Source organism: Coregonus clupeaformis, chromosome 34 (assembly GCF_020615455.1).
Source record: "Coregonus clupeaformis isolate EN_2021a chromosome 34, ASM2061545v1, whole genome shotgun sequence".
Classification (NCBI taxonomy): domain Eukaryota; kingdom Metazoa; phylum Chordata; class Actinopteri; order Salmoniformes; family Salmonidae; genus Coregonus; species Coregonus clupeaformis.
In genome coordinates this window covers 18,631,656-18,702,983 of record NC_059225.1, presented here as the reverse complement: position 1 = coordinate 18,702,983, position 71,328 = coordinate 18,631,656, and the positions used below count along the sequence as shown (strand labels likewise).

The window sequence follows — 71,328 nt, the reverse complement described above, 5'->3', positions numbered from 1 at the left end:
TTGAGGTTGTGGACAGGTGTCTTTTATACTGATAACAAGTTCAAACAGGTGCCATTAATACAGGTAATGAGTGGAGGACAGAGGAGCCTCTTAAAGAAGAAGTTACAGGTCTGAGAGCCAGAAATCTTGCTTGTTTGTAGGTGACCAAATACTTATTTTCCACCATAATTTGCTAATAAATTCATAAAAAATCCTACAATGTGATTTTCTGGATTTTTTTCTCTTCTCAATTTGTCTGTCATAGTTGACGTGTACCTATGATGAAAATTACAGGCCTCTCATCTTTTTAAGTGGGAGAACTTGCACAATTGGTGGCTGACTAAATACTTTTTTCCCCCACTGTATGCTGATGATTCAACCACATACACATCAGCAACCATAGCTAATGAAGTCACTGAAACCCTTAACAAAGACTTGCAGTCTGTTTTGGAATGGGTGGCCTGTAATAAACTGGTACTGAACATCTCTAAAACAAAGAGCATTGTATTTGGTACAAATCATTCCCTAAGCTCTAGACCTCAGCTGAATCTGGTAATGAATGGTGTTGCTGTTGAACAAGTTGAGGAGACTAAATTACTTGGTGTTACCATAGATTGTAAACTGTCATGGTCAAAACATATACATTGTGGTTGTAAAGATGGGGAGAGGTCTGTCCGTAATAAAGAGATGCTATGCTTTTCTTGACACCACACTATACAAAGCAAGTCCTGCGGGCTCTAGTTTTATCTTATCTTGATTATTGTCCATCATATGGTCAAGTGCTGCAAAGACCTAGTTAAGCTGTATCGTATATGAAGATTATGTCTTTGTTAAATGTTTTTCATGAAGAAATGGAATGTTGTTTATGTTAGTATCAAAAGGGAATGTTTTAGTGTAACGCCACATACAACAGACAGGAAGTGTGTTGTAGACAGGGGAGACTGGTGATTGGCCAGAAGAGGGAGCATCTTTTTGCATTGTTTATAAATAGGGGTTAAACGAAGAAGAAAGTCAGAACGGCCATGACAATCTGAGACGCCGTTCTCCGGACACCGCGGGTCTGTAACTTATGCTGTAACCTTGTGATATTAATAAAAGCCTCTAAATCATTGTGCAGCATAAGCGGACTCTTTGTTGACAGCAATAATTGCCACCATTCACCCGATACGACAAATGGCGCCCAACGTGGGGCTGGTCTGCACCTCTCCTTTGGTTCATTCAGTCGCCAGGCTAACTCGCTTTGAAGCATGGCCAGACAAGGGTGAGTTTTTCTTACCGCTTCGGAGCTTGTTAGATTGGATACGACTTGTGTACACTGGAGAGATGTACCATATGACCGTGCCTCGGGTGGCGTTGTTGCTGTCGACTAGGAGGCTGCCTAAAATGTTATTCCATTGTAAACGGCAGGTAATTGGAAGTTTAGAGCATAAAACGGTAGGAATTAAGTATTGAAGGTGTACAATGAAAACAGATATGCGCATTTATTAGGGCACTGTACCGCTTAAGACCCCCAGGGGGGGCCATTTAGAAAATGATGGGCCGACAAATCCGCGTGCACGATAGAATGTGCATTCGGTGGGTTTTGAAAGAACTCGGTTTAATGGGATTTATCTGATTGTGATTATGACTCGACTCTCGTCCGACGGGGGGTTTGATTGGGTTTGATTTCTCGTTGTAATGGTCATTAATCCACGGTAGCAAAAATGGTAGGATAAATATATGTTAAAAGGAATAAGGGCAGTGAAGAATATTTATTTGTGTGGTAGGCCGCAGTTAGCTAAAGGCTAAAGCTAATGTTAATGCTAAATGCTGGAGTGTGGGTCATGCTTACATGGTACATAGCGGCTAATGATAATGCTAATGCTAATTGTGTTGCGTGCTACATGCTAACGGATATCCTTAGAGACCCCATTGCGATGGATTAAAGTCTCTTAAACTTGTCTCTGTGTGTGTAAGTCAGGTTATATGTTTTGTGAGCTCTGTTATGTGTAATTGTGTGAGTATAAGGTATAAAATAGTGAAGCTGTAGCGTAATGCTATCGTTCTATGGTGTGGCAAGCATGGAGTTAAATGGATGTGCGCATGTGCATGATTTTACGGCGCTAAAACTCCGACATGAGGTTATTTGCTAAAACTACGAACACTGCATTGTGGGTAAAGGTCATAGGTCACATCTGGGGTTACCCTGCAAGGGGAGAAATAGACAGACAGAGGAGAGATTTTAGCACAAATCTTCTAGTTGTTACATCGGCGGATGGGTAAAGATGAAACTTGTTTTGTGACCTATTGAATTTATAAATTAAATATATGTTGACGGATTATAATAAATTGAATTAAATAATTAAATGACGGATTAAAATAAAATAAAAATGGTTTTGAGCGATCTATTTAGTTCTGAGTTTAGTCTTAGAGTGAATAATGTAAAACGAAGGAATATTGAATATGCTTGAAATAACTCAGTGATTGCATTAACAACTAAAATCTGTTTCTGTGTCTTTGTTCCCTTGTCATATGAGAGACAGGAGAGAGAGAGGAGATACAGGAAGTGCTGACGTGACAAGGTGTGACGCAGGCAGAGGATCAGATATCAGGCTAGTTCACAAAATCATCCCTTACAAAATATTTGATGTTATGACCATTTCACATAGGCTTGGCAAATACTATTTCATTAAAAATTGCATTTTGGAGGCTCTGTGCATCACTGGGGTTTGATTGGAATTGCGTTGGGAATCAAGGACTGGCATTATTCTGTAAATTTAAGATAATTAGGTGCCTATAGAGCAAGGGGGTTTATGGGAATTGTAGTAATGGTAGGGTTACAGGCTTTGTTTTGGGATTGCTTTGAAGTTGACTAACTTACATTTGCATTTGATGGGTTGTGGTAAGATAGCCAACACTAATTGATAAATTGGTGACATAGGATATAGGAATAAAAATTGTTTTTTTAATATTCATATTTTAGTTGATTTGATTTTGGGGAAGAAAAAAAAAATAAAAATTTAAACAAAGGAGGTTAATTCATAAAGTAACGCTTATAATGGAAGAGTTGAGGTCTGTTGTAGCCTCCACAGTCATTGAGGGAGTTCAGGAGGAGTAGATTACAGTAGTCACTCCAACAGTAGATAATACACAGAGGATATTGGTAACTGTGCCACTAGAAATAATTAAGGTTAATACATACTTTAATGGTAACTTTGGAAGGGCTTAATGACGATGGCAATAGCAAATGTAGGAAGTATGACACCGACAACAACTTTTCTGAAATTAAAGGGGGTAGCAAGAAGGACTCATGGGTTTATGTTACGGATGGAGAGTGCTGTCAATGATAGTACGGATAGGGTTAAAATAGGAGAACAGATAGTAGTAGAGAGAATATAGATTCATCATGGAGGTACAGGATGAGGTCTTTGATTTTGATGACAGACAAGGAGAGGTATCTGATCAGTACCGCTCGTTAGGGAAGAGAGAAACTATATGCATGTAGTTTGATTCTTCTGTTGTGAAAATTAGAGATGGGAAGGTAGGAATCTTTGGTTCCAGCGGTTAGCTCATTCTGTAAGATCAGTGAGGAATCTTGAGGGTCCATGTCTGGTGAGAATTCCAGCACCAAACATGTTAGAGACGTTCGTTCGACCTCTATCAAGTATGTGTCAATTTTATGCTTTGTCATGACTGTGGTATCAGCAACAACAATCAGTAACAGATAAAATAATGTCGTTGTCTAAACATTTGTTTAAGCCTAGGTTTAGGTGTTATTGGGTTAAGTGAATTAACTTGTGTGAATTTGTTAGATGTGAAGGAAACTCAGGTAACAGCGTAACTGAAGCATTTGAGGTGTAACCATTGAGGGCTAAAAGTTGTTTTTGTTCTAATAAAACATATGAGGTAAGGGGTATGTTTATGGGAATATCAGATTGTGATGTTATATGATAACTTTGGGTATGCATGAAATTAAGGGTAGTAATGAGAAATATGTTACTTTTTATGTATCAGGTAGTAAGAACAGCAGGACTTTGATGGTTAAAAGATTAGCTTTTGCCTGACAATGTGACTATGGGGAATTTTAGAGATATTTGGAGGGTTTGTGGTGATAAAGCATATATATATATATTCTTACCCTATGGATAGACAGGATGTTGTTACATGTCAACGTTGAAGCTTCCATATGAGGTTTTTACCATTATAAGAGGGGTAGCACCGGACACAGAAATCTGAAGCTATATTTGAAATTGGATGAAAAGAGACATGGCTACATGTCATAGTCTTCAAGCCTATCATTGAAGGATAAATCTAAGGGAGAAGGGGGGACTTTTTCCATGGTATGATGTAACATTTGGGAAGATCATATTGATAATATTAGGTGTACTTTGAGTTCAGATATTATCACTAGGGTTATATATGCATTGAAGAATATAAGGGATGCGTTTGGGAGATCTGAGAAGACTTGGTTGCAAGATCAGGTAGGCCAGTAGGGGCAGTGATGGGTTACATTTAATGGCAGCTTTGATAGCACTGTGTGATGTTTGTAATTTGTTACTGACCTTTGAGAAAGCTATGATATTGAGATAGGTTGGAGAGTGATGCCTGGAGACAACACTCAGATGCCGGTGTTGACTGTTCCTGATCTGGATGAAGATGGACCAGTGGAACTGAATGGATAAATATCATTTTTGATTATTTGATGATTTTTCAATTTATTTATTAAAGTAACGCTTAATGTGATTCATACATCATTTATATATAATTTTTATATTCTTAGTTGATATTGATGGTCAATTTGAAAGTGTTGTTTTGCAAAAGATACTGTTTGGTCTTTCCTTTTCTTTCAGAAGCATTTGGGGGAACATATGGAGATTGAAATACTCAAACAGGGACAATGGGAAGGGACAATATGACTGGAGGAGATGAAACAAGGAGGGTGTGGCCGATTCCATCATCAACAAATCCATTGGAAGAGGAGACTACGGGGAGATGAAGTGTAGTGGACTACATTCCAGTGTCTGCAATGAAATATAGACATATTTGATGTATAATACATAATTGTGTCATATTCTTAGGTATAAATTTTTGTAGAATGATGTTTGATGTTATTGAATACATGTGAGGATCTTAGATGTTTTTGTTTATTTCGGTGAATGATTAGGGACAGGGAATTTAGGCAGGGAGAGGTTCACTGTAGGGTCCAATGGGTTGACCAGCCTTACAAGTGGATGTTTTTGGATAGGATTTTGTTTGCAGGGGCTTACATGTGTATTTAATTGCATCATAGTTTCAAATGCATTTACATGGTTTATGAGGTTATCTGGAGTACCGAAGGTGGTTGCCTGGGGCAGAGGGACCGTGAGAGAATTTTACTGTCTTGATTGATGGATATCTGAAAAGATGGCTGCCGGACAGTTTTTCGCTCTTACACTCTATAAAGATTTGTTCATATTTCATAGTAATGTATTCATACTTCATAAACAGTTATTCATATTTCATAGAAAGGTATTTACACTCTAGAGGATAATGTTTTTGGTTTAATGTTAAAGATACTCAATAAGATAAATTGTTACTTGTCATAATCCTATTCTGTTTGTTTTCGAGACTGTTCGTCTCGAAGGGGGGAATATCGTATATGAAGATTATGTCTTTGTTAAATGTTTTTCATGAAGAAATGGAATGTTGTTTATGTTAGTATCAAAAGGGAATGTTTTAGTGTAACGCCACATACAACAGACAGGAAGTGTGTTGTAGACAGGGGAGACTGGTGATTGGCCAGAAGAGGGAGCATCTTTTTGCATTGTTTATAAATAGGGGTTAAACGAAGAAGAAAGTCAGAACGGCCATGACAATCTGAGACGCCGTTCTCCGGACACCGCGGGTCTGTAACTTATGCTGTAACCTTGTGATATTAATAAAAGCCTCTAAATCATTGTGCAGCATAAGCGGACTCTTTGTTGACAGCAATAATTGCCACCATTCACCCGATACGACAGCTGCAGCTGGTGCAGAACAGAGCGGCACGTCTTTCTCTTCATTGTAATCAGAGGGCTAATATTAATACTATGGATGCCAGTCTCCCTTGGCTAAGAGTTAAAGAAAGACTGACTGCGTCTCTTCTTGTTTTTGTAAGAAACATTGTGTTGGAAATTCCAAATTGTTTGCATAGTCAATTACCCCACCAGACATGCCACTAGGGGGCTTTTCACAGTCCCCAGGTCCAGAACAAATTCAAGGAAATGTACAGTATTATACAGAGCCATGAGTGCATGGAACTCCCTTCCATCTTATGTAGCGCAAGTGAACAGCAAACCTGGTTTCAAAAAATAAATAAAGCAACACCTCAAGGCACAACGCCTCTCCCCCATGTGACCTACTTGTTGTGTGTATGTATTGACATGTATGTGTAACTGATAGATCACACACACTAATTAATGTTTTTAAAAGGTATGTATATTGTAAAGTATTTTGTCTGTAATGTATTTTTCATTATACGTCGGACCCCAGTAAGACTAGCTGTCACCATTGGCGTCGGCTAATGGGGATCCTAATAAATCAAATCAAACACTGGACAATTGAGGAGTGGAAAAACAATCTGCACAACTGCGTGATGCCATCGCATCAGAACGGCCCAACATGGACCAACATCCTCGTGGAACGTTTCCGACACCTTGTAGAATGCCCAAAATAATTCAGGCTGTTCTGGAGGCAAAGGGGGTCCAATTCGGTACTAGATGGGTGTACCTAACAAACTGTCCGTTGAGTGTAGTAGTGCCAAAGAAGATAAGATCATGTTCAACCATTCTTGGAGGAAACAGAAGTTCACTGAAAGATGTCTATTGGGGATGAAGGTGTTAAAATAGGTCTTGCCTCTGGATGTATGTACAGTAGAAACACTACAGGACAATGCACTGGCAGTAAATTAACATTTTAATACACCATCCATCTCCACCAGGTAATACATCATATAGTATCAGTTGAAAAAATTGATGTAATATAATATTAATATGATATCAATAACCCTGTTGAATATAAAAATATTTACCACACATCGAAGTACGAAACAATTCAACAACACATTAGTAACACACAAATACATCCCTTATCCAGCTATCCCTTATCAACTATTAAATTAAGTTAGCTAGGCTACTCTTGAGCATGGTCCTTTGTAGCTCAGTTGATAGTGCATGGCGCTTGTAACGCTAGGGTAGTGGATTTGATTCCTGGGACCACCCATATGTAAAATGGATGAACGCATGACTGTAAGTCGTTTTGGATAAAAGTGTCTGCTAAATGGCATATTATTATTACTCTTGTTCCATTACTTAATGACTTCATTTAAAATTATACATAACAATGCTTTTGTTTTTGGTGAACAGTAGTTGAAAATAGTGTTGACAATATCATATACAGATCATTCAAATATTCAAGTATAACTTGTCCTATACCTAGACTTAAAGGGTAGAAAGCAGGAGTTTTTACTCAACAAAGTAACAACACAGTGTGGTCAAAGACTCAGTAACTTAGTTGTAGTCACGATCTGGTTACCTATAACTCCCAAAATAGTTATGTTTTTGTGTTTTTTAAAATATTGATTAACTTATTTTCGGATAACTTCGGGACTACCCACAATGCACTATTGCCACCGTCATTAAGAGATCGAGTGTTGGCAGTGGTGAGCTACAATCCACCAATCACTATGAAGTGTGATGTAAACAAGCTATCGTATTACACACGTGGGGCATTCTGCATGTTCAGCTTCAACAGACTTTGTGACTTGCCTCAGGCTCACAAAAGGGGAAAATCATTTTACATTTTTAGTCATTTAGCAGACGCTCTTATCCAGAGCGACTTACAGGAGCAATTAGGGTTAAGTGCCTTGCTCAAGGGCACCGACAGATTTTTCACCTAGTCGGCTCAGGGATTAGAACCAGCGACCTTTCGGTTACTGGCACTACGCTCTTAACCACTAAGCTACCACATCCCTGCCTGCTCTAATTGTTTAGTACCTCGTCTGTCCTTCATTTGATTTTCATCCTCCTATTTGTTTTGTCAACTTTTCGGCCTGATCTCTGTGAAGTAGGCTACCGGAGCTTTGTTACTTTTTCAACCTTGGCTTAGTGCTAGCGCGCTAGCTGACTGACATCTGAGTTTGGACTGTGCTGTTGTGTGATCATTTCTACCTGCCTGGAGCCTTCCTCTGATCACCGGCTTGTTGACTGTTCCCCTCGTCTCCTGTGACCTCTGGAGTATTGCCTCTGAAATCTATCTACTTTGGATTTTCCTTGCTATTTCGCTATTGGATTCACTGACTCTCCCTTAGCCCGGTGAAACGGCCTCTCCCTCTGAACCGCCTCTCTCCCCGACTCTCGCTTAGTAACTCAGCCACTCTTTTACCATGGGATGGGCCCCAGCCCTCAACCTGTAAGTCTATGCTCTCGCTTTGCTTTTGATCTGCTTGTTTTGTTGAAGTTGTGTTCTGTGGGTTCCTGCCTGTGCTAGTTGGTCTCGAGTAGTTAACAATGTTGGACTCTGGCTTGCTACTTATGCCAACTGTGGTGGTTGGCTAACTAGGCTAGTTAGCTGGCTAGCAGGCTAAAAATAATGTTAGCTGGCTGGCTAAGATAATGCTAACTGCAGATAACATTCTTTGATAACTGGTTAGATGGCGTTATGCATTTCCAAAACGTTGGTTTACTTTAATGTGGCTGTATTCGCTATTAAAGCTGTAAATTAGCTAGCTATGTGTTGATAGCCACTGGCTGACTCATGCAGTGCTAACGTACAGTGGGGAAATAAAGTATTTAGTCAGCCACCAATTGTGCAAGTTCTCCCACTTAAAAAGATGAGAGAGGCCTGTAATTTTCATCATAGGTACACATCAACTATGACAGACAAATTGAGATTTTTTTTCTCCGGAAAATCACATTGTAGGATTTTTAATGAATTTATTTGCAAATTATGGTGGAAAATAAGTATTTGGTCACCTACAAACAAGCAAGATTTCTGGCTCTCACAGACTTGTAACTTCTTCTTAAAGAGGATCCTCTGTCTTCCACTCGTTACCTGTATTAATGGCACCTGTTTGAACTTGTTATCAGTATAAAAGACACCTGTCCACAACCTCAAACAGTCACACTCCAAACTCCACTATGGCCAAGACCAAAGAGCTGTCAAAGGACACCAGAAACAAAATTGTAGACCTGCACCAGGCTGGGAAGACTGAATCTGCAATAGGTAAGCAGCTTGGTTTGAAGAAATCAACTGTGGGAGCAATTATTAGGAAATGGAACACATACAAGACCACTGATAATCTCCCTCGATCTGGGGCTCCACGCAAGATCTCACCCCGTGGGGTCAAAATGATCACAAGAACGGTGAGCAGAACCACACGGGGGGACCTAGTGAATGACCTGCAGAGAGCTGGGACCAAAGTAACAAAGCCTACCATCAGTAACACACTACGCCGCCAGGGACTCAAATCCTGCAGTGCCAGACGTGTCCCCCTGCTTAAGCCAGTACATGTCCAGGCCCGTCTGAAGATTGCTAGAGTGCATTTGGATGATCCAGAAGAGGATTGGGAGAATTTCATATGGTCAGATGAAACCAAAATATAACTTTTTGGTAAAAACTCAACTCGTCGTGTTTGGAGGACAAAGAATGCTGAGTTGCATCCAAAGAACACCATACCTACTGTGAAGCATGGGGGTGGAAACATCATGCTTTGGGGCTGTTTTTCTGTAAAGGGACCAGGACGACTGATCCGTGTAAAGGAAAGAATGAATGGGACCATGTATCGTGAGATTTTGAGTGAAAACCTCCTTCCATCAGCAAGGGCATTGAAGATGAAACGTGGCTGGGTCTTTCAGCATGACAATGATCCCAAACACACCGCCCGGGCAACGAAGGAGTGGCTTCGTAAGAAGCATTTCAAGGTCCTGGAGTGGCCTAGCCAGTCTCCAGATCTCAACCCCATAGAAAATCTTTGGAGGGAGTTGAAAGTCTGTGTTGCCCAGCGACAGCCCCAAAACATCACTGCTCTAGAGGAGATCTGCATGGAGGAATGGGCCAAAATACCAGCAACAGTGTGTGAAAACCTTGTGAAGACTTACAGAAAACGTTTGACCTGTGTCATTGCCAACAAAGGGTATATAACAAAGTAGAGTAACTTTTGTTATTGACCAAATACTTATTTTCCACCATAATTTGCAAATAAATTCATAAAAAATCCTACAATGTGATTTTCTGGATTTTCTTTTCTCATTTTGTCTGTCATAGTTGACGTGTACCTATGATGAAAATTACAGGCCTCTCTCATCTTTTTAAGTGGGAGAACATGCACAATTGGTGGCTGACTAAATACTTTTTTCCCCCACTGTAGTAGGGCTGGTAGGGCTAACGTTAGCAGGCTAGTTGGCTAGAAGCTGATTTTTAACAGTAAATTCATAAAGTATTTGCTTCTAAGTTGGCAGAAAATGTAGTTGAAACCAGTAGTCATGAGTGCACACGATTTGGTTTAATTTGAAGTTATACATTTGAGGGAATAGACTGGCTGGCCGGCTCCTCTATACGACACGTCGCCCCTCAGAAAAATAAATAATCTGTCAGACTTCAGAATTCTGATCGGTTCTGATCAGTTTTATGTACCATTAAAAACGTCAAATTAATAGCCTGGGAGTTTATTTGCTTCAATCACTGAAAACAAAAAGGGGCTTATTAGAGACAAGCTTCTATTTGAGCCAGGTGTCTATTTCACAGCTTTTCCTCATTTGCATATATATTTTTTTAATTCCAGCAATCACTTCCAGCATTTTAATCAATGTCTTCATTTCCTGCACAAATGTGTTATCATTTAAATTGTCACGTTTCTTTTGTCTTAGTATGGCTATCCAGTTGAAGTCGGAAGTTTACATACTCTTAGGTTGGCAACATTAAAACTTGTTTTTCAACCACTCCACAAATTTCTTGTTAACAAACTATAGTTTTGGCAAGTCGGTTAGGACATCTACTTTGTGCATGACACAAATAATTTTTCAAACAACTGTTTACGGACAGATTATTTCACTTATAATTCACTGTATCACAATTCCAGTGGGTCAGAAGTTTACATACACTAAGTTGACTGTGCCGTTAAACAGCTTGGAAAATTCCAGAAAATGATGTCATGGCTTTAGAAGCTTCTGATAGGCTAATTGACATCATTTGAGTCAATTGGAGGTGTACCTGTGGATGTATTTCAAGGCCTACCTTCAAACTCAGTGCCTCTTTGCTTGACATCATGGGAAAATAAAAATTAATCAGCCAAGACCTCAGAAAAATAATTGTAGACCTCCACAAGTCTGGTTCATCCTTGGGAGCAATTTCCAAACACCTGAAGGTACCACTTTCATCTATACAAACAATAGTACGCAAGTATAAACACCATGGGACCGCGTCATACCGCTCAGGAAGGAGACGCATTCTGTCTCCTAGAGATGAACGTACTTTGGTGCGAAAAGTGCAAATCAATCCCAGAACAGCAAAGGACCTTGTGAAGATGCTGGTGGAAACAGGTACAAAAGTATCTATATCCACAGTAAAACGAGTCCTATATCGACATAACCTGAAAGGCCGCTCAGCAAGGAAGAAGCCACTGCTCCAAAACCGCCATAAAAAAGCCAGACTACGGTTTGCAACTGCACATGGGGACAAAGATCGTACTTTTTTGAGAAATGTCCTCTGGTCTGATGAAACAAAAATATAACTGTTTGGCCATAATGACCATCGTTATGTTTGGAGGAAAAAGGTGGTAGCTTGCAAGCCGAAGAACACCATCCCAACCGTGAAGCACGGGGGTGGCAGCATCATGCTGTGGGGGTGCTTTGCTGCAGGAGGGACTGGTGCACTTCACAAAATAGATGGCATCATGAGGAAGGAAAATTATGTGGATATATATTGAAGCAACATCTCAAAACATCAGTCAGGAAGTTAAAGCTTGTTCGCAAATAGGTCTTCCAAATGGACAATGACCCCAAGCATACTTCCAAAGTTGTGTCAAAATGGCTTAAGGACAACAAAGTCAAGGTATTGGAGTAACCATCACAAAGCCCTGACCTCAATCCTATAGAAAATATGTGGGCAGAACTGAACAACCGTGTGCAAGCAAGGAGGCCTACAAACCTGACTCAGTTACACCAGCTCTGTCAGGAGGAATGGGCCAAAATTCACCCAACTTATTGTGGGAAGCTTGTGGAAGGCTACCCGAAACATTTGACCCAAGTTAAACAATTTAAAGGCAATGCTACCAAATACTAATTGAGTGTTTGTAAACTTCTGACCCACTGGGAATGTGATAAAAGAAATAAAAGCTGAAATAAATAATTCTCTCTACTACTATTCTGACATTTCACATTCTTAAAATAAAGTGGTGATCCTAACTGACCTAAGACAGGGAATTCTTACTAGGATTAAATGTCAGGAATTGTGAAAAACTGAGTTTAAATGTATTTGGCCAAGGTGTATGTAAACTTCCGACTTCAACTGTATTTCTTCCCCCAAAGAGCCTTGCCAGAATACCTATAATTATTCTCCTCTTTGACTGTGCATTTTCGGCAGTTCTTACTGCCAATTTCTGGGGGTCTGTACTCCCGAAGTTGTTGACTTTTTGTGGTTGCCAGTTAGCTAGCAGTTCTCAGCTTTTCACAGCCAATGGCTACCAGCTTATTACTGGCGATAAAAATTGATGATTGCCATAATTTTTTCGAGTCATTACAGGATTTGTGAAATTTAACAAATCAAACATTAAACCTCGTAAACAATTAATGGCAATGCATGGTAACCTTGTAAACAATTTCATTTAGACCCAGCATTTATTTGAAACAGGTGTTAATTTGCTGAAATGTGTGCCGTTCCCCGGCTACTCAAAAGGGACAGGCAGCTATTTGAGACTGTGTTTAATTGAAGTTTTACGGGAATAACGCCATATATTACATGTGGTTACGTTTTTGCTACACTCACTTTAATAAGCCACAGTTTTAATGTAGACCTCTACAGTAATACAATTCCAGTGCACATCAAAAGTTAGTCCAACAGCATCTTGCTTTGCATAATTGTGCACTTCAGGTAAATCTAATCGAGAATGTTAATAAATAGGCATGATAAAAACTCAAACACGCATGCACACACACACACAGACAGGCACAGACAGACTAACACACACACAGAGAGAGAGAGAGATAGTGTTCAGGGGAAGTGCATCTTGCGTGTCTTCCACAGAGAGACTCTCCTGGAGGTGAGGATGTGGGTCATCAGACTGAGCAGCATCAGGAAAATGGTCATGGACATCACAATCACATAGTGGCTGATGCTGGACAGAGAGATATATATGGTAAGGATGTGTGTGTGTGGTTGCTGGTGGGCAGAGATATAGGAGGACGGGCTCGTTGTAATGGCTGAAATGGAATGAATGGAGAGGTATCAAACACATTTCCATTCGTTATAATGAGCCTGTACTCCTATATCTCCGCCCACTAGCCTCCTCTGACAGCATGGGATAATTAAGCAATAAGGCCCGAGGAGGTGTGGTACAGTGGATTGTGAAATTATTCAGACCCCTTGACTTTTTTCACATTGTTTCGTTACAGCCTTATTCTAAAATTGATTAGATTACATTTTTTCCTCATCAATCAACACACAATACCCTATAATGACAAAGCAAAAACAGGTTTTTAGAAATACCTTATTTACATAAGTATTCAGACCCTTTGCTATAAGACTCGAAATTGAGCTCAGGTGCATCCTGTTTCCATTGATCATCCTTGAGATGTTTCTACAACTTGGAGTCCACCTGTGGTAAATTCAATTGATTGGACATGATTTGGAAAGGCACACACGTCTATATAAGGTCCCACAGTTGACAGTGCATGTCAGAGCAAAAACCTAGCCATGAGGTCAAGGAATTGTCCGTAGAGCTCCGAGACAGGATCGTGTCGAGGCACAGAACTGGGGAAGGGTACAGAAACATTTCTGCAGCATTGAAGGTCCCCAAGAACACAGTGGCCTCCATCATTCTAAAATGGAAGAAGTTAGGAACCACCAAGACTCTTCCTAGAGTTAGCCGCCCGGCCAAACTGAGCAATCGAGGGAGAAGGGCCTTGGTCAGGGATGTGACCAAGAACCCGATGGTCACTCTGACAAAGCTACAGAGTTCCTCTGTGGAGATGGCAGAACCCTCCAGAAGGACAAACTTCTCTGCAGCACTCCACCAATCAGGCCTTTATGGTAGAGTGGCCAGACGGAAGCCACTCCTTAGTAAAAGGCACATACAGCCCGCTTGGAGTTTTCCAAAAGGCACCTAAAGGACTCTCAGACCATGAGAAACAAGATTATTTGGTCTGATGAAATCAAGATTAACCTGTTTGGCCTGAATGCCAAGCATCACATCTGGAGGAAACCTGGAACCATCCCTACGGTGAAGTATGGTGGTGGCAGCATCATGCTGTAGGGATGTTTTTCAGCGGCAGGGACTGGGAGACTAGTCAGGATCGAGGGAAAGATGAACGGAGCAAAGTACAGAGAGATCCCTGATGAAAACCTGCTCAGAGCGCTCAGGACCTCAGACTGGGGCGAAGGTTCACCTTCCAACAGAACAACGACCCTAAGCACACAGCCAAGACAACACAGGAGTGGCTTCGGGACAAGTCTCTGAATGTCCTTGAGTGGCCCAGCCAGAGCCCGGACTTGAACCCAATCAAACATCTCTGGAGAGATCTGAAAATAGCTGTGCAGTGACGTTCCCCATCCAACCTGACAGAGCTTGAGAGGATCTTCAGAGAAGAATGGGAGAAACTTCCTAAATACAGGTGTGCCAACTTGTAGCGTCATTCCCAAGAAGACTTGAGGCTGTAATCGCTGCCAAAGGTGCTTCAACAAAGTAGTGAGTAAAGGGTCTGAATACTTATGTAAATGTGATATTTCCGTTATTTTTTATTTATTTTTATACAAAATCTAAAAACCTGTTTTTGCTTTGTCATTATGGGGTATTGTGTGTAGATTGATGAGGGAAAAAACCAATTTAATCAATTTTAGAACAAGGCTGTAACGTAACACAATTTGGAAAAAGTCAAGGGGTCTGTGTACTTTCCAAATGCACTGTATATGGCCAGTATACCACGGCTACGGGCTGTTCTTAAGCACGACTCAACACAGAGTTCCTGGATACAGCCTTTAGCCGTGGTATATTGGCCATATACCACAAACCCCCGAGGTGCCTTATTGCTATTATAAACTGGTTACCAATGTAATTAAAAGAGTCAAAATAAATGTCATACCCATGGTATACGGTCTGATATACCACGGCTTTCAGCCAATCAGCATTCAGGACTCAAACCACACAGTTTATAATGAGCCATAAGACATGCAAAACCTCTCTCTCTGCTGGGTCCTACCTGGTGCCAATGTCCAGCCAGCTCCCATAGTCCTGCACTAGGAAGAAGAAATGCTGGAGAAAAAGAGGAGAGAAGAGAGGGATGGAGAGAGAAAGAGAGGAGAGCGAGGTAGTGAGAGAAATAGTTGATTGGAGAATATGGTGAAATTTCCAGTTTATCACAGGCAACCATATTGCTAATATCTGTCCCATTCCTTACCAAAGGCAACCATATTGCTAATAGCTGTCCCATTCCTTACCAGAGGAGACCATATTGCTAATAGCTGTCTAGTTCCTTACCAGAGGAGACCATATTGCTAATAGCTGTCTAGTTCCTTACCAGAGGCGACCATATTGCTAATAGCTGTCTAGTTCCTTACCAGAGGCGACCATATTGCTAATAGCTGTCTAGTTCCTTACCAGAGGCGACCATATTGCTAATAGCTGTCTCATCCCTTACCAGAGCCATCAGGTCAGAAATCACCAGGACGATGAGGAACAGACTGGAAACAAAAGAAGAGAAAATTGAATTATTAATTCAATAATGGCCTCATGAGCTAATTTCTCAAAATACTGTATGTCTTCTGTATGTGTACTTGATTTTCACATGATGGAACCAAGCTAAATAACTTACCTTCTGGAGGAAAGTTGTGTAGAGACCTGGATGGTTTCAAATGTACACATAACAATGATGAATGGGATTATCACCTGAAACAACAACAGTATCATCTTCACTCTGTTAGGCAATGTAGGGAGGTTACAACACAACACATTTTTTTGTATTTGCAAAGTTGTGATCATTTTTGTTGAAGATATCTGTATTTTTGCTCTGTCAATATGTCACTCAGTGAGTTGAGTGAGAGACTACCAGACAATACTAGAATCCATTAAGACGCATATTGTGTGCGCAGACCAGTATGTAGACCTAAACTAATGTAACCCACAACTGTTGTTAGAATAGTTGTGGTTTACCACCATCTCTTTGACACCATTATGAGTAGAGCATTGTTTCCTTTTAACATACAGTTGAAGTCGGAAGTTAACATACACCTTAGCCAAATACATTTAAAGTTAGGATCACCACTTTATTTTAAGAATGGTGGTGAGAATGTGAAATGTCAGATTTTTAATGTCAATTATTTTAAGAATGTGAAATGTCAGAATAATAATAGAAATAATTATTTATTTCAGCTTTTATTTATTTCATCACATTCCCAGTGGGTCAGAAGTTTACAAACACTCAATTAGTATTTGGTAGCATTGCCTTTAAATTTTTTAACTTGGGTCAAACGTTTCGGGTAGCCTTCCACAAGCTTCCCACAATAAGTTGGGTGAATTTTGGCCCATTCCTCCTGACAGAGCTGGTGTAACTGAGTCAGGTTTGTAGGCCTCCTTGCTCGCACATGCTTTTTCAGTTATGCCCACAAATGTTCTATAGGATTGAGGTCAGGGCTTTGTGATGGCCACTCCAATACCTTGACTTTGTTGTCCTTAAGCCATTTTGCCACAACTTTGGAAGTATGCTTGGGGTCATTGTCCATTTGGAAGACCAATTTGCGAACAAGCTTTAACTTCCTGACTGATGTCTTGAGATGTTGCTTCAATATATCCACATAATTTTCCTTCCTCATGATGCCATCTATTTTGTGAAGTGCACCAGTCCCTCCTACAGCAAAGCACCCCCACAGCATGATGCTGCCACCCCCGTGCTTCACGGTTGGGATGGTGTTCTTTGGCTTGCAAGCTACCACCTTTTTCCTCCAAACATAACGATGGTCATTATGGCCAAACAGTTCTATTTCTGTTTCATCAGACTAGAGGACATTTCTCAAAAAAGTACGATCTTTGTCCCCATGTGCAGTTGCAAACCGTAGTCTGGCTTTTTTATGGCGGTTTTGGAGCAGTGGCTTCTTCCTTGCTGAGCGGCCTTTCAGGTTATGTCGATATAGGACTTGTTTTACTGTGGATATAGATACTTTTGTACCTGTTTCCTCCAGCATCTTCACAAGGTCCTTTGCTGTTGTTCTGGGATTGATTTTCACTTTTCGCACCAAAGTACGTTCATCTCTAGGAGACAGAATGCGTCTCCTTCCTGAGCGGTATGACGGCTGCGTGGTCCCATGGTGTTTATACTTGCGTACTATTGTTTGTACAGATGAACGTGGTACCTTCAGCCGTTTGGAAATTGCTCCCAAGGATGAACCAGACTACAATTATTTTTCTGAGGTCTTGGCTGATTTATTTTGATTTTCCCATGATGTCAAGCAAAGAGGCACTGAGTTTGAAGGTAGGCCTTGAAATACATCCACAGGTACACCTCCAATTGACTCAAATTATGTAAATTAGCCTATCAGAAGCTTCTAAAGCCATGACATCATTTTCTGGAATTTTCCAAGCTGTTTAAAGGCACAGTCAACTTAGTGTATGTAAACTTCTGACCCACTGGAATTGTGATACAGTGAATTCTAAGTGAAATAATCTGTCTGTAAACAATTGTTTGAAAAATTATTTGTGTCATGCACAAAGTAGATGTCCTAACCGTCTTGCCAAAGCTATAGTTTGTTAAAAAGAAATTTGTGGAGTGGTTAAAAAACAAGTTTAAATGACTCCAACCTAAGTGTATGTAAACTTCCGACTTCAACTGTATCTTCATTAGTATGACATTGTAGTGCGTGTGTGTGTGTTTGTGTGTAGGCTGCGGTACCTTCCACATCATCAGGCCTCCCATGATAAAGGGGTTGAAGACAGTGAGGAAGCAGTACACTGAGGCTGGATCAAAACTACAGAGAGAAGAGAAAGAGATAGAGAGAACATCAAAAAACATCAAAAGGAACATAGAATTTGACATACCAATTAGGATCTAGCTAAAAATACATGAATCAGTTATATAACCCATTGCCCTTTATGGTTGTGAGGTCTGGGGTCCACTCACCAACCAATAATTCACAAAATGGGACAAACACCGAATTGAGACTCTGCATGCAGAATTCTGCAAAAATATCCTCAGTGTACAACGTAAAACACCAAATAATGCATGCAGAGCAGAATTAGGCCGATACCCGCTAATTATCCAAATCTAGAAAAGAGCTGTTAAATTCTAGAACCACCTAAAAGGAAGTGATTCCCAAACCTTCCAGAGAGAACAAAGCCATCACCTACAGAGAGATGAACCTGGAGAAGAGTCCCCTAAGCAAGCTGGTCCTGGCGCTCTGTTCACAAACACAAACAGACCCCACAGAGCCCCAGGACAGCAACTCAATTAGACCCAACCGAATCATGAGAAAATAAAAAGATAATTACTTGACACATTGGAAATAATTAACAAAAAAATTTAGCAAACTAGAATGCTATTTGGCCCTAAACAGAGAGTACACAGTGGCAGAATACCTGACCACCGTGACTGACCCAAAATTAAGGAAAGCTTTGACTATGTACAGACTCAGTGAGCATAGCCTTGCTATTGAGAAAGGCCGCCGTAGGCAGACCTGGCTCTCAAGAGAAGACAGGCTATGTGCACACTGCCCACAAAATGATGTGGAAACTGAGCTGCACTTCCTAACCTTCTGCCAAATGTATGACCATATTAGAGACAAATATTTCCCTCAGATTACAGACCCACAAATAATTCAAAAACAAATCCCATATCTATTGGGGGAAATATCACAGTGTGCAATCACAGCAGCAAGATGTGTGACCTGTTGCCACAAGAAAAGGGCAACCAGTGAAGAACAAACACCATTGTAACTATTTGCACATCATTACAACACTCTATATAGACATATGACATGTCTTTATTCTTTTGGAACTTTTGTGAGTAATATTTAATGTTAACTTTTTATTGTTTGTTTCACTTTTGTTTATCCATTTCATTTGCTTTGGCAATGTAAACATATGTTTCCCATGCCAATAAAGCCCCTTGAATTGAATTGAGAGAGAGAGAGAGAGAGAGTGTGTAGAGGAAGAGCAACAGAAAGAGAGAGAGCGAGAGGGAGAGAGTAGAGTGAGAGCGAGAGGGAGAAAGAGTAGAGAGAGAGAGAGGGAGAGAGAGAGTGTAGAGGGAGAGCGAGAGAGAGTAGAGGGAGAGAGGGAGATCGAGAGGGAGAGAGAGAGTAGAGGGAGAGGGAGAGGGAGAGCGAGAGAGAGTAGAGGGAGAGCGAGAGAGTAGAGGGAGAGCGAGAGGGAGAGCGAGAGGGAGAGCGAGAGGGAGAGAGTAGAGGGAGAGTGAGTAGAGGGAGAGCGAGGGAGAGACAGAGAGAGGGAGAGAGTAGAGGGAGAGAGAGGAAGAGAGGAAGAGACAGAGAGAGAGGAAGAGACAGAGAGAGAGGAAGAGAGAGAGAGAGGGGAAAAGGAGAGTAGAGGGAGAGAAGGAAGGCAAGAAGAAAGAGGAAGAGTAGAGAGAGAAAAATAGAACCCAGAGAAAGACAAGAGGGGTTTCAGAGGTCAGAGAGAGAGAGAGGGAGGGAAAAGAGAGAAAGAAAGAATGTAAATGTGAAAACCAACCAGCCCCAGTCTCCACCATACAATACCTGTTAATGGATGCTATGTTCCCTGTACCAAAGAAGGCTGTAATTATGAAGAAAACCTGAAAGGCTAATGTCAAGGAACCAGACAGTGGTTTTACAGAATAGCCAGTGGTTTAGAGAGAGACGGTCAAAATTATATTTGTTTGCATAAGGTCAAGTTAAAGTTGATGTTAGGGTTTGTGCTTAAAAACCAATGTGACCAGATAGCACTGTTCTTCTTCTTTAGCCAGCTCAGACAGCAACTACATCAGATAGGGACAACTATCACCAGGGTTAAACTAGCGCCACCTATAGGTCATTAACAGTCATAGCAGTCATAGCAGTGTCACCAAGGAAAAGGATACAAAGAAGTAGGATCTTCTGATGTCATCCAGCTTTAGTTGTCTGATCTTGGTGATGTCAATGTTTTCAGAGAAGTCAAGGGTGGACAGCTGAAAAACAATGACACAAACCTATTTCATAATAAAGACACAATGACTTGATACAGTGTAACACTGCATCGTATAATGCTATACCCGACATTCTACACCAGGGGTGTCAAACTCATTTTAGCTCAGGGGCCACATGGAGGAAAATCTATTCCCAAGTGGGCCGGACCGGAAAAATCATGGTATATATAACTTAAAAACAACAACTTCAGATTGTTTTCTTTGTTTTAATACGATCAACATAAAGCTGGAGCCTGAGGACAGTGTGTCCAAAATAGTACAAGCACAACATCACTATTAATCATAAAACACGTCAAGTTTATTTGAAAATTCTAAAGAAAAAGAACACACAAACACACAATGCCTCAGTGATTAACAGAACTGTTTCACAGATCACAGAACTATATCAGGGTGTCATTTCTCAGGCAGAAATGTAGATAAAAATAATGAAATCCTGTTCCCCAAACAAGTGCAAGAACCACAGAGTCAAGAATAGGTTAAATATACAAATAAAATAAAATCAATTAAAAACAATAGCACATCAACATAAAAACATATAAACATAAAGCTGGAGCCTGAGGACAGTGTCCAAAAGCACAACATCACTATTAATCATAAAACACCTCAAGTTATTTGAAAGTTCTGAGGACAAAGAACACACAAACACACAATGCCTCAGTGATTCACAGAAGTATATCACAGATCACAGAACTATATCAGGGTGTCATTTCTCAGGCAGAAATGTAGATAAAAATAATGAAATCCTGTTCCCCAAACAAGTGCAAGAACCACAGAGTCAAGAATAGGTTAAATATACAAATAAAATAAAATCAATTAAAAACAATAGCACATCAACATAAAAACATATAAACATAAATCTGAAAGCGTTGCTCAAACTCCCGTAACAGTCCCGTTATTTTATCTTTGAACCGCTTCATGTCTGCCACATGTTGGGTCGCGCACACATTTTTCAGACAGGGGAAGTGAGCTGCATCACCACCGGCAAGTTGCGTCTCCCACAATGACAGCTTCAACTTGAAAGAACGTATGCTGTCATAATACTGCGTGACAACTTTGTTGCGCCCTTGCAGCTGTTTGTTCAAGTTATTCAGGTGCTCTGTAACATCCACCATAAATGCAAGGTCCTGCATCCATTCTGCGGAATGAAATTCTAACACTGGTTTGCCCTTTTCTTCCATGAACTGTTCAATTTCTTCTCGTAAATCAAAGAAACGCCTCAGCACAGCACCTCGGCTTAACCATCTTACCTCAGTGTGGTATGGCAGGCCATAGATGTGGTCTTTCTCTCTGAGAAGGCTGTCAAACTGACGGTGATTCAGGCTTCTGGATCGGATGAAATTAACAGTTTGGATGACCACCTTCATGACGTTATCCATCTTTAATGACTTGCAACACAAAGCCTCCTGGTGCAAAATACAGTGAAAAGTCAAAAATCACGTCCTCCATTTGCAGATTGCACTTTCTCTCTGAACTTTGTCACAACGCCTGCTTTTTTCCCGATCATTGAGGGCGCACCATCTGTAGCCAGGCTGACAGCGCGGGACCAGTCCACTCCGACCCTGTCCAGCGCGCCGACGAGTGCGGTAAAAATATCAGCTGCTGTCGTTGTATCTGTCATCGGCACCAACTCCACGAACTCCTCGGTGACGGTCAATGTGTCATCAACTCCGCGGATGAAAATGGCCAGTTGTGTAACATCTGTAATGTCCATGCTTTCATCAATTGCAACCGAAAACGCAATAAATGACTTTACTTTTTGCTTCAACTGGCTGTCCAAATCCACTGAAAGATCGGAAATCCTGTCTGCAACTGTGTTTCTTGTCAGGCTGATATTTGCAAAAAGCCTGCCGCTTTTCAGGGCACACAATCTCCGCTGCCTTCATCATGCATGTTTTTACAAATTCACCCTCACTAAATGGTTTTGAAGCCACTGCGATTTCATTAGCAATGAGGTAGCTAGCTTTCACTGCAGCGTCACTGATGTCTCGGCTGTGAGTAAACACAGACTGCTGTTTCTTCAGACCCGCCAACAGTTCATTCACCTTCTCTCATCTCCGCTGTCCTTGAAAGTTGTCATATTTGTCGGCATGAAGACTCACATAGTGGCGACGAAAGTTATATTCTTTCAGCACTGCAACATGCTCTGAACACACCAAACATACAGCTTTCCCATTCAATTCCGTGAATAAATAGGATGACCATTTTTCTTGGGACACTCTGCGTCCACTTTTCTCTTTTTTGACAGAGACATATTGGGGCAATGAGGGTGCCAACGCACATAATGTTAAAAGTAGAAGCCGTAATAAATATCGCGGGCAAAACAAAGTAGCTCATTGGCTGCACGTGCTTGACCTACTTGCTCTGCCCCGGTATAAACAGTTTGCTTGCTTAACACAATTGCTGTTGCGCCATCCAGTGGACACAATTGGAACAGCAGTTTATTTTATAGAAAAATTGCAGCGCATTTTTATACTTTACAATTATTATTATTATTATTATTATTATATATATTTTTTTTTTTATCATCTCGCGGGCCGGATTAAACCCGTTTGCGGGCCTGATCCGGCCCGCGGGCCGGACGTTTGACACCCCTGTTCTACACCAATAGGGTTTTCTTCTACGCTCAGAGGATTAACCATGGCATTGTGCCAAGTGGAGGGACTAGTTGTGGTTACCTTGTTTACCAGGAAGTAGCTGTATTAGACAAGGGTGATTAACATGAGACTGGTCCTTGACACAGTGTCAGTGCATAGAGGGTGTTGTGTATATATTTACATGGCTTCAGTCATTTAGCAGTCACTCTTATCCAGATCAACATGCAATAGGAACATTCAACTAAAGTAAATTGCAAGTAGAACCATTCTTCAATAGAAAACAGTAACAGCGTAAAGGTATATACCTCCTGTCTCCCAGAGATACCCTGAGAGAGCATGGCTTCCTGTTCCATGTTGATCCACACAAACATCAGCCAGGACAGGACTGGGGGGAACAGAGCCTCAGACCTGACACACACACAAACAATTAGTACAGGTACGATACCGGCTAATCACTGCAGTGTTAGCTTACACTTGTTGAACATTGCCTGACTATCTCTTACCCGGTACTCAGTAGTAGGTAGGTGGATGTGAGGGAGAGGAAGATACTGAGCAGACGATGGAACAGACGAGTAGAACTCAACAAAGGAACAAACAGAGAAGAACCTGGGAGAGAGAGATGTCAGTTATCTTTATAAGCCTGATTTTGATGATCATACAGATATTTCAAGGACTTTTATCATAAAGAAAGAAAAAGAGAGTTGGTGCCCACCCAGTGTAGTCCAGCTGATGATCTGGTTGAGGAGAGGCAGACCCTGTTTCAGCTGCAGACTGGAGTGGGTGCTGGTGGGCACATAGGCACACACTGCTACATGGAGCATCTATAGACATAGGAACAATACTGATTAACACACACGCACGTGCGCCCATGCACACACACATTCACACACTCTCGTTACCTGGGAGATGAAGAGGTAGCGGTCAGTCATGTGTAGTGTAGTCCGTTTCCGTGCTGACCAGAGGTAACAGGCGGAAATGAACAATGAGAGTACACCTGCACAGGTACTACAGAGAGAGGAAAGAAAGATACATATATCATGCTCATTTAAAAAAAGAGTGGCAAGAAGCATTGCTGTAATGTTGTAGGAAGGTTAGAATACTTACACCATGTGAATGTTGGGTTCTCTCCCCACAACTGGCATCATGGGAAATGTGGCCAGAAACAAACAACCCAGGACCCAGCTTACTGACCTAAACTACAGAGAGAGAGAGAGAGAGAGAGAGAGAGAGAGAGAGAGAGAGAGAGAGAGAGAGAGAGAGAGAGAGTGAGAAAGAGAGGACAGAGAGAGAGAGGACAGAGAGAGAGAGAGAGAGAGAGAGAGAGAGAGAGAGAGAGAGAGAGAGAGGACAAATAGAGAGAGAGGATAGAGAGTTATTTAGAGTGAAAGAGAGGGAGAGATATTTAGAGTGAAAGAGAGGGAGAGATATTTAGAGTGAAAGAGAGGGAGAGATATTTAGAGTGAGATATTTTACAGGTGCTTTGTACTCCTGCCATATTTCTTGCTATCCAGTCCTTTCAGATTTGTGCACATCAAAAGGGAAGGAGCTAGACCAGACTAGCTAAGAACTACAAGCCACTCCTTGTCTTACCTTGGCCTTGCTGTAGAGGCCAGAGAGCAGGGGCCAGAGAGAGAGAACCCCCAGGCCTACAGTCAGCATGGCCCGATGGAAGAAACTCACCACCTGGGGGAGACAGACACAGAAGCAGCTTTTTACAAGAGCTCCAGTAGAAATGCAGATTACATTGAATTGAGCCATTAGTGAGATAGTGACTGTATGATGGCTGCTTACCAGAAGTTCAATCCCAAATGTGACCAGGACAAAGTAGCCAAAGCATTTACCCAGTGGTAGCGAACTGTACGAACGAACCAGGTCTGTTAGAGTTCCAAACCTGAAACACACACACACACACATTTGTATGGTTGATAACATCAAAATAAACACAGAACAAGTAAAATACCTCCCTTTCATCCATTCAACTCATACAGCATGAATGAACATCAGATCACTTCAAAGCTGAATAATCATCAAATGATCAAACGCTCATTAAAATTCTATTAAAATCCACATTGACCAAACGTGTGCGTGTGTATATGTATGTATGTATGTGTGTGTGTACTCACTCTTTGAGGACAGAGTACCAGACAGGGACAGGCAGTAGACAGTAGATGTAGTAGGTAACTGGACTTCTCTGGATCGTCAGGAACATTCCAATCAGCAGCGTTGCTCCCACACCCATCCACCACAGGGTTTTACCAGACACCTACAACACACACAAAGGGTTTGAATTGTTGATCTCTTCAGTATCGTCAGAATGATATAGGAGGTGTGTGTGCCTGCCTGCATGTGTGCGTCCATGTACAGTGTGTGAGTGTGCATGTGTTTCGTCACCTGGTCAGTGGGTGGTCTCCTGAGACTGGCGTGTGTCTTCAGTATAACTAGAACCACGTAGGAGGTCCAGCCTGTGAACCCCAGCACAACACTACAGCCCAGGAAGAACCGGTCATAGGTGTGGTAGTAGGACAGACCCTCCAACGCATGGCCCATCAGAGACCTACACAGAGAGATCTGAGAGAGAAGGAGAGGTGAGGGGGAGAGAGAGAGAGAGAGAGAGAGAGAGAGAGAGAGAGAGAGAGGTGAGGGGGTAGAGAGAGAGAGAGGTGAGGGGGTAGAGAGGTGGGGAGAAAAAGGGGGAGAAAGAGTGAGAGAGAGGGCAAATGAGAGAACATTCAGTATATTAGCAGCAAGTGTCTGTCATCAGTCATCATGACAATCGTAACCCAAGAAAAAACATAGGCTTTAGCTCAGTGGGCTAACACGGTATTCAGTTGTACAGATAACCGGGGTTTGATATCCAGTGTACTTACAGCTTCTTCATATTCCTCTAGCTGGATCAGAACCCTGGCCTTGTTGATAAACTCTGCCTGGCGTGACTCTGTCAGCAACCTGAGGGACAGACAGACCGGAGGACACACTGGAGTTACACACAACTGGTCATGTCACTCTCTTTATACGAGTTGTACTATAGAATTACCATTACATTCAGTAGTTATATCTCTATGGTTGGTACTTACTGGTATGGTGTGAAGAGAAAGGATAAAGTTGTTTCCTTTTTCTGAGCCATCTTCACCTGGAAACAGAGCAGAATAGAGATGGTATTTTAACAAATACATTTGGTTATGTAATGTATAATATAATCATCATAACAACAACATTATTGTTATCCTCCATGTTACCTTAAACTGTTCCAGTATCTGGATGGCATTAGAGTACATACTCTCAGCTTTAAACTGGTCACTGTTGTTCAGGTACTGCAGTGGTAACACACCCTACACAAAAAGACAGTTATAAAACATATTACACACACTTTATCAACATAATAAAGACACCATATACCCAATTCCATATTTCACACACTCCCTATTGAGAAGGTACAGTGGGGAGAACAAGTATTTGATACACTGCCGATTTTGCAGGTTTTCCTACTTACAAAGCATGTAGAGGTCTGTAATTTTTATCATAGGTACACTTAAACTGTGAGAGACGGAATCTAAAACAAAAATCCAGAAAATCACATAGCATAATTTTTAAGTAATTAATTTGCATTTTATTGCATGACATAAGTATTTGATCACCTACCAACCAGTAAGAATTCCGGCTCTCACAGACCTGTTAGTTTTTCTTTAAGAAGCCCTCCTGTTCTCCACTCATTACCTGTATTAACTGCACCTGTTTGAACTCGTTACCTGTATAAAAAAGACACCTGTCCACACATTCAATCAAACAGACTCCAACCTCTCCACAATGGCCAAGACCAGAGAGCTGTGTAAGGACATCAGGGATACAATTGTAGACCTGCACAAGGCTGGGATGGGCTACAGGACAATAGGCAAGCAGCTTGGTGAGAAGGCAACAACTGTTGGCGCAATTATTAGAAAAATGGAAGAAGTTCAAGATGACGGTCAATCACCCTCGGTCTGGGGCTCCATGCAAGATCTCACCTCGTGGGGCATCAATGATCATGAGGAAGGTGAGGGATCAGCCCAGAACTACACGGCAGGACCTGGTCAATGACCTGAAGAGAGCTGGGACCACAGTCTCAAAGAAAACCATTAGTAACACACTACGCCGTCATGGATTAAAATCCTGCAGTGCACGCAAGGTCCCTCTGCTCAAGCCAGCGCATGTCCAGGCCCGTCTGAAGTTTGCCAATGACCATCTGGATGATCCAGAGGAGGAAAGGGAGAAGGTCATGTGGTCTGATGAGACAAAAATAGAGCTTTTTGGTCTAAACTCCACTCGCCGTGTTTGGAGGAAGAAGAAGGATGAGTACAACCCCAAGAACACCATCCCAACCGTGAAGCATGGAGGTGGAAACATCATTCTTTGGGGATGCTTTTCTGCAAAGGGGACAGGACGACTGCACTGTATTGAGGGGAGGATGGATGGGGCCATGTATCCCGAGATCTTGGCCAACAACCTCCTTCCCTCAGTAAGAGCATTGAAGATGGGTCGTGGCTGGGTCTTCCAGCATGACAACGACCCGAAACACACAGCCAGGGCAACTAAGGAGTGGCTCCGTAAGAAGCATCTCAAGGTCCTGGAGTGGCCTAGCCAGTCTCCAGACCTGAACCCAATAGAAAATCTTTGGAGGGAGCTGAAAGTCCGTATTGCCCAGCAACAGCCCCGAAACCTGAAGGATATGGAGAAGGTCTGTATGGAGGAGTGGGCCAAAATCCCTGCTGCAGTGTGTGCAAACCTGGTCAAGACCTACAGGAAACGTATGATCTCTGTAATTGCAAACAAAGGTTTCTGTACCAAATATTAAGTTCTGCTTTTCTGATGTATCAAATACTTATGTCATGCAATAAAATGCAAATTAATTACTTTAAAATCATACAATGTGATTTTCTGGATTTTTGTTTTAGATTCCGTCTCTCACAGTTGAAGTGTACCTATGATAAAAATTACAGACCTCTACATGCTTTGTAAGTAGGAAAACCTGCAAAATCGGCAGTGTATCAAATACTTGTTCTCCCCACTGTATATATGACATGAGATGATACCTTATCGTCTGCACATACACTACCGTTCAAAGGTTTGGGTTCACTTAGAAATGTCCTAGTTTTCGAAAGAAAAGCAATTATTTTGTCCATTAAATTAACATCAAATTGATCAGAAATACAGTGTAGACATTGTTAATGTTGTAAATGGCTATTTTAGCTGGAAACTGCTGATTTTTAATGGAATATCTACATAGGCGTACAGAGGCCCATTATCAGCAACCATCAGTCCTGTGTTCCAATGGCACGTTGTGTTTGCTAATCCAAGTTTATCGTTTTAAAAAGGCTAATTGATCATTAGAAAACCCTTTTGCAATTATGTTAGCACAGCTGAAAACTGTTGTGCTGATTAAAGAAGCAATAAAACTGGCCTTCTTGAGACTAGTTGAGTATCTGGAGCATCAGCAATTGTGGGTTCGATTACAGGCTCATAATGGCCAGAAACAAAGAACTTTCTTCTGAAACTCGTCAGTCTATTCTTGTTCTGAGAAATGAAGGCTATTCCATGCGAGAAATTGCCAAGAAACTGAAGATCTCGTACAACACTGTGTACTACTCCCTTCACAGAACAGTGCAAACTGTCTCTAACCAGAATAGAAAGAGGAGTGGGAGGCCCCGGTGCCCAACTGAGCAAGAGGACAAATACATTAGAGTGTCTAGTTTGAGAAACAGATGCCTCACAGGTCCTCAACTGGCAGCTTCATTAAATAGTACCCGCAAAACACCAGTCTCAACGTCAACAGTGAAGAGGCGACTCCGGGATGCCGACCTTCTAGGCAGAGTTGCAAAGAAAAAGCCATATCTCAGACTGGCCAATAAAAAGACAAGATTAAGATGGGCAGTCTGAGATACGCTTTTTCTTTGCAACTCTGCCTAGAAGGTCAGCATCCCGGAGTCTATTTAATGAAGCTGCCAGTTGAGGACCTGTGAGGAGTCTGTTTCTCAAACTAGACACTCTAATGTATTTGTCCTCTTGCTCAGTTGGGCACCGGGGCCTCCCACTCCTCTTTCTATTCTGGTTAGAGACAGTTTGCGCTGTTCTGTGAAGGGAGTAGTACACAGTGTTGTACGAGATCTTCAGGTTCTTGGCAATTTCTCGCATGGAATAGCCTTCATTTCCCATAATGGGCCTCTGTACGCCTATGTAGATATTCCATTAAAAATCAACCGTTTCCAGCTACAATAGCCATTTACAACATTAACAATGTCTACACTGTATTTCTGATCAATTTGATGTTATTTTAATGGACAAAAAAATTGCTTTTCTTTCGAAAACAAGGAAATGTCTAAGTGACCCCAAACTTTTTTAACGGTAGTGTATATTTTATTTTGCATCTCAGAGCAGCTCTGTAACCACAGTGCAGATAGTAGTTACTGTACAACAGCATTTCCGCTGAGATGTCTCTGTTGATTATGGTATTATAAAGTTACTGACATACTGTCATGTGGCGTTACTCACCACAGAGTTGAGAGGGATAGGTACTCCAATAAGAGATGACATCAGTGGTGCTACGTCTGCCTGTAACACACATCTAGCATCAGACTCGGAACAGATTACTGTTGTTTTTGGACTATTTTCAACACACAGAGGAAATATGTGGTTGTGACATCATCAGTCAGCGCCAGAAGCTGTGAGGCTACATGGGTGTCTCACCTGATTGACATCAACCCTGCGGAGGCCCTCCAGCTGCCATTCTGAAAGAGAAACACCAACAAACACATTGTGTTATGTCAGCATTATGACCGTTTTATACAGGTAAAACAACTGATGGTTGGAGTAAAGTGTTACTACAGAATTATACAATCTCTGACCTCCCTTTTCCCCTCTAGAAGAGTTGAAAGAGGAGAGGAGAGTAGGAGGACAGACACACATACACACACCATTAGTACTGAGTTATTGTACCTTGTAGGTATCCATCTGAGTAGTTCTGGGGGTCAGTAACTCTCTGAGCAGTGTGAACCCCAGCCCCCCACACCAACAACGGGGTCAGGGTCTCAGAGGGGTGGCCTGCACCGTGGGAGCCTGGAGAAAAACAGCAATAAATGATCTACTACTTCACTACCATGGTGACCACCTTTCTGAGCTAGCTGAAGTCGTACCCCAGTTGGTCATGCCGTGGTCAGAGGTGAACACATAGGCTGTTCTTCCATCGTCGTCAAAAAAGTCCTCGACCATGGAGACCAGCTCTTTCACCCCTGAGTCAACCAGACGTATGTTCTCTAGATACTCCCTGAGCACAACGCACACAAAGGGGATTTTTAAGAAACAAAATCAAACGGGTTCATTAGTGGTCTAATTGAGTCGGTGTTTCCTGCCATCCATTGTGTAGACCCCACTACTGCAGTCCTTCATTTAAAGGTACTAGAGAATAATGTATCACTTGTTTGTACATGGTTTCTGTACATTCTGTATATTCCTGTACATCTAGAACATGTGATATTTCTGGTCTGTAGAGGGTGTCTTATCTCACTGTGACATGGGTCTGTGGGCATGTCCATTGGTGTCAATGCCCAGTAGGTGGAGGAAGAAGACATTCTGATCCTTCTGTAGACTGGACATCAGACTGGAGTTCTCTCTGGCAGACTGGAGGAACCACTGGGAGAGAAGAGGTGGGGGAGAGAGCCAAATAGATACAGTGTATGTACACCCATGCTGAGACAAACACACATATCCTAACACACACCCTATTCTCATCATCAAAACTACCTTGACTTCATCAAAGACCCAGGTGTCCAGTCTGGAGGCGTCGGTGGAGGCAAAGTCCTCTCTCTCTGCTGGGTAGGTGTGGGTGTACACATGGTCCCCACTGGCACCTGCAGGAGAGGGGGGCAGAGGTGTAGATGGAGATGATGGCAAGAATGATGAAAAGAAAGCGATGGGGGGGGTCGAGAGAGAGAGAGAAAAGATAGGATGATTTTATTTCCGATCTAATAAGCCACACGTGCATGGTGGTGTATGTGTGTATCTCCTGTATTTTAATGGTTGTGTATTGTACATGTGTTTGTTTACCTTTGGCGAACATGGGCAGGATGTCAGGGCTGCCCCAACACCAGGTGTGTCTGCTCTCATTGAACACTGAGTCAAACTCCACTGGGTTCTCCTTCCAGCCTACACACACACACACACACACACACACACACACACACAAAGAGAAAAGATTATGACACTAGGGAAATTCCACAGTATACTTTTTTTTTTTTTTTTTTTTCACCTTTATTTAACCAGGTAAGCCAGTTGAGAACAGGTTCTCATTTACAACTGCGACCTGGCCAAGATAAAGCAAAGTAGTGCAATAAAAACAACACAGAGTTACATATGGGGTAAAAAAACATAAAGTCAGAAATACAACAGAAAATATATATACAGTGTGTGCAAATGTAGCAAGTTATGGAGGTAAGGCAATAAATAGGCTATAGTGCAGAATAATTACAATAGTATTAACACTGGAATGCTAGATGTGCAAGAGATTATGTGCAAATAGAGCTACTGAGGTGCAAAAGAGCAAAATAAATAACAATATAGGGATGAGGTAGTTGGGTGGGCTAATTTCAGATGGGCTGTGTACAGGTGCAGTGATCGGTAAGGTGCTCTGACAACTGATGCTTAAAGTTATTGAGGGAGATAAGAGTCTCCAGCTTCAGAGATTTTTGCAATTCGTTCCAGTCATTGGCAGCAGAGAACTGGAAGGAATGGCGGCCAAAGGAGGTGTTGGCTTTGGGAATGACCAGTGAGATATACCTGCTGGAGCGCAGACTACGGGTGGGTGCTGCTATGGTGACCAGTGAGCTAAGATAAGGCGGGGATTTGCCTAGCAGTGATTTATAGATGGCCTGGAGCCAGTGGGTTTGACGACGAACATGTAGTGAGGACCAGCCAACAAGAGCGTACAGGTCACAGTGGTGGGTAGTGTATGGGGCTTTGGAGACAAAACGGATGGCACTGTGATAGACTACATCCAATTTGCTGAGTAGAGTGTTGGAGGCTATTTTGTAAATGACATCGCCGAAGTCAAGGATCGGTAGGATAGTCAGTTTTACGAGGGCATGTTTGGCAGCATGAGTGAAGGAGGCTTTGTTGCGAAATAGGAAGCCGATTCTAGATTTAACTTTGGATTGGAGATTCTTTATGTGAGTCTGGAAGTTGAGTTTACAGTCTAACCAGACACCTAGATATTTGTAGTTGTCCACATACTCTAGGTCAGACCCGTCGAGAGTGGTGATTCTAGTCGGGTGGGCGGGTGCTAGCAGCGTTCGATTGAAAAGCATGCATTTAGTTTTACTAGTGTTTAAGAGCAGTTGAAGGCTACTGAAGGATTGTTGTATGGCATTGAAGCTCGTTTGGAGGTTTGTTAACACAGTGTCCAATGAAGGGCCAGATGTATACAAAATGGTGTCGTCTGCGTAGAGGTGGATCTGAGAGTCACCAGCAGCAAGAGCGACATCATTGATATACACGGAGAAAAGTGTCGGCCCAAGAATTGAACCCTGTGGCACCCCCATAGAGACTGCCATAGGTCCAGACAACAGGCCCTCCGATTTGACACACTGAACTCTATCTGAGAAGTAGTTGGTGAACCAGGCGAGGCAGTCATTTGAGAAACCAAGGCTATTTAGTCTGCCAATAAGAATGCGGTGGTTGACAGAGTCGAAAGCCTTGGCCAGGTCGATGAAGACGGCTGCACAGTACTGTCTATTATCAATCGCGGTTATAATATCGTTTAGGACCTTGAGCGTGGCTGAAGTGCACCCGTGACCAGCTCGGAAACCGGATTGCATAGCGGAGAAGGTACGGTGGTATACCTTGTGAGACTCAGATTTTTCACTTTAGAAATGTACAGTACCAGTCAATGGTTTGGACACACCTACTCATTCAAGGGTTTTTCTTTATTTTTAAAAAATTTTACATTGTAGAATAATAGTGAAGACATCAAAACTATGAAATTACACATAGGAATCATGTAGTAACCAAAACAAGTGTTAAACAAATCAAAATATATTTTATATTTGAGATTCTTCAAATAGCCACCCTTTGCCTTGATGACAGCTTTGCACACTTTTCTCAACCAGCTTCATGAGGTAGTCACCTGGAATGCATTTCATCTAACAGGTGTGCCTTCTTAAAAGTTAATTTGTGGAATTTCTTTCCTTAATGCGTTTGAGCCAATCAGTTGTGTTGTGACAAGGTATACAGAAGATAGCCCTATTTGGTAAAAGACCAAGTCCATATTATGGCAAGAACAGCTCAAATAAGCAAAGAGAAATGACAGTCCATCATTACTTTAAGACATGAAGGTCAGTCAATACTGAACATTTCAAGAACTTTGAAAGTTTCTTCAAGTGCAGACATAAAAACCATCAAGCGCTATGATGAAACTGGCTCTCATGAGGACCGCCACAGGAATGGAAGAACCAGAATTCCCTCTGCTGCAGAGGATAAGCTCATTAGAGTTACCAGCCTCAGAAATTGCAGCCCAAATAAATGCTTCACAGAGTTCAAGTAACATACACATCTCAACATCAACTATGCAGAGGAGACTGCGTGAATCAGGCCTTCTTGGTCGAATTGCTGCAAAGAAACCACTACTAAAGAACACCAATAAGAAGAAGAGACCTGCTTGGGCCAAGAAACACGAGCAATGGACGTTTGACCAGTGGAAATTTGTCCTTTGGTCTGGAGTCCAAATTTGAGATTTTTGGTTCAAACCGCCGTGTCTTTGTGAGACGCGGTGTGGGTGAACGGATGATCTCCGCATGTGTAGTTCCCACCGTAAAGCATGGAGAAGGAGGTGTTATGGTGTGGGGGTGCTTTGCTGGTGACACTGTCTGTGATTTATTTAGAATTCAAGGCACACTTAACCAGCATGGCTACCAAAGCCTTCTGCAGCGATACGCTTTCCTATCTGGTTTGGGCTTAGTGGGACTATCATTTGTTTTTCAACAGGACAATGACCCAACACACCTCCAGGCTGTGTAAGGGCTATTTTACCAAGAAGGAGAGTGATGGAGTGCTGCATCAGATGACCTGGCCTCCACAATCCCCCGACCTCACCCAATTGAGATGGTTTGGGATGAGTCAGATGGCAGGAAAAGCAGCCAACAAGTGCTCAGCATATGTGGGAACTCCTTCAAGACTGTTGGAAAAGCATTCCAGGTGAAGCTAGTTGAGAGAATGCCAAGAGTGTGCAAAGCTGTCAGCAAGGCAAGGGGTGGCTATTTGAAGAATCTCAAATATAAAATATATTTTGATTTGTTTAACACTTTTTTGGTTACTACATGATTCTATATGTGTTATTTCATAGTTTTGATGTCTTCACTATTATTCTACAGTGTAAAAACATTTAAAAATAAAGAAAATCCCTTGAATGAGTAGGTGTGTCCAAACTTTTGACTGGTAGTGTATGTCAAACAAAAACCAATGATTGTAAAGTTAAACAAATCATACAACTCTATGCACAAGGACTACTTTTAACAATTACTTCTTTTTTTTATTCACTAAAAATATTTATATAACATTTACTTTAAGAACAGTGCAGATACATACATTTTTAAGTGGAAAATCTGGGTCTCAGTGTCACTCTGTTACTGTGGAATTGCCCACTGCCATTAGTAACACGAACACACACACACACACACACACTGACCTTTAGCTACAGCGCTGACATCTTCGTAGAAGCCAGCGATCAAAGCAACGTGTCCAGGTCGAGACTCAGTGGGAACACGAGTGTGTGACACACCCCAACTCCCTGTTTCCTCCATCACACTCCTTCAGAACACACACACACACATACACACTGTGAGAAATGCATCTACGCGCCTGAGCATACACATACACCTCTCCGATTCCACACACTCCCCCCACCCCCATCTCACAAACCATCTGAGTCCACACACACTTCCATACAGCCAGTTAATCTGAAAGAGCTCAGTTACCTTAAGTAAGGTGCCCTGGTGGACCCATTGGCATCAGGCTTATAGAGGCTGTCTGCCCTGAGTCCATCTGCAACCACCAGCAGCAGGCGGGAGGCAGGGGGAGGCAGGGGGGACACCTGGGGGGCCATGCCGTGGACCAGGGGCGACGTGAAGTAGATGTCAAAGATGGAGATGAAGAAAATGACATGGACCAGAAGTCCAACCAGGAAGAACATTATCATCCTCATGATGAAGACTGGAGGCTGGGGAGACCCCAGAGGTTCTGGAGACAGGGATGAATGAATGGAGAGGAACAGAGAGAGCAGAAAATAGTTATTATCGACAAAAGAGCAAAGCAGGGAAATATAGACATCAGATAATCTGTAAGGTGCTACCGTCCATTCATACATTGTCAGAAACTCTAGCTATCTCATCCACTCACTAGAACACAAATGTGTTCCACATGTCAACAACATCAGACGTGCTAAACAGAATAAAGATCTTACCTTTCCACACTTTCTTGTTTCAAGCCGGTGGCAGACTAGTCACTTGGAATCTTGAATAAATGAGTTTCAAGTCATTCAAACACACACAAGACACACACCTGCCACTGCTTGCTGTCTAGCGACCCAACTTCACCCATCAACAGAGCCTAGTTTCAGGTTAACTAAATTAAGAAACACACTTATACAACCTTTAGGACAGTGTGTCACGCTTATCTACCGGCGCGACAGGCTTTAAAAACCTGCTGTCTGTCTTTCTAAGCAGCTTATAAAATAAATCAGTCCACACTTTAACGCTACAGCGCCACTTCCTTGTTGTAAATATGACGTTTCAACTGAGCTACAGCAATGGTCCGTGGGTATTGTAGTTCTAGTACTGGCATTTTATTTCGCAGTTGGCTACAGAAATGAAATAGGTCATTGTCGCTATTTGGGATTCACATTGTTATAACTATATAGCAATGGTCCGTCCATCCATGCATTATTTTAGTGATGGTGAGAAAATGATCACTCTCCACCAGCAAGGTTAGCTAGCTGTCAAACCGATGCTGTCAGCTGTCAAAGCTCCTGCCCTGCCCAGTTTCTCCCTAAACACTCCCGTATCCAATCCAATCCCGCTATTACATGGAGAAGGCGGGTGTTGGAATGACATTCAACCAAACGCTACCCTGCATTCACCCCTTTTCATGTTGATCGGGGAAGGAAGGGTTCAGCCAGCTAGCCTCCTAGCTAGCCATCCGTCCAGGAAGACGGGTCCAATTCTAAGCTAGCTAGCTAGCTAGTTTGCTACAAAAATCTTTATAGTGGGAAAATGGCGGCGGGTAACGTCAACCCGTTTAATCTGAGCGATTCTGACGATGAGGCAGAGCAGAGAGCAGAGGACGGGGTTGACATCGAAAAGAGCCCTAGCGATGGAGCGCCAGGCCCCCTGTCCAACAACCCATTCTCCCCGCAAGCGGACGCCGAGGCCCCGGGCCTTTTAGTGTCCAGCACCCGGACCAGCCCCAGTGTGGAAGGCATCTCGGTATCGGCCTCAGCTGCCGCTATGGCAGAGACCCGGGTATCCGTAGATGTGATCGCCGCTCAGCTAATACGGGATCATTACATCCTCACGGCCCTTGAGTTTCATACCGAACTGTTGGAGTCAGGGAGGGAGCTTCCGCGGTTGCGTGATTATTTCTCCAACCCGGGCAACTTCGAGAGGCAAACCGGCACTCCGCCCGCTTGTAAAGACCAAGGACTGGGGCCAGGGGGACCGCTAAGTAAGTAGCTAGCTAGCTATTAGTTAACCTTACTAGCTAACAACCCAATGCGTTATGATGTAGCTATCTGTGTGTGCTAGTTCGCTTCCTGACAGTATTATTATTCAATGGGGAAACAATGCTGGTAGAGTAACGTTATAGCCAGTAGTCTACTGCTCGTACTGTGCTTATCAGCCAACATTGGGCTGGTTATACAGAATAAACGAAATTCGATACGATACCTGTCTTTCTCTCCAACTGGCTAACAATGGAAACAACGGAAACTTCAACGTGATCATGATTATTCACTAATCATAGACAATTAGCGCACCTACCTTCGTTAACCTGCTGTGGGGTGAGTTTCTCCCCAGCCTATGTGCCAGCTGGCTTTGAACAGGTGCAACCAGAATAGTATTGACCATGTATAGCTGGCGACCTGAAAAGGCCTATCAGACATTCATGTGCAAATGATGCCTGGCACCTTCTTTATAGTGTAGTAATTAATATATTTGCATCATGCCATCATGTAGGCTGCTGCTAAAGGTGGCTATACATGGCGCTGTGCTACTCCAACACTAACTAGGCCTGTCTCTCTAACTGCCTTTAGCTGTCTGTAGGCCTAGATGGTGGACTTAGGCATATTGATCATTGTTAGAGCCATCATTACATTGGTATTACACAGTGGTACATGGTATTATAACTCCTCTCTGTGTTCATTCAGCATGACAATGGTAGAATAGTTGGCTACAGTACATAATAAATCCACCTGGCCTACAGGTTGTAAGGAATTATTCCTAGAAGTTGAAGAGGAGAGTGTAGGGTCAATGGGTAGATAGAGGTGTGTCTCCTGTGGTATTTGCCCCCTTCCCCCTTCTACGGCATTGATTTGAGACACACAACACAAATAGTACGCTGACACAAATGAGCTCCTAGAGTGTGCAGCTCTCCTTATCTTTTTCAAATTGGTGCACCACCACGACTGCTACTGCAACATCAAACCACACATTCAACTGCCCCAAATCTTAAGGGAATGGGTTCTTTGACATTTCCATCACTGAACACAGGAATGCATGTGTAGGCCTAGTTCAGATCTGTGTATTCTGTGTTCTACTGTTGCAGGTACAATCAAGGTGTGTGACCTAATTAGCAATTTTGCATCCCTTTCTACTAATAAAAGCTACGATAAGAACAGTGGCCTGAGCTGTGTAAACTACATTTCCATGATTGTGTGACGTGCCTCCCACTTTCCTTCCTACCTGATCTAACACAACTGGATAGATGAATGCAGGGGTTCCGTTACAAAGCCTTCACCAGCCCAGTCATGTGAGGTCAGTGATAAGGCTGTCTTGGGAGGGAGGAAGGATGCTTGTCATGATATAATTATTTAAATTAATGTACCTAATAGCCTCTATCTATAGCTGCCATTGTTCAGCGCATGGCTAGGCCTAATTGCTTCTGTCTGTCTGGCGCCTCGCCGGTTGTTGTGGAGCTTGAGGACTAAGGTATCCCAGGGGGCATTGCTCTCTACGGATGGGAGGGGGCTTGGCAAAAGGCCTCAGAACAGCAGTGGCATATGGCACTACAGGCAGCCACACCCAGTGTTTCCCTATATGCATTTAGCAGAGAGGCACACATAAAAAAAAATTATCAGGTAGATGTATGCCCCCAGGATGAATTTTTTTGTGGGGCAAGGGGGGGGTTAGAAGGATTACTTTATCCTATCCCAGGTGTTCCTTAAAGAGGTGGGGTTTCAAATGTCTCCGGAAGGTGGTGAGTGACTCCGCTGTCCTGGCGTCGTGAGGGAGCTTGTTCCACCATTGGGGTGCCAGAGCAGCGAACAGTTTTGACTGGGCTGAGCGGGAACTGTGCTTCCGCAGAGGTAGGGGAGCCAGCAGGCCAGAGGTGGATGAACGCAATGCCCTCGTTTGGGTGTAGGGACTGATCAGAGCCTGAAGGTACGGAGGTGCCGTTCCCCTCACAGCTCCGTAGGCAAGCACCATGGTCTTGTAACAGATGTGAGCTTCAACTGGAAGCCAGTGTAGTGTGCGGAGGAGCGGGGTGACGTGAGAGAACTTGGGAAGGTTGAACACCAGACGGGCTGCGGCATTCTGGATGAGTTGTAGGGGTTTAATGGCACAGGCAGGGAGCCCAGCCAACAGCGAGTTGCAGTAATCCAGACGGGAGATGACAAGTGCCTGGATTAGGACCTGTGCCGCTTCCTGTGTAAGGCAGGGTCGTACTCTCCGAATGTTGTAGAGCATGAACCTACAGGATCGGGTCACCGCCTTGATGTTAGCGGAGAACGACAGGGTGTTGTCCAGGGTCACGCCAAGGCTCTTCGCACTCTGGGAGGAGGACACAACAGAGTTGTCAACCGTGATGGCGAGGTCATGGAACGGGCAGTCCTTCCCCGGGAGGAAGAGCAGCTCCATCTTGCCAAGGTTCAGCTTGAGGTGGTGATCCGTCATCCATACTGATATGTCTGCCAGACATGCAGAGATGCGATTCGCCACCTGGTTATCAGAAGGGGGAAAGGAGAAGATTAGTTGTGTGTCGTCTGCGTAGCAATGATAGGAGAGGCCATGTGAGGATATGACAGAGCCAAGTGACTTGGTGTATATAGCGAGAATAGGAGAGGGCCCAGAACTGAGCCCTGGGGGACACCAGTGGTGAGAGCACGTTGTGCGGAGAGACAGCTTCTCGCCACGCCACTTGGTAGGAGCGACCGGTCAGGTAGGACGCAATCCAAGAGTGAGCCGCGCCGGAGATGCCCAGCTCGGAGAGGGTGGAGAGGAGGATCTGATGGTTCACAGTATCAAAGGCAGGATGCTGAGGAACTCAGCCTGTCCTATGTTGTGTTAATTTCACTGATAAACAGGAAAAGAGATGAGAGAGGGGGGCAGCTTGAGGGTCTGTCCCTACTAGAGACAGTAGGTCTACAGCCCAGGGTGGGTTTCCTTGCCAATGTCCCCTCTGCTTGCTCTTTCCAGGTTTTGGTCAGGACTGTACACAAATACAATGACATTGATTTGTTAATGTGGGGTTTAAGATCCAGTAGTAGAACTAAAGAAGTGGCAGTTGATGTTTTAACATTGAATGTTAGAAACTCCATTTGATGCCACATCATTTAAAACTAATAGGTGTCATGCACCACGTCGGGAGCGTATGGAAAAATATAGGAAAAGGTGTTGAGTGGTCACTGGGTAAAGAAGCTGTCTCACACAGGCCTAGGCTAGGCATCAAAATGGTCACTTGTTGCTGTTAGCACTCCCATAATATTATGATCTGGCTAGATTTCTGTCACCACCCTGCTAATTTAACAGACTTAGCAGCAAGCATGCTACACTGGTCACCTGCAGCAGGCCTCTCACTGCACAACTCAACACCATAACCCACTGAGCTGAAGCCTAAGCATTATACCTAATTCCAGGAGCTAATACAAGTCTTCAGGTTCTGAAGACTCAGGGGGTGGTTAGGCTATTCATCGAGCAAGAATAGCTGGACGAGCCACCATCCATTTGCACAATGCTCCTCTCGCCCACTCTCTCTCTCGCCCTCTCTACCCAGCTCATTGTTTTCTCCTCTGTAGCTCACTGATTAGCATCTCGCTACAGTCTGCTTGTTCAACTCCCAGTTCAATCAGAGACTAAGGTGTTAGCATTAGCGCTCCATTTTAGCTAGCTACTCTGTTCCTTGAAAGACTTAGCTAAGGGCTATCCTACTACCCTGCTCTCTTTGGCACTAGCAGGCACATGCAGGCAAGCACACACTTGCTCACACAGATCAAGAAGAACACACCCTTAATCGGTTAGAAGAAATCACTCACATAAACATGCACGCAGTCAGAAGAAAACACACAGACACAGATTTGCTGCAGGGCTGTGAGATGCTGATTAATCACACTGTGGGACGTTTGGCTCTGCTCAACCTGTTTCTGTTCTGGCCTGTCTGAGCTCCTGCTCATCTCTACCTTTTATGTGTGTGTGTGTGTGTGTGTGTGTGTGTGTGTGTGTGTGTGTGTGTGAGTGAGAGAACGGGTGTGTGTGCACATGCACATCTCAGTGTGTAGGCCTACACTGTCTGTGTACCTGATCATCCATGCTGTAGAACACATCTATTGTTATATTGAGTCTGTTTTGAGACTTTATTTGAACAGGGAGTCCCATTGAGACCAAGGTCTCTTTCGCAAAGGAGCCCTGCATACACACAATTTACAAAATACAATATGTGTCACTGTTCTTCACGTCCCTGTCAGTGGGTATAGAGGTGAGGAGTCTCCTGTAGAGTCAGACAGCTGTTGGGCCAGCCAGGCCTAGAACCATATATAGAGCTTGAATAAGCCTACATCACACACACACACACACACACACACTGTCTTTGATATGAGTGAATTGCAGGGAGGGAGGGAGGAGCAGTGCAGTGTAATCACCTGGACTTGGAACATCCCCTCTGGTTTGGTAAGGAGAGGAAGAGGGGTAGGCCTTAGGGAAGAAAAGCCAACTACCCTACTCTGCACTACCATACAATCCCTACTCATTACAGGGTAATTCAGTCTTAGTCTCAAAATGAATGCTCATCTCTCCCTTTACTTTCGCTATGCTATCTGTGTTGAGATGGGAGTGAATGGCAGGCTATATAGTTGGACAGGCATATGAGGTTACTAGAAGGAAAGCTAACTCTGTCACTCACTGAAACAATAGTTATAAAATGGTCCTTATCACATTCTACATCTAGATCTACATTTCCATTGTTTAGGTATGTTTCTGAAACCAGGGTGATCTATTGCATAGAAAACTAACCGGTTTGGGTGTTGAGTCTACCCCCATGTTCTCTCCTGTCTACACATATAGTGTTTGGTTTATATTCTGTTATGATTTCTTCCAAGCTGTTGTTTATAGTCAAGGTGATGAGGTGAATACTGTAATAATCACTGGACGCTCTGTTAATGAATATGCTGTTTACCATTGATTGATTCATTGATTGATTCATTGACAGCGCTCTGTCTCTCTCCCGTCAGACCGAGCGGGCAGCATCAGCACATTGGACTCTCTAGACTTCGCTCGTTACTCTGACGACGGGAACCGGGAGTCGGATGAGAGGGTGGCAGGTAAGACGAGGCGTACCTGTGATGTCCTGACCGGGCGGAGACTGAGAGACGGACATGAAGAAGGAGAGAAACAGAGAAAAGGGAGACAGACAACAGACAGAGAAGAGCAGGGGAATGAAGAGACAGAGACAGCAGAGTATACAGGACCTTTCCTTGTCCTTTATGATGTCGAGGTGTAACTACAGCCCTTTATAATGTCACAGAGTAACTACAGCCCTTTATGATGTCACAGTGTAACTACAACCCTTTATGATGTCACAGTGTAACTACAACCCTTTATGATGTCACAGTGTAACTACAGCTCTTTATGACGTCACAGTACACACCCAGCCCTTGATGTCATAATGTAAATCCAGCCCTTTATGATGCCATAGTAGTACTCCAACCCTTTATGATGTCACTGTAAATCCAGCCATTTATGATGCCATAGTAGTACTCCAGCCCTTTATGATCTCACAGTGTACATCCAGCCATTTATGTCACAGTAGAACTCCAGCCCTTTAGGATGCCACATTAACATTTATGGCATCATTAGGCCACACCAGCCCTGTAGACTTCACTGATGATGACTATGGTATCACTATGGTTCCATTCCAGATTTACCTACCCATTCAAATATCCCTGTTTAACCTACCTAAGCCTTCCATGGGCCTTTCTAGTATGTCTACAGCTCAGAGAGATTTACCTCCATGTTCCTCTTACTAAGCCTTCCTGGTTTACATAAAGCAGCAAATGTAATTGAGACAGTGTTATTTTCCCTCACAGGACCTGTCAGTGTCACTGGATGTTGTGAAATTGCACACTTAAAAAAAAAAAAAAAAAAAAAAGCTGTTCTCACAACACCCACCAGCTAATCTTTGCTGAATACGTTAAAGATCAGAGGATGAACTGAATACGTTAAAGATCAGAGAGGATGAACTGAATATGTTAAAGTACAGAGAGAATGAAATGAATACGTTAAAGATCAGAGAGGAGGAAATTAATACATTAAAGATCAGCGAGGATGAAATTAATACGTTAAATATCAGAGAGGATTAACTGACCAAGACGACGAGTAGAGGACCAAGGTATCCATCCAGGAGGGGCTATACTACACAGACCTCTCTGTTTGTTTTCTACATTTAGCCAGACAGGATGTGATGACTAGAGACCAGTACTGTGAATAAGATGCAAATTACTATAACTGGAATACTGATAACTGGACACTCTGCTCCACATAGGAGCTCATCTTTTTATGTGACTGTTAATTGGCCTGTTGTGTTTTATTTTCTGAATGCCAAAATGCCAAATGTCAATTCCAACCCTTTAGCTTTGTAAGATGAAAGTTCTGGACAATTCTCCAGGAACCATGCAGCAGAGCAAGCCTGTGGTCCCTTCTTCACAACCACAGACCCTCTACTCCTCCATCCCTCCATCCTGCCCTCCCTCCATCCCTCCATCCTGCCCTCTCTCCATCCCTCCATCCTGCCCTCCCTCCATCCCTCCATCCTGCCCTCCCTCCATCCCTCCATTCTGCCCTCCCTCCATCCCTCCAATTTGGCATCTCCTCCTCCCTAAACCTGCCTCTCCTCCGTCGTCCCAACATGTCGCCCCCAGCTGTCTGACTCTGGGTTTTCTGGCTGTTCTGATCAAACCCTGGCCCAATACTGGACATCCCTCCATCCAGGCTAGCAGCTCTCCTCTTTTTTCCCCCCTTTTTTTCTTCTTCTTTTTTTTGGGGGGGGGTTCTTCAGTTTTTTCTCCATTTTGTTGTCTTTTGTTGCGTCCTGTGTACTCTTGACCTGCAGTGGGAAGTATTGTCTGGACCTCGTTAACTAGGACAGAATTGAACAGCCACTGAGTCCCGACTACTGAAGCGGCAGATCTTCAGTTCACAGCCATGCAACATCTCCTCTCTGCTCGCCATTGCTTCTCTTCCTCCCGTGTGGTTTTCTTCAATGTGTCTGAAGAGCAACCTGTGGAGTATTTCCCTGCTCATGCACTTGTTATTTGATTGAATCTCACTACTGTAGTCATTGATAGACTTCTTACATGAGGTTTTAGAGCCCTCTTAATGTAGCATACTGTAATTACAATCCATATGTTAGTTTTTCTCCTGTATGTAAGTAGCGGCTATAGTATCCACTCCTATGCTTAGGCCTAATCATATACTGTATTAAAACACAGAACATTTGACCAACCACAAATCAAAAAGTGCCACTTCAAATTTGAGCAGAGTCTAATGTTTTGCATAGCCTGGAACTCACTTTTTTATCTATTGATTGTACAATCCCTGGTCAGACAGCTATTAGCATATTATTTAGGCTGCATTCCATTTAGTGGTTTCATCTCTCTGTCTCACTCCTGTCTATACTGATCTTAAACAACTGGAAAGGTGAAAGCAGATTCATAGAAGGTATCCTCCACATTGCTTTTACCTATCCTGGGTTTTCAGATCGGTGCAAAGGAGATGAGGAGAGGTAGCTGCTTGACATTCTTTCGATGCACCCTTAGACACTTAGACACTATTCCTTAGTCCGCTATCCCAGGATCCTCTGCTGCATGCGTTCATTAGACCCCATAGTTTGCATGTCTCCTGTTTTCAAAACAATTTTTGTTTGTTTGTTTCATTTTTCATGGCCATGTTTTTGTTTGTTTGTTCCCACTCCTTGGTTGGATGCACTTCCTTCCTGTGTGTTGTGATGTCACTTCCTGTCCAGTGCTGGAGTTTGAGCTACGGAAAGCCAAGGAGACCATTCAGGCTCTACGCACCAACTTGACTCAGGCAGCAGGTGGCGTACTTAACACTTCTACTCCTCCATTTCATCCCTCTCTCGTCTCTCTCTTTCTAAGGAGATTCTCTCTAGCTCCTCCCCTGTTTTACTGAAGGGTGGAAGGGTTAATCTGTTCTGTTGCTTTATTGTCTTTCTAGAGAGCGACACTCAGGAGAGAAACAAGAACTACAGTTCACATCCTGAGACTCAGGTAGGCTGGACACTCTCCTATACAGTGCTAGTAACTGTATGCAGTTCACTTGTGGAGTACCACTGCAGCAAATACACAATGTTTCTTAAAAAACACTGTTTGTTGAGAAACTTGACTTTTCAAGTTGATTCATGGTTTATTTCCCTCTGTCCTCTTCCCCAGGAACCTATCCGCCCACTAGAGAAGCGAGCCTTAAATTTCCTTGTGAATGAATATTTATTAAAGAATGAATACAAACTGTCGGCCATCACGTTCTCTGATGAAAATGATGACCAGGTAATGTTTGTTTCTTTGAGTTGTTGGCCTGAACATTTTACAACTAGAACATTTAGTGCTGCACAAAATGCTATATAGTAAACGTAATCGTGATCCCATCTTTTTTTGTCGTTCAGGACTTTGAGTTGTGGGACGACGTGGGCCTGAACATTCCAAAGCCTCCCGACCTATTACAGATCTACAGGAACTGTGGCTCCGCCCTCCCGTCGCCACGGGATACCGTGGACGTAGCCGTGGGGGTGGAGTCAGGCGAACTCACTGGGAACTACATTACCCAGAAATCGGATCTCTTACAGCAGGTAGGCGAGAGAGAGAGAGAAATTGTGGGTGTGTGCATTTGTGTTCTGCAGTGATGTGACTTGGAAACTAAACAAGCCACTCAGAATGTTTACATGCCAGTGTGATTTTGGGTACAGAGCTTATTGATTTAGTCTACACACCTTTTCTCCATTGGCAATGTATACTAAAATCCTCTCCTCTCTCTCTCTGTCTCTGTCTCTCTGTCTGTGGCTTCTCTCTGTCTCTTTTCTCTCTTTCTCTCCTCTCTCTCTCTCTTCTTCAGCAGCAGACGGAGGTAGTTGAGGAGTTGGAGTATCAGATTAGTCTACTGAACGAGGAGAAACAGAGTCTGGCTGACCAGATCAAGAAACTACAGAGGTGTGTGTGTGTGCGTTGGGAGAGGATGGGGTAATGGCTTTAGACTACCCTATGTGGTCACAGGTGGATGCTAATTAAAAATGTTACTGCCACAACATGTGACCTTTACCCTTTGAACTGGCATTTTCATCAGTCAGCTCTCTGTCCACCCAGGGCCTATTCAGTTGGCTGCAATCCATCAGAACTTTACAGCTATTCTGAAATTATTTGTTTTCTGTCCTCTCTTCTCCAGTGAGATCCAAAGCCTGAGAAGGACAGTGTCACCCCCTCCTCCTGACCAGGGCTCACAGCCCAACACCCCCTCCTCCTCCACCATCCCTTCCCAGCCCCCCCTGGAAAACGGTCAGTACCTGGATATCAGGGGCGCCTCAGAACCTGACAACCCCCCCACTGAGAGCAACCCCTCCACTCAGACTGTCAGTAACCCTACACACACCTCTTCACAACCCCATGCCAAGCTAAAGAGCAGAGGGATGGTGGTGTTTGACCAGCCCAACAGGTGAGTCTGAAAATAAAATTTATTTACTCAGTATGATCAGTAGATGGAGCCAGTGGTCCGTAATAAACAGTCTGATTCTCCCTCAGCTTGACTGGAATGAGCTTCTTGATTCCTGTTCACTCTCACTCTCGTCTTTTTGTCATTTCTCGTCTACAGGAAGTTGTCCCCGGCATTCCAGCAGGCCCTGCTGTCCTTCTGTAAGATGTCAGCTGACAGTCGTCTGGGGGCAGAGGTCAGAGGTCACCCCTAATCACGGTCACATGACCATAGTGTCAGATATCTATGTCTTATAAGTATAGTATACTACTACTGAAACCATTTGAATACACAGTCCTCAGAGCAGTGACATATCAAAAAGTATCATCTGCATCTCTCTCTCCCCCCCCCCCCATCTCTCTCTAGGTGTCGAGGATAGCAGACAATGAGGAGAGTGTGATGCTGATGTTGGGTCGCTGTCTTCCTCACATCGTCCCCAATGTCCTCCTGGCCAAACGAGAGGTACCTCCCTCCTCTCCCCCCTCCTCACCCCTCTCCCCCATCCTCCCATCAACACGGTCTTCTTTCTGTCTTCAGTTTGGAATTCAACGTCTGACTCCACAGTTTTTTCACCGGTGCTCATCTCTCATCTCTCCTTCTCCCTTTCCTTCACTTTTTTTGTCCTTTCACTCTCTCACTCACTCTCTCGCTCTGTGCATGCCTCTCTGCTCCTAGAGAATGGTTGCACACCTGTGCCAGGTAAGTTAGACGCCCCCACATCTGCATGACCTCACTTGACCTCACACCCAGGTGTAACACAGACCCACGCCACAGGCTATAACCACCCAGTCTCTCATCTGATTGGCTAGTTATTCAAACTCGAGCAAGACAAAGTCATGGTAGAATTTGGATAATTTATGAAAACACTTAGGTTAGGGGTATTGTTCGTTTTAGTCATTAAGATTGCATCTGTGGTTGTGGTCTGTATAGTGGACTGTTTTACCTCTCTTACCCTGTGTGTTCTCACCTTGCTCCTTTCTGATTGGTTCCCAATAGCACACATTCTTCTCATTGAGTGATTCTTTAATCTCTGATTGGCTGAAACGGTGGCCAATCAGAGCTGATTGAACGACTGTGTGCATTTTGTCTAATTTCACGAAACATTTGTATTTGATTTATAATCTAATTTAAGTGCATTGTGTAACAGACATGCAGTGTAACTGACTAACCTATTTGAAAAACGCTATCTGGCGTTGCTGTAAAGTAAGTCATCACTCTTAATGGTAAATGCTGATGGTTTCTTTCCGTGCATTAGTCTACAGCATGTTTAAAGAGCTAGTGTGGTGATCTAGGTTTGGAATTGTGTGTGTTTTTGTGTGTAACAGTGTGGTCTGTGTGAGGGAGTGCTAGGGAGAGTCAGGTGGGCTCACCACACTGTATGTGATTTGTATATCACAGTTGTGGTTTTAATGATCTACTGACAGTTCTGAAGAATTCCTGCCCAAATCTAGGGAAAACAAAGTGGAGGAGAAGTAAAGAGAGATTGTCTTGTTCTGCCTCCGGGCGGGAATGGACTTTGTTCTGCGACTGTTAGGCAGACAGAATCAACACACACACACCTTTGTGCTCCTACTGTTTGTAAGTCACCTACTGCCAGCTCAAAGAAACACCTTAGTTCTTAACTCTACAGACTATGGACTAGGAACAATAGACGTTTGACTTTGATGACTGACTGAATGAGTGAACAGCAAAACAGTAAAAACCTGCCTGCCACCTGTCGCCTATACTATCAATGATCATAAATCATTATAGTCTTATGGCAGACAGACCAAGCCTACTCTAAGATACTGCCCAATACCTGTATGGGCTTCTGGAGAACCAGGACCATAAAGAGAGTCAACAATCCCACTTCCTTTTTTCTCTGTTTGAGGTTTAATGACTACCTGATCTACCTGGCAGAGAGCCAATTATACCATGACATTCGGGGGTCTCTATTTTGTATTGGCCTAATAGTAAAGACAAGTCGTTTAACGGTACAAATGTTTTACCGGTCCTTTTTAATGTGGCATGAACAACCAGTCATGATGTTTTAATCTTATTGTTAAACAAATCTGTGCACGTTTGTCCACACAAATAATTCCAGCATCCAAACAGAGCACTGTGCCCCTGCTATTTGATGAATTAAAATATACATATTTTACAAAGCACCAAATAGTTTAATGACATTTGGTAATTGTCATTAAGCCTACAGTCTTGTAGCCTGAATTACAACATGTTACCATGGTGTCACTGCTATAGTTGCTACTTGGCCTCTGCAGGTCTAAACATGTTACCATGGTGTCACTCTGCTGTAGGTCCTAGTTGGACACCCCTGGTCTAAACGTGTTACCATGGTGTCACTCTGCTGTAGGTCTTAGTTGGCCATCCCTAGTCTAAACGTGTTACCATGGTGTCACTTTGCTGTAGGTCCTAGTTGGCCATCCCTAGTCTAAACGTGTTACCATGGTGTCACTCTGCTGTAGGTCCTAGTTGGACACCCCTGGTCTAAACGTGTTACCATGGTGTCACTCTGCTGTAGGTCTTAGTTGGCCATCCCTAGTCTAAACATGTTACCATGGTGTCACTCTGCTGTAGGTCCTAGTTGGACACCCCTGGTCTAAACATGTTACCATGGTGTCACTCTGCTATAGGTCCTAGTTGGACACCCCTGGTCTAAACGTGTTACCATGGTGTCACTCTGCTATAGGTCCTAGTTGGACACCCCTGGTCTAAATGTGTTACCATGGTGTCACTCTGCTATAGGTCCTAGTTGGACACCCCTGGTCTAAACATGTTACCATGGTGTCACTCTGCTGTAGGTCTTAGTTGGCCATCCCTAGTCTAAACATGTTACCATGGTGTCACTCTGCAATAGGTCCTAGTTGGACACCCCTGGTCTAAATGTGTTACCATGGTGTCACTCTGCTATAGGTCCTAGTTGGACACCCCTGGTCTAAACGTGTTACCATGGTGTCACTCTGCTATAGATCCTAGTTGGCCATCTCTGGTCTAAACATGGTGGTACCATGGCGTACCCCTGGCCGCTCTACCTACCCACATGTTGACCCAACGTTGGCCAGATGTTTTCCTTGGAACAGATCTGACTGTCGCTTGGTTCTGGAATAGAACAACGTCAGATAGGGTTCACTGAAGAAAAAGTCATAGAAGTTTACGCTTTCTCTTTCCTCAGAAGTAAATATCTGAAACAAAATAACAAACTTTGATGGTAACAGCTTGTTGACCTTTACCTTTTAATGTCCCATTCCTTCTTTTAACGCTTGTGCCACTTGCAATATTTAATTTAAAAAAGAAACATACATGTTGGGGAAGTTGTTTACTTAACACTGCCCAAGCATCTGTTCTTTAGCTTTTAAAAATATTTTCTCTAACATTTGGTGAAAGCATAATCAGAATAGTTATTGTCAGTGCCATATATGTCTCTGGTGGTTGTGTTGTATGTGAAGCACGTAATATATTTTATTTGAATCAATGACAGTTGTACTCACCATCTACAGACATCCAGCATACATTCACTGAGTGACTCATTTCAGGTCTCCCCCTCCCAAGCCTCTCTTTGGTTGGGCTTGGTTGTTCTGCCAACATTCAACTTTGGGTTTGTTTCGTATGCCAACATTCAGCAGAAAAAGATGAAACCTTCCTGGAAAACCCTGCTGGTTAAAAAGAAAATACATATTTTGAACTGTGTTTTTAATAGTGTATCCTCTCTCTAATTTGGTTGTGTGTGAGGCAGGAAGTTTGAGCTAACCACAGTTTGGCCACGAGGCAGTATGAAAGGCCCCACCTCGGCCTGGGACTACGCTTTAGTTTTAGTTCTCTCTCTCTCCAGGCTGGCTCTCGCATGAACTTCATATGAACTTTACTGTTCATAAAGGAACTTGATGTAAACCAGGGGGTATCAGTCATTCAGATTAGAAAACCATGAGACATTGTCATCATGATACATAGATGTATATAACAGCACATTGTTTCATTTGACCCTCTTCCTGTTTCTGTTGGTGGTGGTGTTGTCCTCTCTCCTACCCATAACCCCCACCCACCCACCCCTGCCTGCAAACCCTTTCTGTGCTGTGAATGCCCAAAGAGCCACAAACCCAAGCTGATCTCTCTCTTTTCATATCTGTCTCTCGCCATCCCTCTATCTCTCTCTAGGAGTTGATTCCTCTCATCCTGTGTACGGCGTGCCTCCACCCGGAGCCTAAAGAGAGAGACCAGCTCCTCCACATCCTCTTCAACCTCATCAAGAGACCTGACGACGAACAGAGGTGTGTGTGTGCGCGTGTCTGCGCGTGCGTGTATGTTCTTATACTTAGCTGTTCTCTCTGTGTGTTTATAGGCTGATGATCAAGGGTGATCTTGACGGTGTGTGTATATTGACTCCTGGTTGTGTTTGTAGGCAGATGATCCTAACAGGTTGTGTGGCGTTTGCCAGACATGTTGGTCCCACTAGAGTTGAGGCTGAACTCTTACCACAATGCTGGGAACAGGTAGCTACTCCTCTCTCCTTACTCCTTTTCTCTCTGTTTTTCTTTCTGAAAATATTCCTCATTTCTGGGGTTTTCTTCATGTGTGTAAAGTGTTGATACACAAACAATTATCTGTTACTATGGATACGACCAATATTTTGGGCCACAGGTCCAATAATATCCCAATAAAGACTCAGAATCTCATGTTGTCTCTTTCTTTCTCTGTGTCCCCCTCACCCCATCCTCCTCTTTCTCTCCTTTCCCTCATTAATATCGCTCTCTCTCTTTCTCTTCTCTATCTCTCTTATTCTCTCTCTCTCTCCAGATCAACCATAAGTATCCAGAGAGGAGGTTGTTGGTAGCAGAGGCCTGTGGTGCCTTAGCACCTTACCTGCCTGTAAGACTCTCACTCACACACACACACACACACACACACACTTGCTAGTGATGCGTAAGTTGACTCATAACCCTCAGTCCCCGCTGTTATATCCGCGGGGCGGGCGGGTTTAGGGGTCATTCAATATTGTGTGGATGAAGGGCGGGTGGGTGGCTGGCAGGTTGAATAAAGAGAAAACATAAAGAGAGTTGAAAATAAAGACATTGGAGGGCCAGAAAAGTCATGTTTGGGAAAGATTTGGTGAAGTGGTAAAAGAGGATGATAGCAGTGTCAGCTATGTTATGTGTGATTATTGTGAGGCGCTATACAAATTTGACATTCACAAGATGGGGACTTGAAATAGGCCTATGGCACGTCAAGGGAACTGTAGCCTACTGTTCAGATGGGTTAAATGGAAACTGAAATCTGGACACTGACTGTTTGATTATACACCAAATGTAGGCTAAATTGTGACTTTCTTTCAGCATCTTGAGAGAATGTGAATGTGCGGTTAGATACTGTCTGTAAAGGTGCTATCTTTATCAGCATCATAAAAGCTGATAGTATTTCAACCACATAAAATATGCATCCAAGCCGAACTGAAATCTTATCAGAAACATGTTGGGTCATTTTCACAGCTTTAAATTTCCTTACAACTGGTGAAACAGATGTCATTTTAAAGTTTTGCACAGAAAATTGTTCCCTTTTTTTTTTGTTATTGCATTTTCTCCCCAGTCCCTAAACGTCTTTGCTCTGCGAAAGAATCAGAGATGACAGAGAACTTTAGCGATGTCAACTAGATTGAAGCATTCATTCTATTGATTTATGACATTATTCTGGTGAGCAAGGGTTTATTTAGTCTTCTAAGGCAACATGTAATGACAGAAGAGAAGCTGCATGTATCTAATTATTGACAAGTTGACTAACAAACAGCCTATCAAAATGTTGGAAATTATAAGCAGAAACATCTCTAAATCAGGCAAAAATAAATCCTGCATCCCCTGTCCAAAAATCGTTCTTAGCGGGTTAGGGTCGGGTGCGGGTCTAGGGCTGTGGCGGTCATGACATTTTGTCAGCCGTGATTGTCAATCAAATAACTGCCGGTCTCACGGTAATTGGCTGTTAATTAACAAACACATTTAGCATCTCCTGGCTTTCACACATAGCCTACAAGCCACTGATGCAGACCTTTGGAGCATCTACATTTTAAAAAGTCTAAAAAATCAATTTAATATAGCCTACACTACCACAATAAATCCATGACTTATTTTAGACCGGTCTAAAGAAACATGATAGGAAGAAAATGTAGTCTATTTCAGAAGAACAGAATAGCATACTCTGAGTTGTCCTTATGTTAGGCCCTGATCTGGCTATGCCATATGGCTGTGGGCTACACTAGTTAATGTAGCAAACAAGATTTGCTTAGAATTCCATGGCATTATTTTATATTATTTTATAGTATGATGAATAGAACAGTTGAACATAGCTGAATTAAATAGAAAGCATGTTTTCTCCAAACGATTTCTGAGGGAGTGCGCACATGCAGCTAGCTATTCTGTGTTGAGCTGTTAACAAAGAAATAAGTCCTCCTGTGGTCGTAATGCCCCCTAAAAAAATCCATGCCTTTTGCGGCCAGTGGCCGTTCTGCCCTTGGGCTGAATATAATAATTATAATTCCCTTCTCCCAGCTGCGTGTTCCGAAGCACCTCTCACTCTGTCACGATCGTCGTTAAGAGAGGAGGACCAAGGCGCAGCGTGATGAACGAACATGTTTATTTATCATTAGCGATAAACACGGACAGTAAACAAAAACAACAAACGACTCGTAACGTCCTAGGTAACATAGACCAACACGGAACAAGAACCCACAAACACAAAGGGAAAAACAGACAGTTTAAATATGGCTCCCAATCAGAGACAACCAGCCACAGCTGACACTCGTTGCCTCTGATTGGGAGTCACTCAGGCCAACATAGAAATAAACAACCTAGAACTCCCAACATAGAAATACACCACAATGAAAGAACACACCCTGGCTCAACATATAGAGTCCCAGAGCCAGGGTGTTACACACTCACATGGCTCTCTCAGATATCTAAATTCTTCTGTGCGAGAAATAAATATTCCAAACATAGTCTGGGACAGTTGTGGGATGCGATAGATCCCAAATTAATATAACCACTCGCATCAAAAAACATTTTAAAAGCAATGAGGCTGATGCAACGGATCAAACTATTAGGCTATTTCTTCACATTATAAGCGCAGTGATGCGCACACAGTGGTAGGCTATAAGCATGAATGTTCCAAAATGCAATCAATTATCGGGAAAACACTATTCTCAAAAGTGACAACAAATGTGATTATGCATGTAATGCTTTATTATAAAGGAGCATATTTATGGTGAAAATAATCTTCCCCAAGCATGAAACTCACACGCTGCCTATGTATGCCAGTTAGGCTCTACACCGGTTGTAAAGCGGATTCATGTGCTTAATTTTAAGAAGTTAATTGGCCACTTTAGTATTGATACAAACCTTATCTAAACATATAGGCCTATTGGCTAGGCCTAATGATGTGTGCAACTATGATTTAGTATTGATACAAACCTTATCTAAACATATAGGCCTATTGGCTAGGCCTAATGATGTGTGCAACTATGATTTTAAAAAGTCGAAAAAAAAGGGATGCACTGTTTCCTGCCTTATTGCACACAAGCTGGGAATCATTGACAAGTGATAATATATCATTCACAAGTGATTGGCCAATATTGTCACTCATCAGACTATTCTTAATTTAATCTTGTCTTTACATATACAGTACCAGTCAAAATTTGGACACACCTACTCTACTCATTCAAGGTTTTTCTTAATTTTTACTATTTTCTACATTGTAGAATAATAGTGAAGACATCAAAACTACGAAATAACACATATGGAATCATGTAGTAACCAAAAAAGTGTTCAACAAATCAAAATATATTTTATATTTGAGATTCTTCAAATAGCCACCCTTTGCCTTGATGACAGCTTTGCACACTCTTGGCATTCTCTCAACCAGCTTCACCTGGAATGCTTTCCCAACAGTCTTGAAGGAGTTCCCACATATGCTGAGAACTTGTTGGCTGCTTTTCCTTCACTCTGCCGTCCGACTCATCCCAAACCATCTCAATTGGGTTGAGGTCGGGGGATTGCGTAGGCCAGGTCATCTGATGCAGCACTCCATCACTCTCCTTCTTGGTCAAATAGCCCTTACACAGCCTGGAGGTGTGTTTTGGGTCATTGTCCTGTTGAAAAACAAATGATAGTCCCACTTAGCCCAAACCAGATGGGATGGCGTATCGCTGCAGAATGCTGTGGTAGCCGTGCTGGTTAAGTGTGCCTTGAATTCTAAATAAATCACAGACAGTGTCACCAGCAAAGCACCTCCACCGGTCTAATGTCCATTGCTCGTGTTTCTTGGCCCAAGCAGGTCTCTTCTTATTATTGGTGTCCTTTAGTAGTGGTTTCTTTGCAGCAATTCGACCATGAAGGCCTGATTCACACAGTCCCCTCTGAACAGTTGATGTTGAGATGTGTCTGTGACTTACATTTATTTGGGCTGCAATTTCTGAGGCTGGTAACTCTAATGAACTTATCCTCTGCAGCAGAGGTAACTCTGGGTCTTCCATTCCTGTGGCGGTCCTCATGAGAGCCAGTTTCATCATAGCGCTTGATGGTTTTTGCGACTGCACTTGAAGAAACTTTTTGAAAGTTCTTGAAATGTTCCATATTGACTGACGTTCATGTCTTAAAGTAAGCTCTGTGGAGTGTACGGCTTAAAGTGGTCCTATGGACAGATACTCCAATCTCCGCTGTGGAGCTTTGCAGCTCCTTCAGGGTTATCTTTGGTCTCTTTGTTGCCTCTCTGATTAATGCCCTCCTTGCCTGGTCCGTGAGTTTTGGTGGGCGGCCCTCTCTTGGCAGGTTTGTTGTGGTGCCATATTCTTTCCATTTTTTATAATGGATTTAATGGTGCTTCGTGGGATGTTAAAAGTTTCGGATATTTTTTTATAACCCAACCCTGATCTGTACTTCTCCACAACTTTGTCCCTGACCTGTTTGGAGAGCTCCTTGGTTTTCATGGTGCCGCTTGCTTGGTGGTGCCCCTTGCTTAGTGGTGTTGCAGACTCTGGGGCCTTTCAGAACAGGTGTATATATACTGAGATCATGTGACACTTAGATTGCACACAGGTGGACTTTATTTAACTAATTATGTGACTTCTGAAGGTAATTGGTTGCACCAGATCTTATTTAGGGGCTTCATAGCAAAGGGGGTGAATACATATGCACGCACCACTTTCCCGTTATTTATTTTTTAGAATTTTTTTAAACAAGTTATTTTTTTCATTTCACTTCACCAATTTGGACTATTTTGTGTATGTCCATTACATGAAATCCAAATAAAAATCCATTTAAATTACAGGTTGTAATGCAACAAAATAGGAAAAAAGCCAAGGGGGATGAATATTTTTGCAAGGCACTGTACACAAACACCTGTACACACATCTTTCATCACATCTTATCCACCTGTAAGAGACTTGGCTACACCTGTGTGATTGTGTGTGTGTTCTAACTCTGTCTGTGTGTTTGTGTGTGTGTGTGTGTGTGTTAACAGAAGGAGATCCGTAGTTCCCTGGTGTTGTCCATGCTGCAGCAGATGCTGGCTGAAGACAAGGCAGACATGGTCAGAGAGGCTGTGGTCAAAAGCCTCGCTATCATCATGGGATACATCGACGACCCTGACAAGTACTCCCAGGTGTGTGTGCGTGCATGCGTGTTAGAAAGGCTTTCTGACCATTCTTGTGTTTGTTTGTGTTGAATGTGGTCGTGTTATACTGACTGTGGTTGTGTTCATGCTGCCGTCAGGGTTTCGAGCTGATGTTGCTGTCCCTTGGTGACCCATCCGAGAGGGTGGTCAGTGCTATCCACCAGGTGTTCATCCCAGCATTCGCTGCCTGGACCACAGAGCTGGGAAACCTCCAGACCACTCTCATCCCCTCTCTACTGGCCCGCATAGAGAAACTACTCAAGGTAGGTAGACCCACAGGGCTTTGTTTATTTGGTATATGTAAGAAAAGCTTTGCTTTTGATCCCAATGGTGACACTAACATTCTAGAATCTAGGTATAGAAGTGAACACTCTAACTGCCCTCTCTCGCTCCTTCCCTCTCTCTCCTTCTCTATCTCTCCTTCATCTCCTCCCTCTCTCACCTCCCTCTCTCTCCTTTCCTCTCCCTCCCCCTCTCTCTCTTTCTCTCTCTCTCTCCTTCCCTCTCTCTATCTCTCCTTCATCTCCTCCCTCCCTCTCTCACCCCCTCTCCCTCCCCCTCTCTCTCTTTCTCTCTCCCCTCCCTCTGTCCTTCTCTCCAGCAGGGTGAACATGGTCTTGATGAACACAAGCTCCACATGTTCCTGTCTGCCCTCCAGTCTCTCATCCCTCCTCTGTTCTCTGTGGTGATTCAGAACGCTCCCTTCACACACAGAGTTAACCTGCAAGGAGACATCCCCCCCATAGAGGGTAGGAAGCACAATCGGTGACCAGTAACCTTGCTATGTTCTGACTACAATATTCTCCCAAAATCTCTAGTATTTTCCTTCCCTGAACTTTAACCCCAACCTCTGACCTCTGTTTGACCCCTCAGTGACGCGGTTCCCTCGGCCGGCGTCTCCTCTGCAGGATGTAGCGACTATCGTGGGCAGCCGGGAGACGCTGAGCGCCCTCCTCATCCTGTATGATTACCAGCTAGAACATGAAGGCACTACAGGCTGGGACAGTCTGCTGTGGGTGGTCAACCAACTGTGAGTGGTCTATACAGGACACACATTCACACACATTCACACACACACACTAACTCCTGACGCCCTCTCCTCTCTCTCTAGTCTTCCCCAGCTGATAGAGATAGTAGGTCGTATTAACGTAACCTCCACTACGTGTGTCCATGAGTTCTCACGTTTCTTCTGGAGACTCTGTCGCACGTTTGGCAAGATCTTCACTAACACTAAGGTAAGAGTATACTGTAGGCCTTGTGCCGGAAAGAATCTGCGCTGTTTTATTAATTTCAATGGTGCAGACTATAGCAGTCTCTCTTTCTTTCAGGTAAAACCACAGTTCCAAGAGATCCTACGGCTCTCTGAAGAGAATGTGGGTAGGTGGAAGACACACACACACACCTACACACACACACACACACACACCTACACACACACACACACACACACACACACACACACACACACACACACACACACACACACACACACACACACTAACCTACACACACACACACACACCTACACACACACACACACACACTAACCTACACACACACACACCTACACACACACACACACACACACACTCTAACCTACACACACACACACACACCTACACACACCTACACACACACACACACACACACACACACACACTAACCTACACACACACACACACACACTAACCTACACACACACACACACACACACCTACACACACACACACACACACACACACACTAACCTACACACACACACACCTACACACACCTACACACACACACACACACACACACAGTAGGATTTTAAAGTTAAAAGTTAAAACAGGCGTGTGGTCAGATATCTCTGCCAAGAGTTTTAGTTTGTTGTTGTGGTTTGTGTGAAGTGTTTGTGTCAGGCCTTGTGTGCCTGCCAACTATTCTCTGTTTTATAAGCTCACTGAACTGGAAATCAGTTACATGGTCATATGTCAATTTCTCATTTTTTCTCTAATCTATTGTGTTTTCTGTTTCTCCTAGATGCTTTAACTGGGAATGGTATTCTGACCAAGGCTACTGTCCCCATCTATGCTACAGGAGTACTGACATGCTACAATCAGGTAAACATGTCTGTCATTGGGACAGTCTGTTGATACTCAGCATATAATGTTTGTATTAATAATGTATGTATTATATAGTGTGTACATTATATAATGTGTGTATTATATAATGTGTGTTAATAATATGTGTATTATATGTGTGTATTATAATGTGTGTATTAAAAAAGTGTGTTAATGTATTAATAATGTTTGTATTATATAATGTGTGTATTAATAATGTGTGTATTATATAATGTGTGTATGAATAATGTATGTATTAATATATTAATAATGTGTGTATTATATAATGTGTGTATTATATAACATCTGTATTAATAATGCGTGTGTGTGTGTGTGTGTGTGTGTGTGTGTGTGTGTGTGTGTGTGTGTGTGTGTGTGTGTGTGTGTGTGATATGTGTGTTTCCTGCAGGATGATGATCGTAAGCTGCTTGTTGGTTTTCTAGAGGACGTCATGATGACACTGTCTCTCTCTCATGCCCCCCTGGACAGCCTCAAAGCCTCCTTTGTGGAGCTGGGGTAACACACACACACACACAGACACACACAAGTAAGAATGAATGGGCAACAATCACCTAGTAAACTGTTTACTGTTACTTACTTGGATCTCCTTCTCTGTCTCTCTCCACCTCCCTCTCTCTCTCTATACCCCCCTCCATCTCTCTCTCTTTGTCTCTCCACCCCCCTTTATCTCTCTCTCTCTCCCGCGCTCTCTCTCTCCTCTTTCCTCTCTCTCAGGGCTAACCCAGTGTACCATGAGTTGTTACTGACAGTCCTGTGGTACGGAGTGGTCCATACCTCCGCTCTGGTCCGCTGTACCGCCGCACGGATGTTTGAGGTCCGACGCCCTGCCACAACACGCCACACTCAACACTTTCACACACACACACACACACACATTCGCTCACTAAATAACATGCTTTATAGTCTAGTGGCTAATGTCAGACGATATAAGAATGACACTGTATTTTGTTTGATGTATGTTGTATCTAAAAATGTTTATTGAGACCTGTTTTTATTGAGACCTGTTTTGTCATGGACTAGAAGTAGTTTTCTTGCTGATTTAATCTTACAGTTTTAATAAGTAAGGATTGTTGGAACACTGACTGAATTGTAAAGGTTTTTGTGTTGTATTATGCAAACAGAACTATACTGGTTTGAAATGCCTCCCTATGTCTTTCCCCTGATGCAGCCTCTGCTTGTTATTGCCTGCCCCCTCTATGGCCTGATTCCATTTAAATCCCTAGCCCCTTCCCAGAGCCCCTACCCCTTCATTGTGAACACCAAAGAGGTAGGAGCTAGGGAAAAGCATTGGATCAAAATGGAATCAGGCCTACATAAAATACACTTATGGTGAGGAGGAGGTGTTGTAGCACTATCCCCCTTCACTGTCATAGTGGTATAGACATCCCCCTTCACTGTCATAGTGGTATAGACATCCCACTTCACTGTCATAAGGGTATAGATATCCCACTTCACTGTCATAGTGGTATAGACATCCCCCTTCATTGTCATAGGGGTATAGATATCCCACTTCACTGTCATAGTGGTATAGACATTCCCATTCACTGTCATAGTCGTATAGACATTCCCATTCACTGTCATAGTCGTATAGATATCCCACTTCACTGTCATAGTGGTATAGACATTCCCCTTCACTGTCATAGTCGTATAGACATTCCCATTCACTGTCATAGTCGTATAGATATCCCACTTCACTGTCATAGTGGTATAGACATTCCCATTCACTGTCATAGTCGTATAGACATCCCCCTTCATTGTCAGTGGTATAGACATCCCCCTCCTCCCCTTCACTGTCATAGAGGTATAGACACCCTCCTCCCCCCTTCACTGTCATAGTGGTATAGACACATAACCCCCCTATCACCATCTCATAGTGGTATATCCCTCCCTACCATTCTCTGCAGGCTAGGCAGAAGTTGCCCCTAACCACAGATCTAGGATCAGATCCCTCTGCCCCCAGTCCTAAACATGACTATTAGGGCATGAACAAAGATCTGACTCTGGACCACTGGTTAGGGGGTAACTTCTACCAACTCTGTTCAGCAGCTCTGTTTGCTTGGCTTCTCACTTATTATCAGTTTTTCTTTTTTTTGTTTACGTGTGTGTGTGTGTTTACATGCGGGCTTGCGCGTGCGTAACATGCGTACCTACCTTGGCGCTGCTGCTACTTCTTGTCGTTGTATATCACTTTCTTTCTTTCTTTCTTTTTGTTTTCCTTTTTCCCCCTCCTCCCTCTCTCGGCGTGTTGCCATGACACTGCTGGCTCTGTCCATGCCCCGCCCCTGGGCTGTGACATCACTGTGACCTCACGGATGTGTTGTCCAATCAGCTGCTGGTGAAGGGGGTGAATGAGACGCTGGTGGCTCAGAGGGTGGTGCCCGCTCTCATCACGCTCTCCAGCGACCCTGAGATGTAAGTGTCTCCTGCTGCCTCGTCTGGCCACCTCGACCCCTCCTCGAACCTCGCAGGAAGAACCCTAACCTCTATGATGAGGAGATATATTGAATAACACCAGATCTTTCAGGACTGTAGTTGTTATGGAAACATACAACCCTTGTTAAAGGAGTCAATGATTTGACTTAGGAATTTTTTCTCAAAACTCAGGGACAATGAGGCTTTGCAACATGAATCAATTCCAAAGTAGGTGCTTTCTCTAAATGGTGTATCTTTAGGGTAGTTGCCCTGTCTGTGCTCCTAGATGGTTCAAGGTCTCTCTGACTCTGGGTAAAAGTCTTCTTTGGGCTTTCTTCCTGTAGAGGTTGAGGTGCGGTCAATGCGGTTCTGTGTTTACTGTCACTAACACCAGGCATCATCAGTGTGCGACACTAACCCACACCCCGCTAGTCACTATATAACCATGCTTGAAAGGACAGAAGTATGATGCTTTCTAAACACTAACCCAAACCCTTACCTCTAACCTTAATCGTAACTAGTCCTCAATTAAGACAAAATATGTAATGTACTTGCTCATCAGTTCTGACAATATAGGTCATTTTGTCCTTTCTGGCATGATCTACCCAATCATGTTCATCGCATCATCAGTCTGCTACACTACCCCAACTCGCGCTCTGATTGGCTGCATGTGGAAAACATCCCAGCATGCTCAGCTGTAATGCCTTACCCCCCCCTCCCCCTTCCTCCTCCTCACCCCCCTTTTAGCAGATCCTCCCTAACCCTCCAACCATCAGGTCCTGGATGATTGTCTTCACCCCTACCTCACTCTTCCTCCCTCCTAACCTCTTCCTCTCTCTCTCCCTCCCTCCTAACCTCTTCCTCTCTCTCTCTCTCTCCCTCCCTCCTAACCTCTTCCCTCTCTCTCTCTCTCTCCCTCCCTCCTAACCTCTTCTCTCTCTCTCTCTCTCTCTCTCTCTCCCTCCCTCCTAACCTCTTCCTCTCTCTCTCTCTCTCTCCCTCCCTCCTAACCTCTTCCTCTCTCTCTCTCTCTCTCCCTCCCTCCTAACCTCTTCCTCTCTCTCTCTCCCTCCCTCCTAACCTCTTCCTCTCTCTCCCTCCCTCCTAACCTCTTCCTCTCTCTCCCTCCCTCCTAACCTCTTCCTCTCTCTCTCTCTCCCTCCCTCCTAACCTCTTCCTCTCTCTCTCTCTCCCTCCTAACCTCTTCCTCTCTCTCTCCCTCCCTCCCTCCTAACCTCTTCCTCTCTCTCTCCCTCTCTCCCTCCTAACCTCTTCCTCTCTCTCTCCCTCTCTCCCTCCTAACCTCTTCCTCTCTCCCTCCCTCCTAACCTCTTCCTCTCTCCCTCCCTCCTAACCTCTTCCTCTCTCCCTCCCTCCTAACTGTTTCCAGTTGATTCTGCGAGGCATGTCAGAGGCTTTAATAGACCGCCGGGTGGCCCCGGCTCTTATAACACTGTGCAGTGGCCCTGAATTGTGAGTCAACGAAGATGAGACGTTTCCTCTCCTCCTCTCTCTATCCCTCCTTCCTCAGCATCCTCTTGGTTCTATTTAGTGTATTATATTATTTAAATCCATACGGACACTGGAATGATCTAACATCACCATTAACATTGGCATTAACATACATGATACACACTGATGATTGGTTGGTGTTGGTCAGTTTTATATTGTTATCTTCTGAGCTGCATCTTGTAGTTTTAATAAAGCAGAGACCTGGTTCTATTCTAACTCCTGTCTGGGTTATAGTTCAGTCAGGATATCTACTATCCCTGCCTTTGGCACCATCATGGAGACGGTGACACAAAAAGAGGTACGAACATGCAGATTTGCATATATGCACATACTACACACTCGCATTAAACAAGTCTGGGTTGTATGATTGAGCACAGGTGTTTTTAGTATTGTGGTATCGTATCCGTGTGTATTAGGGGGAGTATCCATGTTGGCATACATGCATGTATTAATGTGTGTGTGTGTCCCAGCTGTTGGAGCGTGTGAAGATGCAGCTAGCGTCGTTCCTGGAAGACCCACAGTACCAGGACCAACACTCTCTACACATGGAGATTATCAGGACCTTTGGACGGGTCGGACCCAACGCTGAGCCACGCTTCAGAGACGAGTGTCAGTACTACTGATAACACACACACACACCACTTAACCACGCTTCACAGACGAGTGTCAGTACTATCACACACACACACACTAATGCAAAGGCACACTAAAACAAGAGCGCAGACACGCACACATGGACTCAAATCCACACACACATACACACATACTCAGTGATATTGTCTGTGTTTTCTGTCTTCCAGTTGTGCTGCCTCACCTCCACAAGCTAGCGTTGGGTAACAACGTCCAGGCTACAGAGAGTAAGAGGATAGACATCGCTACTCAGCTGTTTGAGGCCTACAGCGCTCTCTCCTGCTGTTGTATCCTTCACCCAACACTGACGTTTGTGTGTGGATGTGCGTGTTGTTGTGTGTGTCAAATAAAATGTATTCGTCACATACAGCAGGTATAAAAGGTGCAGCGAAATGCTTGTGCTAGCTCCCTCAACAATGCAGTACATGAATCAATAATAACAATGAAATGAGTCAAGTCAAAAATAACAAGTCATAGAAGAGGTACTATGCATAGTAATAATGGACTGTATGTACAATTATAAAGTGGGTAGTGGAATCAATATTATATAATAGAACAGCAGCTTTGTCTGCCTGTATGAGTTGTGTGTGTGTTTATGGGTGTTTGTGTGTAAGGGTTGGCTGTGTGGGTAGTCAGTGAAAATAATTTCCAACGTGCATATAGTCTCTCCGGTGCAAATACTCTGTAAGGTGCAGGTCTGTGCAGGGAGACAACTAGGTTTAGCTTTTCAGCAGTCTGATGGCCTGGTGGTAGATGCTGTCTTGGAGCCTGTTGGTCCGAGACCTGATACTCCGATACAGCTTGCCAGATGGTAACAGAGTGAACAGTCCGTGGCTCAGGTGACTGGAGTCCTTAACGGACTTTTGGGCCTTCCTCAGACACCGCCTGGTGTAGAAGTCCTAGAGGGCAGGGAGCTCACCCCCTAGAGATGTATTGGGCCGTCCGCATCACCCTCTGTAGAGCCTTGCGGTTGAGGGGGATGCAGTTGCCATACCAGGCGGTGATGCAGCCGGTCAAGATGCTCTCAATGGTGCAGCTGTAGAACTTCTTTAGGATCCGAGGGCCCATGCCGAATTTCTTCAGGTGCCTGTGGTTGAAGAGGCTGTGCTGCGCCTTCTTCACCACTGTGGTGTGATTGGACCATGTCAGGTTCTCTGTGATGTGCACACCGTGGAAACTTGTTACCCTCTCCACTGCAGCCCTGTTGATGACAATAGGGGCGTTCCCTGTAGTCCTCGATCTGCTCCATGGTGATCAGCTGTGTGTGTGTGCTCCCTGCTACTGTGTCCTTCACTTACAGAACTTACCTCACCCTTTATTAATGGTTGAGGCAAACAGCTACATATTAATGAGTTGTGTCAAGAGGCCTTTAAAAGGAAAAGCTAAAAGAGGGCAATAGTTCATGAACTGCTTTTTAAATGTGTCCAACTAGCGGTATGTACTTATTAAGACCTTTCAAGAACTGTACCCAGAGCAGTGTGTTGGCTTGGCTAGGGTTCAGGGGAGAGGTTTTATTTGACTTTCATAGCTGTACATGTGTTTATGAAATGGTTGCCTGTCCTGCTGGTGAGTTGAGAATGGAAAAGAAACTCTGAATTTTGGGGCTGTACACACACACACACACACACACACACACACACACACACACACAGACACACACACACACACACACACACACACACACACACACACACACAGACAGACAGACAGACAGACAGACAGACAGACAGACAGACAGACAGACAGACAGACAGACAGACAGACAGACAGACAGACAGACAGACAGACAGACAGACAGACAGACAGACAGACAGACAGACAGACAGACAGACAGACAGACAGACAGACAGACAGACAGACAGTACTGTGGCCCTCGGTAATGTTGTCATAATAACCTCACTAATCTTACTTACTTGTTTTTAAACTCTGTGTTAGTGTTATAATATTAATTCAGTCACCACGGTTCAGTAGTCTTTAACTCTGTGGTGGTGTTTGGTTGTCCGGTAAGTGTTTGCTTAAACTTTGTGTTAGTGTTTGGTTGTCCGCTCCTTGACGTCCTGCTCCAGTCATCTCAGAGGAGCTGATGGTGAATCACTTCCTGCCTGGCCTGAGGTGTCTGAGGACCGACATGGAACAGCTATCTCCTGAACACGAGGTACACACACACACACACACACACACACACTGACCACACAGTAGCTCTCCCAAACTACATCAAATGACCTGTTTCCCATGCCAGCTAAAGACCAGCTGATCCCATGTCCCAGACCACTTACCACACAGCGTGGAGGGAAACTTACCAGGCATACTTTCCACAGCACAGCAGTCTTAACTGGTATGTTTTATGCTGTGTGTCTCCTGTCCTGTTGCAGGTGATTCTGAGCTCCATGATCAAGGAGGGGGAGATGAAGGTAGAGAACAGAGGGATCGGACAGGCCGAGGGGTGAGTACTAACACACCCCAGTAAATCAGAGCCCATGGGTCTGTGTGCTGTGTCTGTGTGTATGTCGGAGCATTCAAAATAAACACACACAAACAAAACTCTCCTAGCCTTTATCCGCTGGTTTTCATCCCACACCATGAGTGCTGTTGACTTGCTGGGTCACATTCATATGACCCTCTGGAAGCCTGGCTGCATAAACAGTAGATAATCTTGGAAACTACAGCCTTTAGATTCAGGACAGTGGTGAGGGAGGGAGGTTAGGGGGAGGAGAGAATAGAGCCTGTAAAGAGCATTGGGACCCAGCCATAGTGTGGGTGAGAGAGGGAGGGGAGGTAAGGGAGTAGAGGGAATCAACTATTAAAGACTGTTGGACCACAGCCCATAGTGTGGCTGTCTTTGGGAGAAGTTTCTCCATCTTGTGGACATGTGTTTCTGCCTCATTAAATGTGTGTGTGTGTGTGTGTGTGTGTGTGTGTGTGTGTGTGTGTGTGAGGCTGTAGCCTAGCAACACACAGTCACACACCCCAATGATTTTCTGCCTTAGTCGTATTGAGTCTTGTTTTGAGGTTGTTGTTTTTCTCATCATGTTTAATTATAACTTTAGAATCTCTGTCATCATCATCATGCACAGTGTTAGAGACAAGAGATGGGTCTGTTTTAGACTTAAAGCATCTGTCAACAACCATGTTACTACACTACGCCACTCAACTCCAGCATTTTACATAACTTTAATTTGACTACTGACCATATTTGTTCCCCTACAGTTCTTTATCTGCTGTTGTTCAACCATAGTTAGCCAGAGAGGGAAGAAGAGGAACTATCCTAACTGTCAGTCAGTAGAGAACAGAAGAGACTGTTACTGTTAACACTTAGGAAACAGCTTTTACAATTACCTGTCCAGATATATGGACAGAGAGACTGAGACAAGAGCAGAACAAAGCAAACAAATTAGCATCTTGCATCTGACAGTTAACAACAGACTGTCAATCACTCTTAACTGTATGTTTAGGGAGAGAGCGAGAGAAAGATTGTAGAGATTATAGGGAAATATTCTGGATGAATGATTTGTATACAGATTATTGTTGTACAGGCTATATAAAATACAGTATGTGCCATTCTATAGGCTATATAATATATCCCATTCTACAGTATTATCATCAATACCCTGTGTAGCCCCTGTGTAGCTCAGTTGGTAGAGCATGGCGTTTGCAACGCCAGAGTTGTGGGTTCGTTTCCCACGGGGGACCAGTATAAAAAAAAAGACAAAATTATGTACTCACTAACTGTAAGTCGCTCTGGATAAGAGTGTCTGCTAAATGACTAAAATGTCAAATGTAATATAACCCATATATACACTCAGTGGACAGTTTATTAGGTACACCACCCCGTTCACAAAAATGGTCACGTGGCTTGTTACAGTGGGGGGAAAAAAGTATTTAGTCAGCCACCAATTGTGCAAGTTCTCCCACTTAAAAAGATGAGAGAGGCCTGTAATTTTTTTGTTGGCAATGAAACAGGTCAAACGTTTTATGTAAGTCTTCACAAGGTTTTCACACACTGTTGCTGGTATTTTGGCCCATTCCTCCATGCAGATCTCCTCTAGAGCAGTGATGTTTTGGGGCTGTCGCTGGGCAACACGGACTTTCAACTCCCTCTAAAGATTTTCTATGGGGTTGAGATCTGGAGACTGGCTAGGCCACTCCAGGACCTTGAAATGCTTCTTACGAAGCCACTCCTTCGTTGCCCGGGCGGTGTGTTTGGGATCATTGTCATGCTGAAAGACCCAGCCACGTTTCATCTTCAATGCCCTTGCTGATGGAAGGAGGTTTTCACTCAAATTCTCACGTTACATGGCCCCATTCATTCTTTCCTTTACACGGATCAGTCGTCCTGGTCCCTTTGCAGAAAAACAGCCCCAAAGCATGATGTTTCCACCCCCATGCTTCACAGTAGGTATGGTGTTCTTTGGATGCAACTCCGCATTCTTTGTCCTCCAAACACAACGAGTTGAGTTTTTACCAAAAAGTTCTATTTTGGTTTCATCTGACCATATGACATTCTCCCAATCCTCTTCTGGATCATCCAAATGCACTCTAGCAAACATCAGACGGGCCTGGACATGTACTGGCTTAAGTAGGGGGACACGTCTGGCACTGCAGGATTTGAGTCCCTGGCGGCGTAGTGTGTTACTGATGGTAGGCTTTGTTACTTTGGTCCCAGCTCTCTGCAGGTCATTCACTAGGTCCCCCCGTGTGGTTCTGGGATTTTTGCTCACCGTTCTTGTGATCATTTTGACCCCACGGGGTGAGATCTTGCGTGGAGCCCCAGATCGAGGGAGATTATCAGTGGTCTTGTATGTCTTCCATTTCCTAATAATTGCTCCCACAGTTGATTTATTCAAACCAAGCTGCTTACCTATTGCAGATTCAGTCTTCCCAGCCTGGTGCAGGTCTACAATTTTGTTTCTGGTGTCATTTGACAGCTCTTTGGTCTTGGCCATAGTGGAGTTTGGAGTGTGACTGTTTGAGGTTGTGGACAGGTGTCTTTTATACTGATAACAAGTTCAAACAGGTGCCATTAATACAGGTAACGAGTGGAGGACAGAAGAGCCTCTTAAAGAAGAAGTTACAGGTCTGTGAGAGCCAGAAATCTTGCTTGTTTGTAGGTGACCAAATACTTATTTTCCACCATAATTTGCAAATAAATTCATAAAAAATCCTACAATGTGATTTTCTGGAGAAAAAAAATCTCAATTTGTCTGTCATAGTTGACGTGTACCTATGATGAAAATTACAGGCCTCTCATCTTTTTAAGTGGGAGAACTTGCACAATTGGTGGCTGACTAAATACTTTTTTCCCCCACTGTATATAAAGCACGCAGACAGGCATCGAGGCATTCCGTTACTGTTCTATTGAACATTAGAATGGGCAAAATGAGTGACCTAAGCGTCGGTGCCAGCCGCACCGGTTCCAGTATCTCAGAAACGGCCGGCCTCCTGGGGTTTTCACGCACGACAGTGTCTAGGATTTACAGGTATGGTACAACAAACAAAAAACATCCAGTCAGTGGCAGTCCTGTGGGCGAAAACAGCTCATTGATGAGAGAGGTCAAAGGAGAATGGCAAGAATCGTGCAAGCTAACAGGTGGGCCACAAACAGACAAATAACGGTGCAGTACAACAGTGGTGTGCAGAACGGCATCTCGTAACGCATAACTTGTGGGCCCTTGTGAAGGATGGGCTATTGCAGCAGACTACCACACAGGGTTCCACTCCTATCAGCTAAAAACAAGAAGAAGCAGCTCCAGTGGGCACACGATCGCCAACACTGGACAATTGAGGAGTGGAAAAACATTGCCTGGTCTGACGAATCCCGGGTGCGTCATGCTGATGGCAGAGTCAGGATTTGGCATAAGCAACATGAGTCCATGGCCCCATCCTGCCTGGTGTCAACAGTACAGGCTGGTGTCGGTGGTATAATGGTGTGGGGAATGTTTTCCTGGCACACGTCAGATCCCTTGATACCAATTGAGCAACGTTTTGAAGGCCACAGCGTATCTGAACATAGAATCCATGCCCTGAAGAATTCGGGCTGTTCTGGAGGCAAAGGGGTTCCAACCCGGTACTAGATAGGTGTACATAATAAACTGGCCACTGAGTGTAAATAGCTCCCTGTGTGAGGATGATGCTATGTCTAACCTCCTTTAATACATGTACACATTTACATTTTAGTGATTTAACAGACACTCTTATCCAGAACTACTTACTTAGTGCATTCATCTTAAGATAGCTAGGTGGGACAACCATATATCACAGTAGTAAGTACATTTTCCCTCAAAGTAGTTATCAGCAAAGTCAGTGCTAGTAGGAAAAGTCATGCTGGCCAACATGTGTTCATTGTGTTTCTGTTCCTGTAGCTCTGTGTCCATTGCTGCCAGTCTGGTTGGTGAAGACGCTAAAACCAAGTTCCTGAGTAAGATGGGTCAGCTGACCACGTCCGGTGCCATGCTGGCCAACGTCTTCCAGAGAAAGAAATGATCTATCCTTCCGCCGGCTGCCTGGGGCCCAGTGCACTACATATCCCATCAGCCTCCAGTGTCTGGGAGCACCGGCCCAGCCACCAGTGATAGGCCAGGTCAGGGTCTCTGTTCGAATACCTTCTAAATGCATCCTTCACTCCTCCCTGACTTGAAAGGGGAGAGCTATCTGGCTGAACCCTAGGAAGGGAGGGTGCGCTTTGAAGTATTCAATCAGGGCCAGGGTGTATATCAATACTCTGAAGTGACTTCCTCCGCTCGTCTCAAGGAGAGAAGACGAGATGAGTAGAGGAAGTCATTATAGACTATTGAGATGCACCCAACTGGGTTTGATTTAGAATTTTTGCTTGCGCCATGTCGGCACCAAAAGCTTTATGAATGTTGCAGTCCAGTCTAGTTAGAATGTTAGTGGCGTTCTATGTCAGAATGTGATTGTTCCGGAACCTTTTGGTGTCAACATGGAGAGGACTAGCTTACTAACTGACGTCTGTATGTTCATGGCTCTGGGGAATCGCCTACTTGAAGTCAAAATCGCCTGCCTTTATTTCGTTGTTGTTTTGATAGTCTCTATTTTATAACTTATTTATGTCTTAAGACTTTATTGGTCCAAAGAAATGTGCACATCACTTTATGATTATCTTCTCTTTATTCTGTGTATGTTGATGCAGAGTCGTCTTATTATATATGATGTACATGATCATCACTACCATTCATTGGCTTTGTTTGTTTTTGTTGGAAATGTCAAGATGAAGAGAACACTGATTCCCTCTCTCGATTCCTTCCTCCCTTCCTTCCTTCCCTGTCTCGTTCTGCCTCTGCGTGTTGGTTCTTATCTAAAGTGGCTGTTCTGATTTGGGTTTTGTTCTTTTCTCTTTGGATATGCTCTACAAGTAAATAACTGTATGATACACTGAAATGAAAAGGACTGTACCCATATTATTATGTACATTTGAAATTGGTGTCATGAAATAATAAAAGACGAAAGAAACAATTGTGTACTCATATACAGTGCATTCGGAAAGTATTCGGACCCCTTGACTTTTTCCACATTTTGTTACGTTACAGACTTATTCTAAAATGGATTTAAAAAAATAAAAAATCCCTCAACAATCTACACACAATACCCAGTAACAGATTTTTAGAAATGTTTGCAAATGTATTAAAAATAAAAAAACATATCACATTTACTTAAGTATTCAGACCCTTGACTCAGTACTTGAGTATTCGCTTGGGTATGACGCTACAAGCTTGGCACACCTGTATTTGGGGAGTTTCTCCCATTCTTCTCTGCAGATCCTCTCAAGCTCTGTCAGGTTGGATGGGGAGCATTGCTGCACAGCTATTTTCAGGTCTCTCCAGAGATGTTCGATTGGGTTCGAGTCCGGGCTCTGGCTGGGCCACTCAAGGACATTCAGAGACTTGTCCCGGAGCCACTCCTGCGTTGTCTTGGCTGTGTGCTTAGGGTCGTTGTCCTCTTGGAAGGTGAACCTTCACCCCAGTCTGAGGTCCTGAGCACTCTGGAGCAGGTTTTCATCAAGGATCTCTCTGTACTTTGCTCCGTTCATCTTTCCCTCGATCCTGACTAGTCTACCAGTCACTGCCACCAGTCACTGCCACCACCATTCTTCACTGTAGGGATGGTGCCAGGTGTCCTCCAGACGTGACGCTTGGCATTCAGGCCAAAGAGTTCAATCTTGATTTCATCAGACCAGAGAATCTTGTTTCTCATGGTCTGAGTCCTTTAGGTGCCTTTTGGCTTCATGTGCCTTTTACTAAGGAGTGGCTTCCGTCTGGCCACTCTACCATAAAGGCCTGATTGGTGGAGTGCTGCAGAGATGGTTGTCCTTCTGGAAGGTTCTCCCATCTCCACAGAGGAACTCTGGAGCTCTGTCAGAGTGACCATCGGGTTCTTGGTCACCTCCCTGACCAAGGCCCTTCTCCCCTGATTGCTCAGTTTAGCCGGGCGGCCAGCTCTACGAAGAGTCTTGGTGGTTCCAAACTTCTTCCATTTAAGAATGATGGAGGCCACGGTGTTCTTGAGGACCTTCAATGCTGCAGACATTTTTTGGTACCCTTCCCCAGATCTGTGCCTCGACACAATCCTGTCTCGGAGCTCTACGGACAATTACTTTGACCCCATGGCTTGGTTTTTGCTCTGACATGCACTGTCAACTGTGAGGCCTTATATAGATAGATGTGTGCCTTTCCAAATCATGTCCAATCAATTTAATTTACCACAGGTGGACTCCAAGTTGTAGACACATCTCAAGGATGATAAATGGAAACGGGATGCACCTGAGCTCAATTTCGAGTCTCATAGCAAAGGGTCTGAATACTTATGT

The 71,328-nt window shown here is 43.6% G+C and overlaps 2 protein-coding genes across 10 annotated transcripts; one reads left to right on the top strand and one right to left on the bottom strand.

The window, feature by feature from the left end:
- Positions 1-12,421: 12,421 nt before the first annotated feature.
- pign (phosphatidylinositol glycan anchor biosynthesis, class N) lies at positions 12,422-35,757 on the bottom strand. Its single transcript, XM_041861286.1, has 29 exons — positions 35,409-35,757; positions 34,924-35,185; positions 34,635-34,756; positions 31,004-31,102; positions 30,701-30,807; positions 30,465-30,589; positions 30,094-30,224; positions 29,897-30,016; positions 29,648-29,688; positions 29,453-29,512; positions 26,167-26,259; positions 26,005-26,060; positions 25,798-25,876; positions 25,322-25,498; positions 25,054-25,193; positions 24,722-24,821; positions 24,521-24,613; positions 24,035-24,126; positions 23,830-23,935; positions 23,643-23,751; positions 23,434-23,536; positions 23,236-23,338; positions 20,232-20,318; positions 19,891-19,946; positions 18,069-18,144; positions 15,999-16,072; positions 15,825-15,867; positions 15,387-15,439; positions 12,422-13,306 (listed from the first exon to the last, which is right to left on the bottom strand). The coding sequence occupies exons 2-29, from the start codon at positions 35,148-35,150 to the stop codon at positions 13,183-13,185; spliced, it is 2,796 nt and encodes a 931-aa protein (XP_041717220.1). The 5' UTR covers positions 35,151-35,185; positions 35,409-35,757; the 3' UTR covers positions 12,422-13,182.
- A 291-nt stretch (positions 35,758-36,048) lies between these two features.
- Positions 36,049-70,010, top strand: relch (RAB11 binding and LisH domain, coiled-coil and HEAT repeat containing). Of its 9 annotated transcripts, none has more exons than XM_041861635.1 (30): positions 36,074-36,667; positions 41,664-41,753; positions 44,453-44,524; positions 44,665-44,717; positions 44,880-44,993; positions 45,110-45,292; positions 45,559-45,650; positions 45,883-46,149; positions 46,306-46,381; positions 46,552-46,647; positions 46,861-46,884; positions 50,335-50,447; positions 50,579-50,669; positions 50,974-51,045; positions 55,678-55,818; positions 55,929-56,093; positions 56,432-56,579; positions 56,704-56,860; positions 56,942-57,065; positions 57,159-57,207; positions 57,853-57,932; positions 58,342-58,448; positions 58,668-58,767; positions 60,283-60,365; positions 62,112-62,175; positions 62,348-62,486; positions 62,678-62,794; positions 64,574-64,662; positions 64,880-64,950; positions 68,867-70,010. In XM_041861635.1, exons 1-30 carry the CDS (start codon positions 36,217-36,219, stop codon positions 68,985-68,987), a joined length of 3,549 nt encoding a protein of 1,182 aa, XP_041717569.1. In that variant the 5' UTR covers positions 36,074-36,216; the 3' UTR covers positions 68,988-70,010. The 9 variants fall into 9 exon arrangements, with proteins under 9 accessions (XP_041717573.1, XP_041717569.1, XP_041717566.1 ...); XM_041861632.2 differs by lacking the exon at positions 60,283-60,365 and adding an exon at positions 61,756-61,838 and having other exon boundaries at positions 45,556-45,650; XM_041861631.2 differs by having other exon boundaries at positions 45,556-45,650.
- Positions 70,011-71,328: the final 1,318 nt, after the last annotated feature.

Excerpts from the sequence above, each read along its gene's own strand:
- pign (XM_041861286.1), bottom strand. The coding sequence starts at position 35,150 with ATGAGGATGATAATGTTCTTCCTGGTTGGACTTCTGGTCCATGTCATT. Across the intron at positions 30,017-30,093 it reads CCACGGCATGACCAACTGGG|GCTCCCACGGTGCAGGCCAC; the intron begins GTACGACTTCAG and ends GTTTTTCTCCAG. Across the intron at positions 16,073-18,068 it reads GAGGCCTGATGATGTGGAAG|GTGATAATCCCATTCATCAT; the intron begins GTACCGCAGCCT and ends TTGTTGTTTCAG.
- relch (XM_041861632.2), top strand. The coding sequence starts at position 36,217 with ATGGCGGCGGGTAACGTCAACCCGTTTAATCTGAGCGATTCTGACGAT. Across the intron at positions 51,046-55,677 it reads CCTTAGCACCTTACCTGCCT|AAGGAGATCCGTAGTTCCCT; the intron begins GTAAGACTCTCA and ends GTGTGTTAACAG. Across the intron at positions 57,066-57,158 it reads AGATCTTCACTAACACTAAG|GTAAAACCACAGTTCCAAGA; the intron begins GTAAGAGTATAC and ends TCTTTCTTTCAG.